The following is a 72,089-nucleotide window of genomic DNA, read 5'->3' on the forward strand; positions in this document are numbered from 1 at the left end:
CCGGGAGGAACGGGTGGTGTCCTTAACTAATGGAACACTAACCAGGCCAGCGTGCCCAGATACACCCCTTGTGTGTTCGCAAGCTCGTATCTCAACCCGCCTCGGAACATTTAACCAGCCTTCTCATCCGCTCTAATGATGTCCGCGATGTCACAGCTAGACTTTCGCGCGGGGAATGGTTAGAGGTACTGCGATATCATGTCTACGCTTTTGTCATTTTTCTCGTTTTTCATCTTGACGTCTGGGTTTTTTTTTTTTTTTTGTTGCGTGTTGCAATCTAGCGTGGCAAATGTGTTGTTTAGTTGCATCAACATATCGATACCGACCTACTAAGTACTTCTTTTTGCTTGTGATTCTCCATTAAGAACCATCGAAGGAAAAAGATAACGCAGAGCCTAGCGTCCTGAGACCCCTTCACCTCGACATTCCAGCTTCACTAGCCCTCTCTTTCCTCTTTACAAGACATACAACCCGACCTAATGCAAAAATTTTTCATTCATTCATTCATTCATCCATTCATTCATTGATTCATCCATTCATTCGTTCACTCTCTCATTAATTTTACTACTACTATGCTTACCCAACGGTTGATTGTACTTGTTAAACTCCGCGTTATAGTTTTATCTATTGAAAAAGGTAAAAAAACAACCTGACGAATACTTTATAGTCCCTTCCTCTCTGCGTTTTATGCTACATGCGATTTTTCAGGAGACGTCGTACAGGAAGTGGAGCAGAATTTTATAGGGTACGTGGGGAACGATTGCGGGAATGCGCGCAGACCGCGCGTTGTGAAGATTTTGCGCGGACAGCAACCACAACGAAGAATTTGTCACCAGAATCCCCTATTTCCCGGGCTGCACATTCGTCAACGGCTCATAGGAAATGCAGAATATCCCGCTTGAGAAGTGAAGTGGCCCGATAGAACTCGATGAGGCAGAAATTATTACATCGCCACAAGATGTACCGCTGCCAAAGAGCAGCGTCAGCCTCAGTAGGAGCCCAAGTGGCACGTACATCCGGCCCGATTCGGAGAGCAGGAAAGATGGCGTCCCTCAACCGCCCTGTTTAAAGCGATCAGCCGCAGATTCTTTTTTCGCCCAAGCCCTTAAACCGAGGCGGAACCCCCCAGCCTAAGCGCCCGGAGCCGCTCCGTTTGTTCCCCTCCCCTTCGCTTTGTTCTTCCCGTCCAGCCAAGGGCTAAGTTTTCCGCGGAGAATTGGTTCCATTTCATATTTCAAGCTCTCCCACTCGTTTCCGATGACAAACGGCCCCTCGACCCACGCGGTCTTGATTTCTTTACCCTGAGTATCTGTATCTAATCTTTTCCTGCGCGCCCGCCGTATACTGTGGGTGTCGTTACGATGTCGCTGGGTGAACTATAAAGGACGGCCCGAGAGGGCGCGGGAAAGAGGGAGAGAGAGAATGCCTCGACGACATACAGCACGCCACCCGCGTCTTCTTTTTTAGTCTTTGTCTGCTGTTCCGTTCATTTTATTTCCTCTTTTACTTCAAATCTCTTACGTTTCTCGTTTTTTTTTTTCTTGTCGTTTCGCCTCTTCTCAAGTATACGTCTGAGGATTTTCGAGCAATTTTTCTTGCCCCCGCAAGCACCACCTCCCCCTCCCCCTTCGAATGTTTTTTTTTTATCCCGTTCCACATTACCGCAGATTCTAAGCTGTTGCCCTTTTCTTCCTTTGATTTGGCTCGATCCTTAGCGTGTCTCTATTGGCTCCTTCCTCAACAACATCCGGAAAACAAAAAGCAGCCGTCGATACCCTCCGCGCCGCCTCTCCAGCGGGATCCTCGGTGTTTATAAAGCTTTCAGCGTATATCCGCTTTCGTTTCCCCATTTTCTGTGTCTGCCCTTCTGTTCGCGTTTGTTTTTATTATTTTATTTTCTGGGAGGAAAAGGGTGTCTTGGCTCGTTCTCTTCCCCTCTCTCTCTCCTCGTGCGCAGCCTTACTCGATTGCTCTATTCGGAGGCCAGACAGTCGGAGGCACTTAGGCCATTCGCACCGTGAGAAATAAGCAAATATGCCCGTTATATTTTCAAACATGCGCGATGTCTCTAGAGCACTGCGCACTTCCGTCAATGCTTAGAGCTCTCAGCGCGTTTCGTTCTAAGCCCGCTTTCACTCGAAATGAGATCAGGGTCAGACGCCCTATTGACTCGCTGCTTTTCTCTAGTTTTTATTGCGCGTTTTTTGATCTTCACTTGCGCATTTTGTCTTGGAATCAGGCGCCAGAGACAACACGCATTTTTTTCTTTTTGTAAACGTTGCGGAATAAGTGAAGCCGATCGCTATACGGCGCTCGCGAAAAACTCGGAAGTCGTTAGCATCGGCAAATGTGCCCATAGCGACGTTGCGCGGTTATTGATGTCGACGTTGTGGGCGCGTTGCATGCGCCCCCGTTCTTCGCCGCTTAGCCTTCCTTGTTGTCCAACGGCGATTTAGTCATGACCTCGAGTACTCGCAGTCGGACGTCTGTAGCTCTAATGGTGGCTCAACTCGAAATGAAAAGTCCACGCACGTCTCGAGGACTCTCTCCTTTGTTTTGATTCGCTACGTGAACCTGAGAAAGAAAAAGTAATCATATTCTATTTATTCTATGGAAGGCGCTGATGTTCTCTGTCTCGGTCGCATTGGTATAGTGATGGTAATGCGGTCATTAGGCTATGTACAAGCTGCGTAAAGCGAGGAGTTTCTGTCCTCTATGTACGAGTGCGGGCAATTTCATTTATCCCAGCAATCATTCATCCCAAAGCCCAACTAATGCAAAATGCAAGTTCGTCTATACATTCCCCCAAAATGATTACCACCACCCTCGCACTAAGCACGTGTGTGTACATTGAGATCGCTAGCTATGTTGCGTCGTTTCGCATCTCAGTGTGAATCGGCCCGCCGCCGTACTTTCCCGCATCACTCCTCGGCTGTGCGGCGAAGCCACTGCGTGCGCCTTTGAAACAGGTCCCGTCTTGTCAGTGATTCATGTTTTCATGCCTCGACAAGCCCGGGCCAGACGCTTCGCTTTCGGCGCGTTTCAGAACTTCGGCGACTGCCGGCGAGGCTCGTCTCAACGCTCTTCAAGGACACAGAGGGTCCGCGATCGCAGCGGAGTCCTCCTCTCTCCCCTCTCTCGGACTCAACGTGCGCCGATGCTATCAAGTGCTCACGAACTCTGGAAAGAGCGTTGTGTGTGTCTGTGACGTTCGTGGCGTGTTGCCGCTTGTTGGCGTTTTGACCGTTACCGCTTTTGGGTATAAATAGAAGCCGCCCAACCGCTGTAACCCATTCCTGTTTGAGCAGTGAATCATTGCTGTCACTCTGCTCGAGTCCTGTACTGTAACCTCGCCCGTCGGGGCATTGTTCTTTGGCTTCGGCTCACCCCTCGCTATGAAGTAAACAGTTACGTTAGCCTACGGCTTCTGGACTTCTTCACGGCTGCAACAGCGGCTGGCCGCTCGTCACACCACGCTACCACTCGTATGTCAGAGGCGACAGAGCTCGGTTCGGCTCGGCCCACCCGTTCGCAACAACTGGTGTCAGCGCTGGGATGACACGGTTGCAACAACACACACGTGCTTAGTGCGAGGGGGGTGGTAATCATTTTGGTGGGCTTGTTCTGCATCTCATGTTTTCGGCACAGTTGATATAGATTACTTATAGGGTCGAATATTTTATAGCAGATGTGTGCGTGCGTGTTTATATATATGACGTGTTTCTGTAATAAAAGTTCAGTTGGAAGTCAGCGCTTGTACTGTGTGCCTCAGCTTAACTGTTTGTTTCTGTTGCGCTGTATTGTTAGGATGAATCACCAACTAGCCCAATACTACACTCTGCTTATCTACAGACCGACCAGGACCTTGAATTCCAGCAAGCCTTGAACAAGACCGGGACGGCTGGCCACAGTGTGCACGCGCCCCGGAATAGGCACTCCCAACACACGGCGAGCGCTCTGGCATCAGCACTTATGCTCATAAATAAAGGTTTTGTAATATGTATTTATTAATCCTATATACACTCCGTGCCTTGACCTTTGTCATCGCCGGAGGGGGAGACGGGGATTTATTTTCACACTCTCTCTCACGCTATCTTTTCCACCTTTTTCTTTGAGGCTCCGCCCAATTCTGCCCGATGCGACGGCATCTTCAAGAAAGCTCTCTCTTCTCTCACTCGTGAACGTTCGCTGCCGTCTTACCTCCCCCATCCCCCGCATAGTTGACTGCCGGTCCCCGCTTCATAATCGTGTTTCGCAAGCGAGCGGGCGTTACGTAGTGCTTTCTTTTGCTTGGCGCAGACATCGCTAACTCCACCAGGAAACTTGCTAATCCAAGAGACCCGGGCGGGAAACAGCCGAGAGTCGTGTGAAAACGCTGGCAGCGCCTAACGAACAAACCGCCTAGACGGTAATAATTATTAAGACGCTAAGAGGAGGAAATATCGAATACAAGGAGCCACCTGGTAGTTATAGCGCTGTCTTGTGGTCGCGGTTCACTTCTTTAGGCGCATATTTTTTTAGTATTTCTGAACAGCGCGTGGGATTACGCCTGCACCAATGCCTGTGTTCACAACCACATAGAAATGGACCAGCGGCGTCGCTGGTCGGAAATGAGAGCTACAAATGGGATTTTCAAAGCGAAAGCTTTCTTAGCCGGACCCATGGCGTCTGTCCAAAAACTAATAAATTTCCTCATAGACCAGTTGGTAGACCTAAAAGCTCTGATAAGATTTCTGGAGACACGGCGCGGCGGTGAAACTGGGCTTCTATTGCGTCAAAACGGTTACTTGAAAATTGCGAAAAAGAAACGGTTCTAGAAGAGAAAGTACACGCGTCTATCATGAAGCAGGAGTACATGCAAAATATACCTTCATCTCATAAACCACGCATCGCTATACATTAAGGTCATTCGTAGATACGTTTACGTAATCCGCTAAAAATCGTCGCATGGGTTCGTTCATCGCTTGCGATTTGGGTCTTTTGAAGTGTGACGATCGATAGGATGCACTTTCAGCGGAAGTTGGACGCGCTTCTCTCAGCTTCCTTTAAGAAGGGATGGTACATTTTCCTTTTTCTTTGGAGGGGGATGCGTTATTTAAAGAGAAGCGATCGACGAATAGAGACGTGTGAAGGGGAAGATTTTTAGGGATGTTACTGATACTTTGTTTATGCCTCTTAATTGCCACTAAAGCGAGCGAAAGCGCTTCATTAGAAAGGAAACCGAGATGACTGCTGGCATTTCACATGCTGCTCAGTGGGGGACCAAGGAAGGGAAAAAATAGGTAGCCCTAGAGAGAACAGGGCAAAAGAGAGGCCAGTAAATAACAGAAAAGAACAAAAGAAGAGCTACGAATGCTCAGTTTGTAAAAATAAAGTCCCGCGAAGCCGTCAGCAGATGACGGCGGTATTCTAAATCATGGTAATGCCACGAATACCTTCCAGATATTCAAACAATTTCTTTGCGGGGAGAGATGGGGATTGTCATCGAACAAGAAGCCCTTTCGATTGATTGTGGGGTTTAAAGCGCTGAAACTATACAGGTTATCAGGCGCACCGTAGTGGAAGGCTCCGCATTAACTGCAACCACCAGAGGATCTTTAACGTGCTCCGAAATCTCGAACACAGGGGTGTTTTGACTTTTCGCCTCCATCAGAAAAGCAATCGACGCGGCCGCGAATCCAACCCCCGTCCTTCGGGTCAGCCGCACAACGCCTTAGTAGGAGTACTCTTAAGGCCACCGTTGTTAGCCCCAGGCTACCGATGAGCTAGGCACTTTAGCAGTAGCTGTTCCACGGTTTCCGGCGATTCGAAGTGTGCGTCGACACGACACGCGCACGCTTGCACACACGCGCAAACACACGTGCACACACGTTCACACACACACACACACACACACGCACACACATAAACGAACACACAAGCACGCACACAAGCACAAACAAGCACACAAACACACACTAACGCACACGCACAAACACACACATACACGCACACGCTATTCTCCGCACATGAGGTAGGCGTGGAGCACCAATTACCTCTGTCGTTCGGGAGACGCCATTCGGGACAGGCGGGCGTCGCGTTAACAGCCGCGCCGTGCGCTCGGAATAAGCGGTCATTAATCATAGTTACCTGCCACTGAGCACGTAATGAGGTGACGCATTGCCGAATATGAGCACACATGTGCCTCCGTACCCGGGCGAACGAAGAAAACGTGGCGTTCCTCTTTCTCCGGCTCGCCCACTTGAGCCACTTGTCGACGTTCCTGGGTGTGTCGCAAGGCTCACTTAGGACTCGTGGCTACCGCGCCTTCAAGGGGGAACGTTGCGGGTATCAATGTGGCGCTGCCTTTGCTCGCCCGTGCTTGAAGAACCCCGCATTCGGCGCATCTTTAATCAACAAAGGTGCCCATTACGTATGACTCATGAGGTGCCCAGCCTCCTCGGAGAAGTCCAAGTGACTGCCAGAAAGTCCAGTTCGTGCTCCATCTGGGCTAAAGGGAAGGGGCCTTATTGGTTTACACCAGCTAAGAACAATAACAGAAATAGATTACCGTGATCAGCAAGGCTTGTCCGCATTGCAGAAAAGCGTAATTTTCCGGGAGTTATAAGAGCTATTTCCTAATATTGTATTACCTAATTGGAAAAAATAATTGGGTGGCTATTGGGTCTCTAATCCCCTAAAGCCCTGCAAGCGGATAGTGAAAGGAAAATGTGTAAAACTAGAGCCCCACTTTGAGCGACCCGTAGGAAACCGAGGTGGAGGCCGCATACGTCGCGCGCATGAACAAGGTGAAATAGGTAGCAGACGGCAGATCAAGCATCCGTAAACACGCATGCCGTGAGAACGTACCAAAAAAAAGCAGAGCCGGGGCACCGGGGGCGGTAGACAAAACAATGTTTGCGTGCAAAGCAACGGTCGTGTGCTGGCTTTGCGCGCCTGTCGCCTCCGCCCCGTCGTCTCGAACCTGACGCGGTGAATCTGGTCGTACTATGCGACTGCTCCGAGCACTGTCCGCTCGCTTTCATGATGTCTCGCTTGGTGGCTCCTCCTCCTCCTCCCCTTCCACCTTCTCTCTCTCTCTCTCTCTCTCTTATTTTCTTTCTGCGCAACCTATTCCATTTTTCTCTCTCCCTCGCTTCGCTTCCTCCCTCTCTCGCTTCCCGACCTGGAACACGTAATTAGTTTTGCCAAGCAATTCAATTACTCGGTCGTTTTCGCGATGCATCGCGCGAGCACGGCGAGGGGGGACTCCGCACTGCGGACGTGGAGACCGCGAACGAAGTGCGGACGGATCTTCGTGTGCTGCGGGAACGCCGAATGTCACCACGGTCACGGGGACATTGCCGGGCCCAAATCCGGATGGCTCCACATTTCAGGAAGAACCAGAGTGGCGGAGGAGACGCGCCGATTTCTTTTACCTCCGTAGCTCTCTCTTCTTCCAGCGTAACCTGCTCGATCTATTTTGCTTAGCCATCAGTTTCGACGGTCTTTCCTCCTCCTCTTCCTCCTCCTCCTCCTCCTCCCCCCCCCCCCCCTCATCCTCTTGGGCTGGAGAGGCCGCCCCATTACTCGGGGCGCAATTAGGCTCCGCTCCGTGGCTTTGAGCCACTAGACGGAACGGGAGCTGCGCGTGCCTGCTAAGCCTAATAACGATAATGCTGCAGGTTCAGTACTACACCTGTGGGCCGGGTAAGCTGCGTGAGCCTTCAGTCTTGTGCATTTGTGCTCTCTCTCTCGCTCTCTCGCCCGACTCTGAACTTTGATTGGCTCTCCTAGCTTCCGGGTTTCCCAGGCAGCGTTGTGTAGTCCCAGCTATTTTCGCTCTTTGTTGAAAGAGGCTACCCGCCTCTTTCTTTACGATTTTTTCCACTTGGGAAGGAGGTCTGGGGGTATATCCTGACTTCGTTATAAAACAATTTGTTCTGCTCATCCTATTTTTCCTCCTTCTTATTTTTTCTTTCTTTTGTGCGCTCATGAGTGAGACTTAAGCTTCCTATTTTTCAATCTGTATGGTGCTTTTATTTTTCTTTGGTTTGAGCTGATGTGGCGGCTCCATGATTCTGCCCTTTGCTTTAGAAACACTGCAAGTGTTAGCTTGGAGAGGCACTAGGGATAAGTAGTTTGATCGTTTCTCAATTAAGCTGTAAAATTACCTTCGAATACAAAAAATTAATTGCCATTGAGACATTGTGAGAAGCGAACTGCCTTATGAACAAGGAAGCTAGCCTGAGCCAGCGAGCGAGCGAGACAGTGTGCGCATGCGTGTTTGGACCTGCAGCTTTTGTTGGCACCAAACGAACATCAAGTACCTTATTTACCCGATTCTAACGCGCACTTTTTTCCGAAAAAATAGTCCGAAAAATCGCATGCGCGTTAGAATCGGATACAAAACCGAAACTGCCGAAACAACGGAAATTTCGTCCCACCCATCGCCATCGCCATCTCAAGATGGCGCCAAAGCTTTTAGCAACGATTTTTTCGGATGCAGCAAGCCTAGGCGCCTAGGCTTTTCTATCGGAGTTCACACAAATCGTCAAATTGTTTCACTTGCGCGCTTGATAACAGCAATGGCAGCAGCGGCTCCCACGCGTTCAAAACGAGCGGTCGGCGAAGCGTGCACCTCTGGAGAAGCTCTCGGGATGGGCGTGCGAGGCGTGGGCCACGATCCCATAGACCATGGTTGAACGTTAGTTCAGAAGTGTGGCATCGCGAACCCGCTTGAAGGCACCGAGGCCGAGATGTTGTGGTCAGCGGAGAGCGACGAGTAGTGAGATGAGTGAGATTACTTCGGGAAATAAATCGCCCATTTCTCTCGCATTCATTTGTCTGGGTCACAAAGTCCCGTGCGCGTTACAATCGGAGGTGCAAGTTTTTTCGGTGTTTTGCCAGGAAAGTCGGGTGCGCGTTAGAATCGGGGCGCGTTAGAATCTGGTGAATACGGTACCAGTTAGCGGGGGATTGGCCACCCTTTTAATTCACCCAAGGCGTCCAAAGTTTGCTAAACGCCCTTTGGAAACTGTCGTAAGACTTGCGTGTTTTTGCAAACCAACTAAGATGTGAGTTTCAGCGATGCTGTGTCTTCTTTTTTCTTTCCAGGCCGTTCTTGAGCGTGTGTGTGCGCGCGAGGTTTTCTTATTGCGTTGCCAGTTTTCGATTCTGTACTAGCACCAACTTATACGACTCTCGTTGGCTGAGCATGTTTCTTTCTTGGAAAACGGGAGGTGGGAGGGGGACAAAATCCTTGCGAATTTTTATCCTGCCTCCAGAATTTCATAACAATGCAGTACCACTTATTTAAAGAAGACTGCATACCCTCTTCACAGAACCGCAGATGCCACCATTTTACCACTTCTTCACATTACTTCATACCGATTGCTGTACTTCAAATGTCGATTTCACAGCGTCTTTAGCTGAGTAAGACGTGCCCCCCCCCCCCCCCCTTCCCCGAGATAAAATGTTCTTCGTTCTTTTGATCCCGCATTTGTGACCTGCGTTGTGGACCATCACCTTCCTGGGACATGTCCTGTTTACTGCCGTGGGCCCAGAGATGATGGATCACTGTCTTGTGGAGTCCCGAGGCAATGCGTTTTTATTGGTTGTATTTCCGATGAAGCGGAAAAAAATGCGAGAAAAAAAAGTATGGGAAAGAAGAGAAAATTTGAGGAGATACGTCATACAAATATATCGGTCGAACATCTCGGGGGTCCCCAATACGGCATTTTTGGATTCCGTCGATATTTGCAGCGTTTCGCAGTGCGGACATTGTTATATGAGTGCTGAACCTTCGCTATGAACGAAGTCCTGTTTTTGCGCTGCAGCGGCTAATGCGCTGAGTTAACATTTCATTGCAGTAAACGAGATAATGATTGATTCCTTCTTTAAGTGCTCGTGCCTGTTCTCCCGAACTAACACCGTGTTTTTCTATATCTTCCCCTTTCATTGAAGGACGCAATGTGACACAATGTCACCGCCGCATGTTATTACTGTCTGTTTATGAGTTCTTCCAATGAATCAGGTAAATAAGGAAGAAAAAAATCGCTACCCAATGGTTTTGATTTCCGTCGTAACATCCCTAATACGTGGTTCTGATTTCCAGAAGTTACAAACTTGCAAATGCATTTTACGTTCAGCATTCGTGTCAAATATGTCCCCGCACGAAAATACGAAAATGAGTTCGGTCTCGGCTAAAGGCATTTCAAAAGTTCAAAAGCACTGCTTAGGTTGCCTTTAATGACGCTTCTCAATTCAGCTTCACGGGATTTTCGTGATTTTTATTATATTTGAAACGTTAGAACAGCTAGACGATTAGAACTACCTCTTCCAGGTTGCCTGTGCTGATCACAACCACGAGAAAGAAATCCGCCGCAAAATATAAATGGGCCGCGCGGGGTGCACTCTGAAAACACTCACAAATAAAGAAAAGTAAGCTACCTCTGTAACTGAAAAATAGAATATATACTGAATGTGCCTTCCCGTGATGAAATAGGCCGCGGAAATTTGGCGCCTTACTAAACGACTTGAAAGCAAAATTAGGTCGGCTCAGCGGGCCTTGGAAAGATTTATAGAAGTGACGTTAAGGAAGAACAAACGAGCTTCCTGTATCAGAGAAGAAACTCGAGTATAGGATATCACAGCTCAAATAAGGAAAAAGAAATAGGCTTGGGCTAGCCGCGTAGTTAGGCGAAATGAAAACCGGCGACCCACCAGGGCTACCGAGTGGGTACCGAGAAACACAACAAAAAAGAGGCCAAAAACTCGATGGAGAGACGAAGTAAGGAAATTCGGAAGGAAAGAATGGACTCGAACAGCGCAGGAGAGGTGTGGTTGGAAATCGATGGCAGAGACATTCGTCCTTCAGTGACCTAATAGACGTTCTTGTTGGTTGGTTGGTTGGTTGGTTGGTTGGTTGAACTTTATTTGAGCCCATAAAGGGGTCACCATCAAGGTGGCCAATGGGGCGGTCCCCTATTCTCGGGGCCCGTATGCTTCCAGCACCTCCACGCCCCGAGCCACGAGGGCTATGTGGGTCGGCACGGTAGGGCTGGACCGCAAGATCTCCCATCGCTCTTTGGGTGAAGGGTTGGGTGAGGTGAGGGAGGTGGGTGGTGATGGGGGTAGAATCTGTGGGATGGGGCTCTTGAGGGACGTGCACTCTGCAATGACGTGACGCAGAGTGCCTCTTTCTTGTTTGCAGAATGGGCATGTGTCATCATAACGATTTGGAAACATCTTATGTAGCATTGTTGGATGTACTAATGACCCTGCCTGTATTCTTCGTAGTATTGTTTGCTCTTTTCGTGTTAGTGAACGGTGAGGCTCTGGTAGTGTACACCGATCCTCTCTGTACATCTGTGTTATGTCTGTGTAGCTCGTGACCGGGATCGGGTCGTCCTCCCCTCCGCTTGAGTCCTCGTGTGCCCGGCGTGTCATCTCTCGGGCATGGTAGTCAGCGATGGTGTTGCCAACTAGTGAGGAGTGAGCCGGGGTCCACACGAGCTCGACGGCTTGTCCCGGTGGCTCTTTCTTGTTTACGATCGCTAGTGCCGAGGTTGTTATTGATGTTGATATCGATGATGATGATGATGAACCAATCAGCATCAGGCCCCGCTTAAGGAGAAGCCGTTTCTAGCGGTCATGACTTGCACCACCATACACAGCTGCTTTCTTCTTTCCACCATGGCCAAGAGAAACGCGCCGTTGCTAAGCTATACACGGACCATTTAGTATTGTCTAGCCGGGTTCGTTCAGCTAAAAGGCAGACGATTTCTGCTCTTTAGCCCCTGTGCCCACCTGAGGAAAAAAATACATGAGTATTGTGGCCGCGTCGACTCACCAGTCCTACCCTTCCGCATCTTCTAACAAGTGAATGTACATAATACCGTTGGCGCCGACTCCAAGAATACAATGGCGCTTATGGGCAAGCGGGGAAGAATTCCGTGCCGCAGCTACCGCGCTGCAGTGAAGCCCGCAGTAGAGAAAAGGTCGAGGTTGTCGGGTCTTACCAGGCTGTTCGAACGATATAACTGCCTAAAATAACGCGTCAAGTTCGTGTGTTTTCTCGCCTTCCTCTGCCCTGCAGCCTATAAAAATACATCATCGCTGAGGTCTACAAGATTACCACGAAAAGTAATTTCCAAATGCCCTAAACGGCCCCTGGCATAACAGCATGATGCCCAGAGTTTGTATTAGACCATGTGCGCTCAGTTGACTAGAAGGGGCTCTGTCTGTGTTCATGAGAGTAAACGGTTTCTTATTCCCCCTGGTCCAGGCAGCCTTCTGGCTTGGGGGTGACCCGGATCTCCGATCTCTTCGCTCGAAATGCCTTTGTACTGCAATTTGATTTTGTGCTTAGTTGCGTCCACAAACGCACTCACGAAGATGTATTGTGGTACAAAGGATTTAACAGCAGCGTCACGCGCAGGGTATTGGCTGGTTGACGAGTGTAGCGCATATTTCCCGATAACATAAATGTACCTGTTTGTTGTAGCGCACGTAAGATTTAATATTGGGGGGAAGGATAAACATCAAACACACTGTAATAACTCGGAAGCGGCAAATAAGAATAAATATGCAAGGAAACAAGGACACAAATGTTTAAACAAAGCATGGATTAAAAACTTAGCAGCAAAATCTTCTACATGTCGTTGTCGTACTCTGCAAGAACTTCCGGTTGTATTTGTTCAAGGGAATTTGAAATTTCCTGACTGTCATAGTGCAAGCAGACATACTAGCTGCGAAGCTCAGTGTTTAACTAGCGACAAAAAAATAATGATCAGCAATCATTCTTTCATGACAGGCAAAGTTAGTGGTCCCATTTATCCCACTCCGGTCCCCCCGAGACCCTCCCCGTGTACGTCAGTGCCCGTTTGTGTATGTACTATGAACGATGCTCCATCTTTTGTCAATTTTAACAGAGACATGCTGCTGTTACTCTGGTAAGTCGTTTTCAAAATAATGTAGTTTCGTTAACTTTATTCCGTGTTTACACTTTTAGTATAAAGTATTCGGTTTCTCTAGAAGAGGTGTATAATCAGTACGTTCTGAGAGGGTAGGCTGTGTGGCTCCGGTGGAAAATTTTAATGCCCAGCTTTATATTTTTTATTTGGTACATTTACTCACCCAAACACGAAACTTTAAAGAAGAAGAAGAAGAAGAAAAGAGAAGACAAAACCATTGTACCTACGTGGGCGGTTGTAATGGAGGAAGAATTACACCCGTGGACACGCTGGGTAAATGTCGTCCGACGGGGAGCATCCTCATTATCCTTTATGAAGCGGCTAGTCTGATGGCTGAAACCACCGACCAACATAGCGACAGCCGAGCCCAGTAGCGGAAGACCAGGAAAACTTGAGAAGACGTCGCGAATAAGTTTATCGCTTTCTTGTAGACGCATCGCAAAAATAGACACAGGGCAAGCCCTTTACACTCTATTATCTAAATTCTGTTGAATATTGGGGCTCGTCTTCGTCTCTTCTTGTCCAGTGCATATTTTTGGCGTTAAGTCCGCAAGAACGCTTCACCAACAAGCCTAACCTTACACACTCTCGTCAAATTATCGCATCTTCCCAGGAGAACGCGCTGCCCCACATTCGCGAAGGCAATTTCTAGCAGCACACCTGAAGTAGCAGTTTCGCGCTATCGAGGCTTTATTCTATATGGTCACGCCCCTATGGTGGTTTCATAGAATTCGCTCTGGGTGCTATCAAGACCATCAATTCGCCTTTCCATCCCGGCGATTATAAGTAAGTCATGTTTGCCTTCAGTGGCTCTCAATCAATCGAATTAAGCGTTGTTGACGAACAGATATGCCAGAATTATACATGTCTTCACCGATGGTTCTGTGACTGAGTCCAGGTCAACCGCGGCTGTGGTGATTCCAACCGTGGAAGTAACCAGGCGTTTCACACTGGACCACACGGTAACTTAAGCCGCTACAGAATTGGTAGCCATCTGGGAGACGATTCATTTATTCTTCCGTGAAAAACCTCAAGCCAGGACCATGTTCCAATGACGCAAAGCCAGCGGTCCGAGTACTGTTTTGAGGCAAGGACCTTATTATGCACTTGCTGTTGAAGTGATGGAGCTGTGGCCTTTTGCGGGGCAGCAAGGCCATGTTCTGACGATTCAGTGGGTTTCAGGCCATTGTGGGTTGACAGTGAATGAATGGGATGACTCCGAAGCTAAAAGCGCTTTAACAGTAGTAGTAGCTGTGCGCCTTGCCTTTGCAAGACCGTACACGACCGCTCTCCTCACCATGGTTCTCCGCGATGCCGTGAAGAATTAGTGGGCCCGCCGTGGCCACCGCCATTGAAAGCTCCATCGGCTGGACCCTGACTGCCGTTTCCGGATACCCCAGGGACTCAGCGAAGCCACACGTTGCTGTTCCATCGACTGCGGCTCTACTCATCGCTACCAACACTTCATCGGTGGTGCGAGTGACCATAAAGGCTCGTTCACACTTGCGACAAAGCGACGAAGGCGAAAGCGATCGCCACCCTTGCTGTTCACACTTGCACGCGACATCGAGCGACGGGCGACGACTATTTTTTGCTTTTCTTGTTATTGTCTCGCGCTCGTAGTGAGACTTCACGGGAGCTTCGCCGCTTGTGGAGACACAGCATCCGGGTGCTTTGGCAGGATATGACGTCAGGAAGTCTCGCCTCCTGCTTCCGCTTCAAAAGTGACGGCGTAACGGAGGCGAAAAAAATTGGTCGAGACCGATCGCTCTCGTCGCGCGATGAAGCGATGCCAGGCGACGAAAGCGACAGAAATTTCCGCCGCTTTCGTCGCTTTCGCTCGCTTTCGTCGCAAGTGTGAACGGGCCTTGACTCTGATACGTACCATATACCAGAGACTAATGAACACGTATTGCGCAGCTATCCCTCTTTACGAGCATCACCGCGGAAGTCACTTCGTTGGCCCGGTTACACAATTCGGCATTGTCCGGGACCCTCGCCAGACACGCAGCTCTCAAACGAGGCGTTCAAAGCAGCGCTGGTATTTCTGAAAAGCAGCGGTTCAGCAATACATTGTGGCCCAAGCACGTTGTGGGGAACTATTGAACATGTACTGTACATGGTAATGGCATAGGCATTTTTCGTGCACGGTTACCCTAAACTTTATCGCAATCATCATATGTGTCACCCTCTATTTACGCTCTTTTCCCCTTCCCCCTTCCTTACACAAAGTAGCAGGCCGGCCTCTTTGTGTCTTCCTTCAATTCATTCAGATTACTGTCGCCCTCCCTCTTGGGCACCAAGAGGCAGAATTAGATGACCGCCATTGGACGACGTCATAAACACAAGAAAATTTCTAGGGCAGGGTTCGCTGATAATGTTCTGACGTGCCAGGCACGTCAACGCATCACACGGTAAGCTGCGGGAACCATTTGGCGGCGTTAGATGTCAAAGTCTAAAATTTATCTTATCTTTGGGGCGTCGCATACACAGGTTTCCCCCTCTCTTTGCTGCGCCATCAGTCCAGCTCGTTATATTTCAATCCTCCTACCAACACCCTTTTTAATTAAAGGGAGCCTTCTACACTTTTTCCAACTGTTTTGAAATCTTAGATGCTTGCAGAACGTAGTCACCCAACACGCCCAGTACTTAGATTAGGGGCTCGCAAAGTACCTCAGGTAAAATTTACTCTTCTATGCCCATCAGATAACTTGTACACTGGCTCAAAAGATTTTTCTCTCTTTCCCTGTCTTGACGTTTTTCGACGGCTCGAATTACGTCACTAAGGCCATGTAGCGGCTGTTGGCCGGTTTTCATTCAGGTGCAGCAATGAACGCTTTTCGATGGCAACTTAAAATAAAACCGCCACAAAAACAAAGCAGAAATGGAAGGCGTATCTGGTGCGACGAGCAAATCACGCAGCGCCGCTCCGTGCTGGCGATAGCTATAGCTTTCCCAGTGGTTCCAGACGCGAAGGAAAGAGGGAACGCGTTTATCGAAAACGTTGCGGGGTCCCTTTGAGCCACATGACGTGCCGCAGCAAATGGGGGCGTACAGTGGGTGCCTGCCCATGATCACAACCGGTGGGGAAGTCGGGCCGGCCCAGAGCCGCGTTCGCAGCCAATGGGAATTTCGATCGCACGTTCCATGCCTCACTTCGTAGCTACGCGGATCTGGGACACCTCGTTTTTAGGAAACTGAGCCAAGTGACGCATTAGTGGTGCTCACGCATTAAATACGTCTGTGCATACAAAACTGGCGCGTTAATAATTCCAGGGAGGTCTGAATGAATCTGCCCACCTTCGACTGAAACGTTTCTCATAGCCCACGTACTACTTCGGTTCGCAAAACCGGTGTTTAAATTTGAACTTAGACTACGCTGCCTGAAGTGAAGCAGCAGATAGCCTTCGAAGTCGGGTGCTATGTTAAGGCGCTTAAAGGTGAGTCACCAGGGCTGCACTTCTCACTGACCCCTACACCTCGGTCATAGAAAGTTCGCGGTCACGAGTGAAGTTGCGGTAACTAGCATCCGATGGCTGGCTGCATGTAACAAGTAGTCCGCAGATTTAAACGCATCTATGTACATTTGATTTGTACAAAGCTCATACACCCATGACACGGATGGGCGACGACGACAGAAAGATTCCTTTTCGATGGGCATGTCCTAGTTGTAAAGGGACATGCGTAAGCCAAGAAGCGGTGTCTATCGATTTGGTATACTGCTGTGCGCCTTCAGTGCGCTAATATATGATGTCCTCACTGCGCTTGAAACGATTACCATACATAATCCCGTCATAAGCCATCTGGGGAATATATATGTAAGCAATACCACCTGGATAACATTAGGTATTCATTTTTAGACCACAGCTGTTTGCCTTCTGCGCTGCAACACACCTGGACGATCAATCATTTCGAACAAAGGAAAAAATTAGGACAATAACGGAGGACAGCGCACTATTTGACTCCCAACTTTGCAGCCTGAACGAGGAAATCACGCATTGGAAGTGTGACATTTTGGGTTGCCGGATATCACGAATTTCAAGTCAAATTTTGTGTTTAAAATTTAGCGTTGCGCGGTGTCGCAGCCCAATAGACGCCTTTAATGAACTTGTTGGCCGGGCGTTCTTATACGTGAAATATGTCACGTTCCAAACAGTTTATTCCGATACATTGGGGTGAAGCAGACCCTTAGGCTTTCTTTAAGCACGCCTTGAATGCATAGAGACGTAGTGTCCGTAGACCGAACCTTAATATTTTGAAATGTAAGTTGCATCTGCAGCGTACACCTATTTGTTCCTGACTGTGACTAACGAAATTCTTTTCCGCGCAATAAAGAGTTACAGCGTGCCATTCTTGACATTAGAGTTCATGTGTAGTGTCCTGCCAACATACATCATGAGACAGAATTGATAAACTGAAAGCGAACACTCGCAAAACTTGACCCGTTGGCCGGGAAATGCTGCCTTTTTCCCAAAGAAACACACTTCACTTTAAAAGCAACGTTTATTTTATGCACCGATGTGTGATTTCGTCGATTCTCGTACACTGTTCAGAGGTGTCGATTTCGCACGCTTCGTCATCCACGAGAAAATGTATCGGTAGTCTTTGAAAGCCAAGAACAGGTACACTCCTTGGAGCCCCATCAGCGGTTTCACAAATAGGGTGGTCACATGTACAAAGAATGACAGGAAAAAGAGGATCCAGGCGGCCCCCATGATCACTGCGAGGCGTACAAAGAGCCCCATGTGGTCACGCTGTTGACGCCAAACTCCGTCCTTCTGGCCAGAAACTCGTACGTCAATCGTCGAGCCGGCTGCTGCTGATGTGCTCTGAATATAAAGCACTGTCTTCACGTACAAGACAAAGCAGAAGGTCAGTAGCGTCGCTAGGGGCAGCAGGCAGTAGACAGCCACGCCCAAGGCCGTGCTCATGAAGCACGAAGTGTCAGCCCCGTAGCCGGGTGACAGCGCAGAACCGGGGGCCACATGCTGGACGATCAGAGCAGCGGCGACCACGAGGAGTGGCAGGCTCCAGGCAACTATGCCGTATATCGCCAGAGACTTGTCTTGAACTGACGAAACCTTTAGGTCGGTGAGGTTTCTCCAGATGTCGTAGGACAGTACGCTGGCCCAGCACACGGCGGACAACAAGCCGTAGTGGAAGAGTACAGCGCCAGTAGGGCGCCAGGAATTCCCCGTGCCGTAGCAGTAGGTGAAGAGGTACGCAAGTTGCGAGACCAGCAACGTCAGCGATAGGCACAGTGTGCACTTCAGCGAGAAGCTGCGGGCCTCCTTGTGAGCGCAGAAGACTGCGACCTTGAGTGTGAGGAAGACTGCGGACACGGAGATGCAGACGACAGTGACGTACCTGCGGAGGTCGTCCACAGTGTCCGCGCTCGGCCTGGACGAGGGCGTCTCCTCGGCCTGACGCGGCCTCGGGGCGCTCGAGCGCAGTTTTGGTTGCACGGCTCGGATGTAGCACCGGCCGTCGTACTTAGCGTAGCAGGTGGGGGTGCTCACCACGGGTCTGAACAGGGCAGCCAAGTTTGGCAGCGGTCTCCTGTGTCCCTGATGCCTGAGCCTCCTGTCCACGAGTTGGACGGCTAGGCGGCAGGATAACTGGGACACGTTGGCCCCTCCGCACATGGCGCAGTAGACGTTCCTGTAAGTTGGATAACCTGGAATGTTGGCGTCAGTGACGGGAGCGTAGTACGTCTTGCACTTGCGCGACACGCTTTCGGAGGCGTATTCCACGCAGGTGTCTTCCGGTGCGTCGTCTACGCATGGCCTCAGGTGCAGCGCTGGCTGGCTGGACACGACGTCCGGCATTACGAGACGGACATCTTCAGCTCCGCGGGATACTGTGGTCCAAAAAGTATTGTTTGCTGTGTCGTTGTTGCAGATCGCACAAAAACCATTCCTGAAAGGATAGAAACGAACACGAGCTGCATTAGTACATCACCCGTCATAGACCATTATTACACTTTTTTATAATGGCGGGAAACCAAATTTTAGAGCGAAGATGCACATAACTGGAGTGCCGTGTATTTTTCCTATCCGTCAACAAACACACACTCGCTATCTCTTTGACGAAGACGGCACCATAAGATAACACTAGCTGCCTTTATACTTTACGACTTCAAGGGACCGTATAATAAATCGAATGGCCGTTTCGAATGCAAACAAATCCGTTCAACAGCAGCCGAGTCATCGAGTTGAACGGATTTATTTGCATGCGTTCGTACACTGATCACATACACTGATGCTTTAAATGCACGCCTGGTGTCCAGCCAGCCGTTGAGTTTGTACACGTATTTGTAGAATGGGCGCGCCACCCCTAGCTCCATGCCGTACTTTTCCCACCAACACTCGAACTATCCCTTTTTCCCGTATTACGCAATACCATTGCAGGGAAAGTTATTCTTGCAGCGTGAAGCCGCTGGCTCTAGCGTTTTTACTGAAGGCAGGGGCATGCCGTGCAGAGAAGACGCTCTGAGGAACAAAGTGGTGAATGGATGGTGTATAGATTGAAACTTTTTTTTTCTCTGATAAAACAAAAACTGTTCCCAATAAACTATCTGAAACAGGCTGCGATGATCTGTACTATTCAATGCCTTGTATTTAATCTTTTTTTACTGCGAGTACAACAATGCGCCATTCAGGGGAGAATATGAGCAGGAATAAATTTTTTTTTTCAAATTTGACAAATGTCTACTTGCAGGTTTCTCCTTTTTTCAGTGTCAATAAATTTTTAGCAAATTGTCCACAATGGTGCAATTCAGAAAAAAGTCCTTGTATGTCTGAAAGAGTGTGCTTGTATTTGCTAAAAAAGTTTGCAAATGCGGAACATAGTGTATTTTCTGAACGGTGTAATGAGGCAAAAAAAAAAGCAAGAATCTTTTAAAAATCCGACATAGGCAAGTCCATGGCCTTCACATGATGTCTATGAAGAAAAGATGGCGATTGAAAAAGAACTGGTTTTTTAAATCACAAAAGAACTAACTTTTCTTTAAACCCTAAAGCTAAAAAGGCGGCTCCAAAAAAAAACTGTTTGGACAAAAACACTTTGAGGGAGCATTGTTGGCCATGCAAGGATAAACCACAATTTTCACCGAATAAATCCGTGATGGTCGACTTTACGGCTGCTACGTTTCGCGTGGAATTACCCAGCACGCAATTACGTTCAACGCATCCTCGGTTTCTTCGTTAGCCCCAGCAATGCGCCAGATCAAGTCAACAGCGTCTACCAGCCCGTGTCTACCAGTGTCTACCAGTGTCTACCAGTGTCTACCAGTGTCTACCAGCCCGCACCTGGCCCAGGAGCGGGCAAAAGAGCTACAGCAACTTCTGAGTCATCAGCATCTTCTCTCTGACACATCTTGTGCGCCCTATCGTTCAAAACGTCCGCCGTGTCGACTTCTGCAACTGCGTCGGTGCTCAGATAGTCGTGGAAGCTCAGATCTCCTGCAACCACGTTAAGACGACAAAGTAGGTCCACAACGGAGTGGGCAGGATTTCTTCGGCTAGCTCGTGTTGAGGGCTTGCGGAACTCGGAATAATCGGGTAAATCGGGAATGGCGCTAAATCTATTTCGTTGGTTCGAGTTCATAAGCGTTGAGCAATATAGGGAGCTGCGGGGAATCAGAATTTAATGATAATGATTGGTTTATTTTCGCCTTGTAGATACAGGCAGGGGAAACTGCAGAAAAAAGCTGTCTAAGGCAGCTTGACGATGCCGCAGCTCACTTAATTAGCAGCAGTTAGACAGCGTAACAAAAGAAACACAGTTGCAATCAGGATACATTTGTGAAAAGGGCACACATGACCTCATTGAAAAAAAATATACAAAAGAACTTTTACATAGTTGCATCTGGAGTATAATTTCGTCACGTGTATAGTACCACAAAGAGAAATAAACAATATCGCATTTTCGCACATATATACTACGTAATTCACGAAATGAGCATGTAGATAAATTGAAACTCTCAATAACGTATTTATTTAAAAGGGGTGGAAGTGTGTTTCGTACATGTGCCTTTCCGGAGTTAGTTCGTGCCAGAGTTTGTTTGTTTGTTCGTGCCGTAGACACTATCCATTGTTCTCTTTGCCTAGTGGGGTATAACCAGTTTTTTTTTTTTTCACGTAGGTCAGCAAGATTTCGGATGTAATTTATGTTCCTAGATGTTTCTACTTTAAATTGAGCGCTGAGACGATATTCGTATAGGCTCCAACTTTGGATCACGCCAGCCTGGAGAAAAAGAGCAGAACTTGGTGATACATAGGGGACATTATAAACATTCCGCAAAAACTTTTTTTCTAAAAGGGAAAGGCGATTCAGACAAGAATTTGTAGCTGCGCCCCACACTAAATTGCAGTTCGCGAGAATGTGAAAAATCGTAAGATTATGTTTTGTTAGACCGAGTTTTGACTGTAGAGCACACCTGGATGTGTATTTTCCTCACGAGAGGAGCCTTGGGCTTGTGCCCGAAAGCAGCCAACACCCCAAACACGTCGAGAAATCATTTCTATTGTTATTACTCCTTAAATAACACGATGAAGTGGTCGGACCTCGGGGCGAACATTGGCAGAGGTTCGGTGCGATTTTTTACGGGGCGAAAAAAAATACCTTCCGGCAATGCGAAATTTATCGCGATTTCTCAGCAGAAAAATGGCTTTCTTGTGTTATTAAAACTTTCCGAAAGCAATTAAAATTACCCGCTAAGACGACCCGTACTGTTGCGGTGAATTTTGTTTGTTTTTCTTAGTTAAGTAGTGCAAAAGCTGTATTATTTCTGTCAGCTCTCAACAGATGGGCTTCTTCGGAAGAGAAGCAGACAGCCCCATGTTTGTTGCTAAGACGAAGCACTAGCCCTTTCAGAATTTGTGAGGTAATCACCGTGACATAGTCACTTTTATTGCCAAATGATGTAGAAAATAAACGCGCTTTCATTCTCTAGCCCTGTGTGGGATGCGCATTTTATACAGTTTCGCTGGTCATCCACCTTCACTGGGTGGAATGGCTACTATTTTTTTAGAGCGAAAGCTCAACTGTGTCACATCTTTGAGTGTCATTCACTGCGTCGCAATGACCTTTATTATCACTCAAATCGCTCAGCGGCGGCTCGGCCATCTGCGCGTGCCCTCTAGCGCAAGCAACCACCCGACTAGGTGAGTGTCCAACGGCTGCTTTGCCGTTGCTTCGTCCCTCCGTCTGGCCACCGGTGGCGCGCCGGCTGAGCTGTGCATGCGTCATCCTTCAGGGGACGCAAAATGCTCACCCAGTAGGTATAGCTGGACAGCAGGCTGCAAAGCCTCAAGCCAGGGCTAACTTTCACGAGACGCTGCGTGCGTAATCTTTGCTTTCGTTCGTGTTAACCACGTTTAGAGGTGTTAAACCAGAGACATTTTATTTTAGGGGCGAAGCTCCTCTTGCTTGGGCCCTGTCCCGTCCCTTGTAGCGCCGTGTACATACCGCTGATGTGATGATTGTGGCAGGATTCCCCTAGGGATTGGCCAACCAAAGATTGGCCGAAGAGGTCAAAACGTTCAACGCGTTCGTTGCTACCCATCAAGGAGGAGAGGAAGAAGAAGAGGTTGTCGTTCGTCGTCTGCGAGCTCAAGACACGTACCGGGGGTACGCGACACAAGACGCTCTGCAGAAGGCGATGGCCAAGGTGGCTAAAACGTCACACACCGAATTTGCCAACTTACCCATGGAGATTCTCATCGTCCCAAACAAGCCCTACATGATCACCACAAACAGCGACGTCGTCGACGGGCTTGTCAACGGAGTGGTGGGAAGTCTCAAGGTTTGAGAGCGAGGAGTGGTGGTCTTGAAGCGGCGGCGCCCGGTTTCGATCCCACGACTCTCTGGCCGCGACGGGAGGTACGTGGCGCTCTTCCCACTGCGCTACAAACCGGACGCGAGCATGGCTACGAACGCGCCTTATGCCCTTCACTCATTGAGATGGTGCGCGCCGACAAAAATTCCTATAACAACGTGTCGAGTGCCATTGACGCGGCGGCCCCCGGTTTCGATCCCATGACTCTCTGGCCGCGACGGGAGGTAAGTGGCGCTCTTCCCACTACGCTACAAACCGAGACGCGAGCATGGCTACGAACGCGCCTTATGTCCTTCACTCATTCAGATGGTGCGCGCCGTCAAGAAGACCTATAACAACGTGTGAAGTCTTTATATGATGCGTGGGCAAATGTTTTACGGTTTTAGCGATAAGCATTTTAGCTTCGCCCCTCTCATCATCATTCACTTCGGGGAGATGGCGGGATTTTTTTTTCTCCAGTTGAGCTGTGGGCGGGTGCCCGAAGCACACGGACGGGTGGAAGATATTGCCTAAATCACTGTCGACCAGGTTGCGCAATTTATGTATCATGTATGCCCCAGTTTTGACACATGTCTGTAAAGACAGGATGAAGACAGGAGTTTTGACGGTAGGGCCCACGAGGACATCTCGTGCTTTCCTTCCATCGTTCAGGCGTGTATTTTATCTTAAATGCAGTATCAACGCATCGATCACACAGATCTCCCAAACATCAACGTGCACTGTTCGCTTTCCTAACCCATGAAGGTTATTCAAGGTCTTGTACAAGAAATGTTAAAAATATCAACACCCTCTCAATTTCGCCGTGTTTCGAACGGGCTTCATGTTCTCGATTCGTTCATGTTCTAAGTACCACGGACAAGTTGTTATTGGCGTGAGTGGCTAGCCGCGGTCATGACCAACGGGCCCGTGCAAGTTAAGTTGCGTTGCACTATTTAAATCAATAATAAAAATATCCTCAACCATTGCTTGTCAACCACGCAGACTTTATTTTAGATTCCAGCCCCTGGTTCTCGGCACCTGTGTGCCCGATTGCTCGATACGGTTTTTGTTCATTCCATGGGCGCCCGCAAGGGGGTGCAAAAAGGGTGCTTGCTCCCCCCCCCCTCCCCGAATACACCCGAACAATGCCCCCTTCCCCCATCATCTCACTCTCCCCCCTCAATGCAACGGCTTTGCCCTTCTCAAGACAAAATCCTGCCGTCGAACATGGTTCCTTTACCCATTTAACAATTATATCGTATTTGATTTAGAGTAACCTTCCACGAAACAGCTTGTACATACTTACCTGTACGTGATGTGATTGTCGCTGGTCACCGGTATGCTGTAGAAGGTGTCGTTGAAAGACCCCGCTTTCTCGCAGTTCTCTTTGACTTCATCATCGGTCCACGTGGACGGGCAGCCAACAACCATGAAGACGAACCTGCTTCCAGAACGTCCTAACTGCACCTCTACGCAAGAGCTTTCAGGAACATCGGCCTCGTTGTCGGGCAATTCGACGTTCCAGCAGCAGTCTCTGTAGGCTCGGCAATTGGCCGCGCACGAGCACGTGATGGCTGTAGTCCACGGGTCACAGGTGACCACCTTCTCCAAGCAGCCATGGAGGTTCACTGGGCACTGCATGAGCCTCTCGAAAACATCGTCCGAAACATCCTCGAACGATTCCCTAGATACATTCCAAGGCAGGGTGGTATTGCAGAGCCTTCTGCTATGTGGTGCCGTGGTGACGAACACCGCTGCCACCTGGGTTCCGAAGGCCCACACGACACAGAGGAAAACCACTTTCATGGTGTGTTACCGAGCTGCTTCCTTCCGAAGTCGCCTCATCTGAAAAAAAAAGAAAAAGAAATGATGGGAAGGGAGAAACAAAATTGTCATGAGCGAGCAGTAAAGGATAGATGTGACAGCATCGCGCTGAAAGGCATGTGTCATGGACTGTCCAGGGCATGGGATGGACAAGTCAGTTTTGTTTGCAGAACTTCGAAAAAGGTCCGCCTGAGAAGACGCTGTGGAGGATATATTTCCCAATGGGCGCTCGATCACTAAGAGGGACACCAGGAACCTAGTCCTGGAGTTTTTGAAGGACATAAGCCTACGCGAATCTTGGCCTTCATGGCTGGAGGGCCTAACAACCCAAGCTAGAACCAGCATCCTTGGCACTTCAGCCACTATATGAGGATTACAACACGGCTCTCGGGGTTTTAACCGACGGCTCAGTTGACCCAATCATTGGGCGCGTGGGTGCTGCCTTCGTGAGTCCAGAATGTGACGAAAAGCGCAAGAGACGTATTTCCTACAACACGACATGCGCGATGGCCGAGCTGAGGGCCGAGCCGAGCTGAAAGGAACTTTCTGTTGTTGCGACCGGGCGGGGGCACCCGATCTTTTCTCCGTGGCCTCCAACATACGATGGGTAGCGTGTAGGAAGCGAGCGGCCAGCCGGTGTTGCAGCCGTGAAGAAGTCCAGAGCAGTAGGGTAACGTAACTGTTTACTTCATAGCGAGAGGTGAGCCGAAGCCAAAAAAAAACGTACAATGCCCCGACGGGCGAGGTTACAATACAGGACAGGAGCAGAGCGACCGCATGGATTCGCTGCTCAGACAGGAATGAATATCAGCGTTTGTGCTGCTTCTTTTATACCCAAAAAAACGCCCCCAAGAGTAACACGCCACGAAATCACAGACACGCACACACTCTGTCCATAGTTAGTGAGTCACCCATGGCTTCGTCCCACATGGCGTCCGAGAGGGGGGGAGAGAGTGTCCTTGAAAGGTGCCGGGGTCGCGCTATCAACTGCTGATCGTGCCGATAGCGAAACGTCTGAGCCGGGAAGGTCAAGGCGACGCGCAGGTGCCTGAAGGGTGTGGCGCAGGCAGCTGCCGGAATCACGTTGCCAAGCGAGGTGACTGACCCGGCATGTCGAGACACGAAAGTACGATTCACCGACACGCGGTCGCACATGGTCGATTCCCACGTGGTCGCGGATGCGGGAAAACACGTGGCGCTGGCCGATTCGTAACACTGTCCACGGTCACGAAATAATCTGGGATCCAAGTCTCCGACAGTTTCGCTGCTGAAAAATCAATGCAAAGCCTAGAAAATGGCCACAAAGTCGTTGTACACCGCTGAGACGCGAGGCCAAACAAACGAGAACAAACAAACGGCGCTATTTTAGAGGTACAGTCAAGCCCGGTTATAGCGAATTGCAATATGCGCCATAAACCCGCCTATAACGAATTTATTGTTACAAGTTCGCAATACGCGGGAATCCCCTTTGCCATCCCCGCATGCAGAAACGAACAATATAAAGTATGTCATTACCATACACAAAACAATCGATTTATTGCAAATAATAAAGCTAATTTCCGTCTTGACCGCCTACTTCCGAAAAAAAACGGTGATTTTTGTTTTCCCTTTCGTTTTGGCAGCGTCAACTAGCCCAGCATTCTTTACACGAGACATTGTTTGCCCCAGTTGGAGTCCGTGTCCTTCAATATCGAAGAAATATTGGCGGAGGACATCGACTGCCGAAAGCACTTCATTAAGCGTCAGACGGCTTTCACTCGTGACATCCTCTGCCTCCTCAGTGCTTTTCGTCAGCATTACGACGGCGCTGCTGACGGTGCCCGCGTCTGAGGGGCTTACAGTGACGGCGACATCGTCGTCGGCACTCAGGAATATTCGAATGACACTCCTTTCCGCACAGCATCGGAAGGTTGGCGAGCTGCTGTCTTGTCCGGACTCACTTACTGGGCGGGTTCTGTCGTGAGTTCCTCGCGTCGGAAACAGTTATGGAAAGTGTTGGGCGTCATATCCCTCCATACGAGGCGCAATGTCTCAGTTTCGGCCTCTGCTCAGTGGTCGCGGCCAATCAACATCTCGATCGCCAATCCGAGACTATGCATTTTGGCGGACATTTAGGCACGCCGAGTTCGATATATCAGATGTGAAGTTCGTTATAAGGAATATGTTTCGCGTGTATTTCCGTAACTGATTTATTTTTGTTCGATATACCTTCTTACGATCGAGGTATAGAACGTGCAGCAAGGTACAGCCTTGAGGCTAACTGCACGGGTTTACTTTGCAAAACCATTGGGAACCTTAAAGCTATTGATCGCGGAAAAGAATTGGAGATATGCCAATGTTCCTATTATGTTGTTGTTGTTGTTGGTGGTGGTGGTGGTTGTGGTGGTGTTACAGTTGTTGTTGGTGGTGGTGGTGGTAGTGATGGTGGTGTTGTTATTACAGTTGTTGTTGTCATTGTTGTTGTTGCTGTTGTTGTTGTTGTGTCAGCGCGTATAGCACGGTAGTGATCGAAGGTTATTCGATGCAAGGCGTGAGCTCCTCGTGGAAAAGAGTTGGGAAATAGCCCTTCATGGCAAACGACGAGATGATACCAAGAAAGCTAGAGAAGGCACAGGTGGGCAATTTTTTTTTCTTACGCCAATGATTAGCCTATTACCTGATTGGTTACATACATACCATTTATCGTGTAACAAGAAAAACGTGTTTCCAGCATACCCGTACCACGCCTGCTGGTCTATGATCGCTGATCGGAAACCCCACCGATAGCCACGTTGGTACAACCATTCGATTCTCTACTAAAACATGCTGCTCGGCCCTGGGACACGAGGGTATTGACTCGTATTTCTACTCTTGAGATCTGTATTCGTATACTGCCCTACAGATTATCCATCTTTCCGGTACTCCTATGTTAGCAGCTAAATTACTGAGAACAATATAATGTGTTCAACATATCTCTTACACTTGCGGCTCTGTATATCCAGGTAGTGCAAGTCAAAGAATGCAGCGTACCACGGCGTCTGATTTCCTTGAGATATACCAATGCGCTCTAGCTAGTATTTTCAGGCAAGATTCTGTCCCCGTGTGCGTATATGCGTTTCCTAGTCAGTACGCGTGGGTACAAGGCCGCCACTTCCTGTGCCCTCTCAGCGCCATCTACGGGTTCTTTTCTAACACTCCTTCTATTCTTTGTACTACCTTCTGAAAAAGCCCCGTTGTTCGTCCTCAACATCCTAGGGGTATAACGGTGCCTTTTGGCGCGAACAACCTGTGTTTGAGGCCAGGCATGCAGTGACCAAGATTTTCGCAAGAACCGCTATACTGCTTACTGTAAAACGTTTTCTTGGGTCATTTCTACGCAGCATTTGTAAATAAGGGTGGTGCGGACTCTTTTACGCCTCTTTAGAAACTTTCTTGGTCGCACCGGAGGTGCCTGGCTGGTGCCTATCTTGGAACGGAATATCGTGTTTTCCAAGCCTACCATTGTCATTGGTATCCCTATTAGCGTCAACAGTTGTCAATTACGACAATGATAACTCTCGTATACGTTCACATACCGAATGAGGGTATCGGCCAATGAGCCGGGAGGAGGAGGAGGAGGAGGAGGAGGAGGAGGAGGAGGAGGAGGAGGAGGAGGAGGAAGAATAACATTTATTTTTTAAGGGAAAGGGGAGGGGAAAGGAGGGTGGGTGGTGGCCTCAGTCCAGACCGCCTTCGGGTCCCCAGCAGCCCACGCCCGGGAGATCAGGTACTCCTGATCCTCGAGCTGGAAGCTGGTCAGCCTATGCTCTTTCTGCTCCAATGTAGGTGATGGAATTGGGTTGGGATGTTTGACGCACTCACATACGAGGTTATAGCTGGTGTTTGGTGAATTGCATGTTGGCAAGTTTTAGGGAAAAACAGTTGGTGAAATTGATGTAAAATTGTCATGTTGTAGTAAGTCTGTGTTTGGATTCGGCGCCAGATTCGAGAGTCTTGTGTATTGAGTGATGGGTGAGGAGGCGGCTAAAGAAGTCGTTCCCGGCGATAAAGGTATAAGATGTCCGTGTATGTTTTTGGAACTGACAGACTGGACGAGGCGATTGGAGGTGTGTCGTCGGCCTCCCTTGGGAATGCCCGGTGGAAAATGTCAGCTCTCGAGAGGCTTCAACGTAATGATGCTTATAATGGATCGATTGGGAAGGCACTGCCTATCAGGCGCTTCTTCTTCCCCTTCGAAAACAGCGGAAAAGGATGCATACAGCGGTGCGAGAACCATAAAGATTGTACTCCCATTCCAAAAACAGAATTTTATGGGATCACCGCCTATTCATGACTAAGGGAGGTGGGAACCCCTGAACGCTTCCCGGCTTTTGTGTCAAATACAGCAATTTCGCTCTCATTGTGAATACTTCAAAAATTTTTTAATACCAGCCAACGTTTACTAGTTTTGAGCGCGAGAAGGCAGCTACATGATGTTGGCAACTTCCCTTATTGACCAGATCATAAGTTGTGGCCCCTTTATACAGGCAGTCATTTGTTATTTCCGGACGAAGAATTTATGGGATGTTTTTAACCTTACATACCACCCAGGTCCTAAACTTATCTTTATGTGACGCTATCGACATGTTTAAAAATACAGGACTTTTGCAACGAAAAGCAACATGAATTGGAGTTGCAAGCCAAGAAGGATAACAGCAAGCGCACGGAGAGGGAAATACATAGGCGAAAAAACAGCGCTTTACTTTAATTCTGATGCAAGTACCGTCCACGACTTAAAAAGCTAATGAAAGTAGTTCCTGGTTCTAACCATGAAACAATATTAAAGCGGATTACTTCATGGCCGAAGCATATGCACTTGATTGTCCAATGTCGCACATTCTGATAAAACGAAAAATAACTTCGAGAGGTAACTTTCCCGGAAGATTATTAATTTTTCTACGCAAGTTCTAGCTGTGTAGAAGAAATCTCTTGGCGATAGGGGCCTTTATTCTCGTTTGATGAAATGTTTTATATTATATACTTCATGTCTAGTTAGCAATGCATGCAACTGTATCAAATAAATGACTGAGTCGGGGTAGGGGAAGCGCAGAAAATAAAGCAGAGCACGGCATTGTTCGTGCCTTCTAGAAATACATCGCATAATACTGCAGCACAGCCAGCACAGATATCTTGTTCCTAGTTGTGCAACTGTTTCCCTACCCACTTCAATACGTGAATCTAAAGCTCCCGCCTTTGGGCCCCGGAAGGCTGTAAAGAGCACCGGGAGATCTCAGAAAATCAGCGGATTGTTTAAAATGTTACACTACAAAAACCATCAGCATAAATAAGAAATTTTTGAGAATTATCAGTCCGGTGTTTATTTCCTGCAAATGCTTGTATCCCGCTGGTCCGGGCTGTTGGTAGCCCAAAAATGGATTTTGTGATCTGTACGGCATTGATCGGTCGCGTAGAAACTTTGCTATTGATTCTTCCCATCGGGGACAAAGCATGGCCTCCATTATTTTCGTCCGAAAACACCCGGTGCAGAGTCGTCGCATGACAACCCGTTTGCTGCTGCGATAACAGACACAGCTGGGCTGTCGAGCCCTAGCTTCAAAGTGGGTGCATTTAGAGCGTGCAACATTCTTTCGCAGTTGCAATTTGCCCCGTTATTGTTCTTTTGTAATGCACATGCCATTAGTTTGTATTAGTACAACCACCAAGATTGTACATTAGTGACTAATGTACATAAGTCCCGCATAATGGACTTAATGCAACATTTACTCAGCAGTGCGGAACAAAGATGTCTTTTTTTTTTTTTTGCGGGAGCTAATTCTGCCGAAAACCAGTTTCGAAAAAAAGAAAGCGTAATAATGGTATTATCTTGTGTGGCTCTTCGAAGTTCTTTCTATACGTTTAGACAGTTTTTGAAACAATTATGCGGTTTTGTAGAGGCGTTGCTGTTCCCTAGTATATTTTAAGTTGCATTAACCGAGTCCGAGACTTCTTGAGGGGCAAACAAGAAGTTTAAGAGAAATATAGTTTGGATCGCACCCAATGCACCTCTGTTGGAATTCAGTCCACAGGGGTGACCTACTTCATCTGAATCGCGGGTATTCGGACTCTTTCTCGTGTGAAACATCTGGCGGGAAAACCTGAAGCTGTTCTTCATTCCTTGGCCATGTTACTGGAAAATAGTCGTGTCAACTGCCAAGACCAAACACTAGCGTCCGGGAATATGACGTTTACCTGAAGTGGTATTCTTGCGAAAGCTCACAGCTGATATAGGGCACTCCTGCTCCCATGGACGATAAGGGCGCCTAGATAACAAACGTCAACGCGTCCAGAGATAACTGCACCAGGATATCCTCATTTCTTCTACCCCCTTTCTATCATCTCCCCTCTTGGTATATCACCGGGCATTACATTCAATTCTAGTACTTGGAACTCGCTGGATCATAACACGGCCTTATAGCGAATCACTAAAACAAAACCTCGAAATTGATTGATTGATCGATTATGAAGTTTAACGCGCCGACGCTCCACAGCGCCGTACCGGAGGTTTCCGGATTAATTTTGACCACCTCAGGGTCTTAAACGTGCGCCGAAACTTCGAACGCACGGACGTTTTCGCTTTTCGCCTCCATCAGAAAAGCGCCCCCCGCAGCCGGGAATCGCACCCGCGTCTTTGGGCTCAGCAGCACAACGCCGTGGCCACTGAGGCACCCCAGCGGGTGAAAACCTCGAAATTGCCTCTCTGGAAATTGCATTGTATATTTAAAAAGTGGTAAACAGATCTAAGAGTAGTACTTATGAGCTGGAGCAGGCAACCATGAGTACGATCAAGGTGAGAAAGGGTTATCCGACACGCTTAGCGGAATGACTTGGATCCGGTCTGAAAGGAGTGGAAATATTTACCCTTCTGTTCTGATTATGCGTTTTCGTGCACATGGCATTTGTTGATTTCGCCAGGTGTGCGTAGTCAATTCATCCAAGCAGCAATGTTCTTTTCAGCTGTTACAATCGGAACTCTAGTACATTCGTTACTTATCTGTGATGCATTAACTCTGTGCTTTCTGTATGAGTCAAGTGCGGAGGAGATCCTTGCATTTATATACGACTTCGCCGATTAACGTTCGAGAATTGACGTTTGTAGTAAGCCCTTCAGTTATCTTTTAAAAAAAAAATTGCGACTGGTAGAAAGGCCCTGTCCATAAGCATAAGTACAAAACCTATCCCACCATAGTGACTAGTAAACGCAAATCCGTCTTCTACAACCGGTATTTCCCAGACACATATTCCGACAGAGGCAAGTGGTGTGCAGACAATGCCACCGTGCAACACTTCATATCAGCACAGAAACCTCACCCACGTAATAGATATTAAACATCGGGACTCAAGAACAATGGCAGGCCCCCTTGCTCAGCTCTCACCCCGACTCACGGCAACAACTTGTCCAACTGGCGCAAGAGGCCGCTAGGGCCCACGGGCTCGTGGCCGCCATCTAACCGGGAAGGACAGGACACTTCCTCCCTCTCGCCCCCTTCCTTCTACCAGAATTCGGGCCGTAAATAAAGTTCTCTCTCTCTCTCTCTCTCTCTCTCTCTCTCTCTCTCTCTCTCTCTCTCTCTCTCTCTCTCTCTCTCTCTCTCTCTCTCTCTCTCTCTCTCTCTCTCTCTCTCTCCAGACAGCTACTTCCTCGGTGGGAATCAGCTTGAATAAAACGAACACAAAAGGAAGAGGGGGTAACACGACACACTGCTGACTAACAACTGGAATTCTACTGAAGGAAACACAGATATATACATACGAAAAAACACGAAAAATATAAAAAGCTTGTTCATGTCAGTCAGTTAATGATTAGCGAAGATTACTGCGCAGAAACTCTTTTTCGGTACGAGACAGTGCCACAGACGGCACACTGACGCAGCTATCTCCAGCTTCGTCTATCGCCAATGCTTCAACTATCTATCGTCCGATTCTGCTTCTCTTCCGTCCGATAACTGCGATTTTGTTCACGCAGGCTTCGCAGGGGCAGTCCCGAACGTGGGTGGCAAGGTGGCCGGAAGGGGTTGCTTGGAGCGAAGCAGCATGCTCTCGGGCCCTGTCGTTCAGGCATCGGCCGGTTTGTCCGATGTAAACGGACCGGCACTTCAGGGGAATTTTGTAGACGACATTTTTGCAGCAATCTGCGTACCTTGTCTGGTGTTTTTTGTCACAAACTGGCAACGGTGCGCACCTGTTAACCTGACGGGCACATGCCGTAGGCCTTGTTGGGGGCGGAGAATACGACCTTGATGCCATGTTTCCTTCCCACTTTTTTCATGGCATGAGAAAACCCATGTACGTATGGCAGCACTGCCAACCGTCTTTTGTCATCTTCAGTGTCTAGAGGAGGCCGTCTCTTCTCTTTAGCCTTTATCCTTTGCAGGAGCGTTTCGCAGACAGGTTTCAGCAAGCTTTTTGGGTATCCGGCGTTCTGTAGGCGACTGGCCTGTCTTTCGAAGCTGGTAGCCATCTGGTGCGGACAGGACTTCTTGAGTGCCGATAGCAAGGCAGTAGTGGCCACTGCTCTCTTGACAGTCTTGGAGTGGCCAGATGAGAAGCTACTTCCTGTCTACTCTAAGCGACGGAATCGGGTCTTGTTTACAGGTTTTGAACACAGCCTCCAAAAATAGATTTCGCATTTTAGATGCGAAGCAGCTTACGGTCGAGCCTGTTCCCTCCGCCGTTGGGTGGGCGCCGTTGTGCGGCGTTCACACCCCCACTGCGCATGCCTGGCTAGGCACCGCTGATGATGATTGTGGCAGGATGCCCCTAGGGATTGGCCAACCAAAGAATCCATCACGAGATAGCTTCGCGTTCAACCACCGTCGTCCTCTTCCCGTAGGGGACCTTGATTGCGCAATGAATGGCAACACCTGCGGCTCCGCGCGCGATAATGCGAAGCAGCTTAGGGTTAGAGACGCGACGGTAGCCGCTGCATACTCCGCTGGGGGCGCCACGTGTAGCTCCGCGGTATAAATGACATGCGCGTGCGCTCCGCTCCCCTCATTCTCCTCCCGCAACGCCGCGATCGAACTGAACACTCATGGGAACTTGAGTCGACCACATCGCTGCTTCGCATACTACTCAGGGTTCCCATACGGGAAAATGGTGAAATTTTTTTCCCTTCAATTTTGCGCGAAAGAGAAAAACATTCAGTAGTATAAATATACGGCCGATACCTAAACGGTCATACACTGCATTATTATCGAACCGACATTCAAATGTCAGCGCACCGAATACAAATAGAGCCGTTTTCGTACCAGCCTTGAGGCTGTATTCCGCAATATATTAAAAATCATTCGCAGTTTATATTTATTTATTTATTTATTAAAGCAAAGCTTTGTACCTCTACCCCCAAGGGTTCTTTCGCGACCGCTGGTGTCATCAGAAAACTCCAGCGAACAAATAAAATAATTTACCGGCACCGCCGAGAATCGAACCCGGAACTAACAGACTAACAAAGCGAGAGCCCGTTGTCTTACCGATTTAGCTACAAGCCCACTTTTTTTTTTCTTTAATACATGAAATTTTAGAGAGAAGTCAGCCAAGACAATTGACACACAATATAAACACTAACAGACAGAAAAGGGTAAGCCCGTCAGTCTAACAAAGGTCGGCACCAATTCAAAACTCAGGCAAGCAAACGCACGCATCCAAAAGATGCAGCCACTCTGGTGGATCACTCTGCGCGACGTAAACGCTCCGTACCAACGCCGCCTGTTCCCGAAAAATGACCTTGGTCGCCTAGGGGGTTCAGCATGCCGATCAGTCATGCGGCACTTCCACAAGCTAAACAAACCTAGGAGCACAAAAACGTCATACGGCACCCGATTAACGTCCTCAAATGGCAAGAAGCGAATGGTGTATGGGGTGATGTCAATGTCCTTTTTTAGTGTCCGTTGCAAAACGTCCCAGAAAAACACCGCGTCACGGCACAGCACAAAACAGTGGTCAATAGTTTCTGGTTGGTTGCACAAGCGGCAATTGTCTGACCAAGGGATCGACATTCCTTTGTCTCGCAGCCATGTTTTAACTGGAAGCGTTTGCGAATGAAGCTTAAAGAAAAACGTTTAGCATTTGGCGGCACGCACATACGCTTGACACGGTCTAAAACATTATTCGTATGGTCCCGCAAGTATGGCTGGCGATAAAGAGGCACGGGGAATAGATTATGAATTAAAGTGTTCGTCATAGCTGTCCTTGAAAGACTAAACAGGTACTCCAGAGAAAACCGCGCAGTAAGGAAATGAAAAGTATCTACAACTTCTTTTAGAAAACCCCATGGCGGCTTTTGGTTGACCTCACCCGTAGAAACAAGGAGAAACGGCAAATGGTAACTTATGCGCTCTTGAATTACAGTACGTAAAAATGGATGCTCCGCCGACTTGTAGAAGAAAAACCGAGACACAAGTTGGTGCACAAACAAATGCATTAACCCAACACCACCAGACCGTAAAGGAAGAAACAAATTATCTCTGCGCATTGGCTCCCATTCAGATCCCCACACGAAGGTAGCAAACACTCTGTGTAGAGCCTGGACTTTCGCCCGCGCACAGTGCAGTACCTGAAGCACATAAACAAGCTTTGCTACCAAGAAGACATTGCAGACTTGCGCACGGGCAAATACAGAAAGTTCTCGCCCCATCCATGCCTGCGAGGCACGCTTGACATGCGTGAGTGCTGAAGACCAGTGTGGTCCTGAGTTCCTTATTTGGTGCAAAGGCACGCCAAGGTACTCAAGCGGTGTGCTGTCCCAATTAATACCTGCAAATTTGGAAGGTTTGGTTCCCCACAGGCCAAGCCAAAACCCCTTAGTTTTCTCCATATCATGACCGCTCCAGACACGTCACAAAACTCCTTAGTCAATGCAAGGGCTTCGTGAACACTACGCTTGTCAACACAAAAATAGGCAATGTCATCAGCATACGCAAGAACTTTAACTTCACATGACGCTAACGAAAAACCACGTACTCTTTGACTCTTTTGTATGCTAACACAAAGAGGCTCTATGTACAGTGAAAACAGTAGCGGCGATAGAGGACAGCCCTGTCTAACAGACGATCTGATCTGAACTGGCTTCGAGAGGATGCGATTGACGACAAGTTGTGTAGTGCAATTCTTGTAGCAAAGCTGAATGCCTCTATATAGCACATCACCTACATTAGCCGCTTCCAAAAGTGCAAATAAAAAGTCGTGAGACACCCGATCAAATGCTTTCGCAAGGTCAATTTGGATAAGGGCCACCTGTTCAACCGAATCAGACACGCATTCCAATATAGAACGAGCAATATGTATATTCGTTTGTATATTCGTTTGAATTGGCGTAACTAAAGGACAATTGCAGCAATATGTTACTGAAAAATACCTCGGTGCATTAATTCGGTCCAGAACACGAAGGTTTTATGACAGTTATCCCACTCGCCGTTCGCTGTGTGATGAGCGCCAATCGGCTCTTGCAAAGGAGATAATTGAGATTAATTATAATGGTACTAGGTATACTGACTCAGCTGATATTGCCGGTGCATTCCATGCTCATTACAGCAGGTTATTTGGTGGGTCCAATGTCGTGGGTCAAGAGCGTGGCTTTCATTCTCTCATTGGGGCACTTCCAAGGCTTGCGGATGATGAGTGTGCCGAGGTTTCCGGCCCTATTACACTGGAAGAGGTTAGGATTGCCATCTCTTCGCTTAAGACAAACAAGACCCCTGGACCGGATGGACTGAGCGGGGAATTTTATCAGAAGTTTTCTGATATCCTCGCTCCAGTCCTCTTGGACATATTCATAGCCGCATACGATCACGGTGTTTTGCCCCCTACCTTTTACTTAGGGCACACAGTGTTAATACCAAAAACTGCGGATGAACACAAGCTGAGATCTGTAGAGGGCTATCGGCCAATCTCTCTCTGCAATGTTGACTATAAAATATTCGCCAAAGTTTTATCTAACCGTCTTCAACACGTAATTTCTAGTTTAGTTGGTTCTCACCAAACGTGCGGTATTCGGAACAGAAGTATTCAAACGATTTAGCTACAAGCCCACGCGAAGACTGGGAAGACAGGTGGTGTACTCACCAAGCACATCAAAGGGTTTACCCCCGCGTTCTCGCTGAATGCCAAGTTAAAGCGTCACGCGACCACTCACGCCCGTCTAGCGGTCCTGTGCGCACCTTGCTTCATGTGCTAAGAGTTACAAAAATTAAAGGAAGATCACCAATTCATGGCATATCACTTCTAGTACGCCAATGTGCTAAAGCCTGTGGCCTCAAGTGTTCACGTAAACAATCAAAGCTCATTGTCGTCCGCCCTCACGCCAAACCAAACAATACATTCAAATATACCTTGATGCCCAGGCCATCCCTCCAAGCCCCAGCATCAAGATCCTGGGCCTACATCTCGAGGCTAACACCAAGAGTGACAGTCACCCTTGCAGCGCCTCAAAAACAGCATTAATCAAATCACACACGTGATCAGGCGAGTTGCCACCAAGAAGCGAGGCCTAAAAGAAACCGGTACCTTTCGATTAATTGAAGCTTTTGTCCTCTCGAGAGTTACTTACGTCAACCCCCTGTCTTCTTCTCGAGAAGGAAGACATGGAGACGCTTTATATAATGATTAGAAAGGCGGTCGAGCAGGCCATTGGTCTTCTCATGAGTTCGTCCACACAGAGGCTGCTTAGCACGGGGCTCCACAACACGGTGGAAGAGCTGATAGAAGACCATCTTTCTAACCAGAAGGTCCGACTCAGAACTGCGATGGTTAACTGCATGCTTCACCACATTGGCTGGGCAGCCCAGAATGTCACTCCGCTTGAGGTACTCCCAGACGCTTGGCAACTAAAACTAAAGATGCTATCTTTGCTTAGAAATATGAACCCCTTACATGACGAGGGTCGCCGAAACGCACAGGCTCAAGTGCTAAAAACCACCCTTTGGTGGGGATAATGCAGTTATCTACACAGAAGCGTCCAAACATCGAAGGCAGCAATACGCCATCATCGTGCTACCTCCAGAACCAACCTCCTCGCCTGTACCTCGCTTAGGACCCAAGAAATGACGGCAGCAGAAGAGGCAGAGGTTGGCTCTCGCTCAATCAGGGGTTCGGAGGGTAGTCATCGATTCCCAGCAAGCCTACTGGAATTACCAGTAGGGTTGGGTGTCCTGACCTGCACTGCGAGTGCTAAAAAACCACTCCCCAAACGGTTCCATTCAGCTCATCTGGACACCCCCTCACGCTTCAATGGAGGCCAACAAATACGCCCACCCAACAAGCCTGCGCTTTTACCTCCCGTGCTATGGAGCTGCACGAGGACGGTCACCCGCTTGTCACGTTCAGGGAGATAACCCAGCATTATCGCCTTCTGAGACAGACCGTACCTTCACCTTACCCTGACCTTTCCAGAGAACAACAAACGACCCTACGGCTCATACAATCCAGGCTCCCTCCCACAGCCTACGCGTCTTCACCTAATGTATCCGAATCGCTACGACGCTGAATGTAAATCTTGCTCAGAAGTAGGAACACTCCGCCCCGTAATCGGGGTGTGCGACTTTAGCCCTGAGCACCCTCCTCTCTTTCCGTCAACTACCCAACAAGAGCAATGGGAGATGCTGCTGTCCAGGCCCTCTCTACTTACTCAGCTTCAGCGGGTGGACTGAACACAGGCCGCAAGGACTGCATATGCGTCCCACAGAAGAAGGAATCACTCCCCAGAGCTGCACTCTGGGCCGTTCAGAAATCTGAACAGAAATATTTCTTCCTCCTTGTGCTTCTCTGCCGCAAATGTCGTCGCCTCCTTCCGCGGCGCAGAGACGGAGAAGACATATCGTCTAACGCCGGGTTGGAGCTTACTTTAATTTTATAAAAAACGTTTCCACTCGTGTGCTACACCAATACAACTCAACCAACATGCTCCATGCTTTGATTTAACCTTACCAAGAATATCTCTTTGAAGTAATAAATGGTGTGGTTAAGTGCATTTCACTTCTCTCTGGTTTTGCTATTTGTAGAGTGCTGTGAGGGAATTTAAGTGACGTCGCATGGGTAATCGTTATGGGTGCCGTTACAGCTTTGCTTTCCAACCACATTCACGGGGTGGATTGGCAAGATTTTTTTATTTATTTTTTTATCTGTGGATATTGCGCGCAGCTTATCTTCACTATCAGGGAGGCGACTGTTTAAAGCGGCAACGCAGACAAAACACAAGTTTGATTCATTCGAAAGAATGCCTCGTAGTCATTATGACACCACTTTTAACATAAACTTCACACAAATAAGCTATATTATTATTAAAAAAAAACGTGAACGGCCATGCGACTCACTAGCTCATTTCCTGCCCTAGGACCTATGATGTAATATGCGCAGCTGTGCGATTCACTTAGGCCGGAAAAAGCAAACGTAAGTTAGGCAGGGATTATAAGCTTGTTCAACGAGCCATTTTCGCTTAATTTTAATGCATGTTCATTTTGCAGCAGTAAGAATGGTAGGCTGAAACAATGGAAGTTACGAAAGTACACGTAAACATAGAAGTATAGAAGTACAAGTGCGTGCTGCTGTTGGTACTGAACCCACTATGCTTGTTATAATTGCACAGCTGTGCGACGCTTTGTGGTTGTCTCACACGACACAGGCCGATTGGCGTAAACGAAATTTCCTTGCGTGACCCTGTTTCTCCAGCAAGCGCAACGTTTTACGAAACAATTACTACCTACCGTAACAAAAACAAGCCAGGTACAAAAACGTTCAGAAACAAGACAAAGGCAAACAGATGGTGGCGCCATCCAGGAGGACTGACGCTAAAAAAAATTGTTCCGCAGTCTGCTCAAGAGTAAACAGCTAATGTTCGCCTGAAGACCAGTCCTTGTTACGTCATCGCAGACGTCACGAAACCCATAATTTGGTGGGAGAATCAAAATCTTAACTCAAACTCATTAATTTCTTAGGAAATAAAGCCTCGTTTACTGCCGGAGAAGCGTTAGGGACGCTATAAAATACCAAATCTTTCGAATAAAACAAACTTGTACTTTGTCAGCTTGGCCCTTTTTCGGTGGAAACCAGTTTGCTAAAACCGAGGGCAGCGTAACGTGCATCGGATGAACTTTTAAACTGCATTAGAGGCTTTTTGGTTTCCAGGACGTCGAATATCGAAATATTTCGCGTGTGCATTTTGTGCGGATTGCTTGTAAACGAAGCCTTCTGTGGTATTTCTGTCGGCAAGTGGAATGCTGAAGTAACCGTAAAAACGATCGGTGATTTACGTTTGAAGCTTTTTATCCCCTTCAGGTCAATTGTCCCAGATCCTGCAATAAATTTTAGGGATTCGTATGACTTGTTACTTTAGCGGCCGTTAAGACCCTGTTTCAGTGGACGTGGTTAAGTGATTGATTGTGGGGTTTAACGCGCCGATGCAACGCAGGCGATGAGGCGCGCCCTAGTGGAGGGCTCCGGATTAATTTTGACCACCTGGAGATCTTTAACGTGCACCGAAATCCCGTCGCATGGGTGTTTTACGGCAAAGCTGTTAGCCTCTCGTTGGTCGAAAAATTTCGTGCCGCAAACAAAAAACCAAGGCAGAATCCAACAGTTCTCGCCCAAGGCGCCAAGCGCATGCGCCACGCTAGGCACGTTAACCGCCAGAGAAGCCCAGCGCAATCTTTCTTTGCAATCATACATGCGACATAGAGATCAGTACTCGTTAAAATAACCACAAAACAAGCATCGAGACCGCACGATAGATGATAAGGCGACTGTGAACAATGGGACCCCCGTACGTGTTCCTCCTAATGACTAGGTTTGCAGCTGCTCGCCAAAAAGGAGGGTGGCGTCATTCGAGGGCGAGGGCGAGCGCATGCGTCAGGTTCTGCCACCAAAGAAACCCAACGCTAGTGACTAGCCCGTCGAGATGAGGAACATTTCATACCCTCCCACGTGACATCAGCGTGTGCAGTGGTTTACAAAAGATTCTCTGGACATCCACTTTCGCAGGGCAGGATGGCGGCTTTTTCTTTTTTTTTTTTTTTTTTGCTTTTTGTCTCCATCAGAAAGGCTGCCGCCGCGGCCGGGAATCGAACCCGCGACCTCGTGCTCTACAGCGCAACGCCGTAGCCACTTAGCCGCCAAGGCGGGTGTCTCAGGGGACGCAAGGGATATTATAGGAACTATTAAAATGAAATAACGCCTTTTTCTCGCAGTTAGAGGGCTAACATTCAAAAACCATTTCCTCATCAGAGCTCAGTCGGTTGGTCGGTCGGTTGGACAGCCCCACCCCTGTCGTGATATATATACTCCCATGGTGAAATATTGACCCGCCGCGGTGGCTCAGTGGCTAAGGCGTTGCGCTGCTGAACACTAGGTCGCGGGTTCGATTCCCGGCCGCGGCGGCCGCTTTCTGATGGTGGCGAAAAGAAAAAACGCCCGTGTGTACGAGATTTCGGCGCACGTTAAAGATCCCCAGGTGATCAAAATGAATCCGGAGCCCTCACTACGGCGCACCTAATCTCCTACGTTGCGTCGGCGCGTTAAACCCTACGATCAATCAAATCAGGGTGAAATATTGCAATTGTGTCTGGTTTCAAAACATACGTTTTGTGCAGCTCCAGAGTCCACTCAGGGACGAGCATAAAATGAACACGGTAAGTATAATCCCACTGGGCAACATCGGCTGCAGCACCCGGAATCGCATACGGCAGCATCGAGAGAAACTGAGCTGTTGAAACCAATGTGTTGAACGTTTCACTGGCTTGTTGGCCACTGTGGCGTTCTAAGAAATTAGAAGGAAGATGAAACTGCTCCCATGGGCATGGATGTTCGTAATGTGAAGATGATTTTTTTTCAGTAAGCATGATGCCACAACTATGACAACGGCATTTGCTTTAACCTAATCGTCTCTGGTCCCCTTCAGAGCCCCACCGTGCCTCCCTACGCAGCATAGATCCTAAGCTCCGGATGAAGCTGCCAGAGTTACTTCCGCACCGACTAAAAACGTTGTACCACAGACTACGTCTCAAAGCAGCCCTCACGAAGTCATACCTCTTTCGACTTGGCGCCACCACAAGCCCTTACTGCCGTAACTGCGGATCGCTGGGAACCATGGAGTACTTGCTGTTGGAGTGTTCCGCATGCATGCTAGCAAAGTGCAATCTTGTGCAAACACTAGAACTCCTAAGCCAAGGACCAATGACCGTGACGGTACTTTTTGGTTCATAGTCCTTATCATCAGCTGAACACAAAGCACTGGCGGATGTTTGACTGTATGGACGCGGTAGATTTCCTTGAAAAGTTTTGAAATTGAAAATCTATAGCATATTCTTCAGACTACTTCGTCGAAATTCTCGAACAAACTGAACGTTATATATTTTCTTTTTTATTTTGTTTCTTTCTCGGCTCACTTCCACCCTGCAATGTATAGGGCATTTTCTTTCATCTCTTTCTCCTTCCTCCGCTGAGTAGCATGTAGGTATATAAACATTGTGACAAATATATCCGCTTTCTCTTCTATTAAAACACTTTCTATCTCTCTCCCTCTCTGTCTCCGAAAAAGACTCACAGTGGCGACTATGCGGCTAAAGCGCTGAACGACTGAGAACAAGATAGCGTGTTATAATCCAAGCCGCGGGGGAGAGGGGGGAGGGGGTATTTCTGGTGAAGACGAAATTCGAAGAGACTCACGTGTTCGATATTTTGGCCCACATGAAAAACGGCCATGCGGTTTAAACTAACACCTCAAACTCCAATGCAGCGGGCCTCCTAGCCAAGGCATCGCTTCGGCGAACAGAACCAGAGTTCAAACCTTCGGGTCCGAAAAAGTGTATCTCAGCCTCAAGCTTTCAAGCGAATATTTCTTGGAGCGTCAACTCTACTTTCCAGTGATTGTTGGGCAACCCATAACACTAAAGTCACAAGAGATCAGCTGAATTCGATCGGCACTCTCCAGTAATCAATTCACAACTCTATCGCGAGAAGCTATACACCGCCGTCCTCGTTTCGCCAGCGCTAGCCAATCGATATTACGCATGGTTGCTCTGCGGCCGGCCGATCGCACTCCGAGTCGTCTAATCTTGCTCTTTCGAGCCAGAGTTGCTCAAAAATTTATTCGTTCGGCAAGAAATAGAATGAGACTTTTCGGGAGCAAGAAACTGTAATCACCCCAGCTTTGAGGGGGAGCTTCACTCCTTGCAGTGAAACTTTCGATCAAGTTATTTTTTTCGAGTGGTGATGAATGCGGTGGAGTTAGCTACAAACTTACCAGTGTAGTTGCCCGTAATCATACCTTGAAACAAAGCCACCTTTCAACCTCTTTTCCTTACACTTTTCCTTCTCAATTGCAGGTTATAACACCGTAATGCCCCCTTTCGAAGTGTTTTTTGGTAAAAGTCCCGAACCAAAATGCGCTTGACGTTCACGCGGTGTGGAACGATAGATCAGCGGCAGCTGTTCGCTGCGGAAAACGATTGGAGCATTGCGTCAGTAAAATGCGTTGATTAAACTGTTCAAACGACTTCATGATATTGTCACGAATGGAATTATTTCGCGCCCAGCGACTTACGCGCTACCACCATATGTAAGGAACAAGCGTGCACTTGCACACGGTACTTGTTCCTGGTACATTCACAGCACTATACAAGATACTACATGGTGAGTGCTATTCGTAAAACATTTAGATTACCACGTCTGAGCCATTGAGAATAGCTGCACGGAAGTAAAAAAAAGTGTAGTGTGCGCTGCGGCTGGCCGCTTCGTTCCTGCTATGCCTGGAGGAAACTACTCGAGATGGCATAGATAGCACAGCGCTGTTGCCTCTGTAACTTTGCCTGCCTGTCGCTAGACCGTATCTGCAAAAAAGACAAAAAAAAGGAAGAAAGCTTGAAATCTTCTACATTTGTTTCTGTTCCTCAGTCCCTCACCCCAATACGATGAATAAGTTTCTAAAGCCGATTAACACGGTCCTCTATGACGTGCCTTTATGTGTAGTATCGGGCCGGTATTCTGAGAGTCGGGGGTTCAGGTCCCACCCAGCGAGCATGTATTTCTCTAGTTTCTTTCATTTCAAAAAATTAAACTACTTCAACACGAACAACGGAGCGATTCCTCCCCTTTGCCTTCCTTGGCATTCTTGACTGCTGGCCTACATATATGCCGTCCGACGGCACTCTAGCTGATCGCTGCAGACGTGGCTAGTGTGCCGTCCGACGACATTCGAATACTTAAGACTACGCTATCGCCGACCGAAGCGTCTGCCGTTGTAGTGTAGAGGATACGTCTTACCTTGTTGATCCCAAGGACGGTGGTTCGAGACCTCCTTCTGCCTCTATTATTTTTTTTTTTCATCTTTATGGCTTAGGTTATTTTAGGCGTTTTAAGTGATTTCTTTGTGTGCGTTAGGTCATGTTATGTTATGTTTAGGTTAGGTTGCCTAGCTTTACGTTATCTAGAGCGATGCAGTGCCAGACGTGGCACTTTTGTTGCAAAACGCCGGTGGACGTCGATATAGTGGAGTGCTTATAATACCGTCGGACGGCACTCTAGACAGTGCCATTACAGAAATGGGTGCGGGCCTAACGCCGAGGCGGCCCCATCGGCTGTGCTCACACGCCAGACCTGCGCGCGGACTACCGAGCTCGCCTGTACTCTTGCACAACCAGACCTTGCAACCAGGTTCGAGACACCCTGTCAATAAACCGCATTATAATACGTATATCAAGAAGGGAGAGAGAAATGGCTCTTTTACAGTACACGTTTGTACTAATGGTTTCACTCGGCAACGTTTGCTTGATTTACGTGGTACAGACCACGCACAATTGCGTTTCGCGGTCGGCTACAGAAACAGCAGTTGCAGCCAGGCGTGAAACGAGGAGAGAGATCTGGGATAATAAAGGCTCGTACGGGGGAGGCAAGGCAGGCACGCGATGCCTGACGCCAGTGTACGGTAGGAAAGAAAGCACGGGCCTCCGAAGTGCATTGTGAAAGTGGCCCGCGCAACCGACCTCGGCCATTAATCACTGCCGTGTGCCGCTCCCGTTTCGAGCACGTGTTCTGATTCCCGTTTGCAATAAATCTCCGCGCTGCGGCCGATCGCATCCGTTTTGCTTTACTCATTTTCCTGTTCTTGACAAATAGGCGTTTCGGTGGCCCCCGTGCTTTAGTTGCTGCCGAAATAAAACGCATTTTTTTCTTTCTCCTGTACACTTCATAGCTCCCGTAGGAATTTCGTTCCTTCTCTCTTATTACGTTGTCTGCGTTACATCTCTCTATATCTCGGCCATCTTGAGAGGTCTTTTTGCTTGCTGGAAGAAGGACGATTCCTTTAGCCGCGGTCGGCCACAGTGTCGTGTGTCCAGGGAAACAAGACGTGAGTTTAAGTGTTTTGCATTATGTATACGCGTTCAAGCACGCCGTCATTATGCGGTGATACAAGAAGCAGGCCAACAAGAGTAAGACCATTAACTCGACGGGGAGATGAAAGCAGATAATTCAGGGGGCACAGAATGAACTAGGGCATCCCAAGAAAGGAACAGATAGTGGAACATAGAAGTGGCCTTCGTCCTGCAGGAGACGAAGGCCATTACAAATGATGGTGATGACCATAATGATAGTCATGATGATGATTAAGATGGTGGGGATTAATATGGTGGTGGTGTAGGTGCGGGTGATGATGACGACGATGACGTCGACGCAGCCAAACGACAATTAGGGAAACGGCCATGAGCTTTCGACGCAAACTGTCATCATCACTGGCCATTTGACCTGAGCGGGTATGTGAGTGTCGTGGGTGGGTATGTTGCCGTCGCAGTGAGTGGGATTTTTAGTACCACCATGGTGCAGCATCGTACAAGCGACATGTCTTCCTCCCGAAAGCGGAACTGAACTTTGTACCAACGCCACCTGCAAAGTATTAGCATTGCCTGCTGCGTCACAAGCTTTCCAATTGGACCAGTGAGGCATGGCCTCCGTGATCAGCTGCTGGCGGCGCGCACCGCTGATCTCCCCTAGTAGAGGTCAGTGGTGCGCACAGCCGATCGCAGATGCCATGAGTGAGGACGCCTAGTTCGGTCACTCATCCGCGATGAGGCGCGTGGAATCGGGCGTCCCGCCTACCGCTAGAGAAAAGCCTGTACATTTTTTATCGTTTTCACGAGGCGGCGCTTCTAGGAGGCTTACCGGAATGCTAGTGCGCGGAAAAGTGCAGGAGAGAGCAACACGAGTGTGGCCGTTTCACCATTTTCGTCTCAGGCGACAACCAGCGTCATACAAGCGGCGTTATCTGAACCCTCTCCTCACTAAAGGCGTACACTGGGTTTCATGCGCGTCTTGCTAGCGCGAGGAGCGGAAGGTAATTCACGTGTTTGTGTCTTCATGAGCCCACTAATCCCCTGTCATCGTGTTTTGTAATCTTACCCATCAAAAGAGGGATGAGTGTCGCATCCCTTTGCTTTTTCTTGGCATCGCTTATAAACTGTGGCTTTAATAAATTTTGTTGATGGTAATGTATGCGCTGTAGGCTTAACACTTTTGGGCACAGCGAAGTAAATTTTGGCTGGCGTTCTTTGCGATCCCCTAGTCTAAGCAGTACGTCGAATCGAAAAAAATACCGGTTCGGTTACGCTTCGGGTTCGGGTAAAACGATGTCATTGCGGTTCAGTTCCTCTTCGGCTAAATTACACACCGAACCGGTTCACGAACCTGTTCGGAACGATTAATTATAATTAACTGCAAAAAGTTTGTAGTTCAAAGGAACCGTGAATAAAAAGAATACAAGTTTATTTCATAGAAAAGATGGCTTTGTCTCGATAGCAACGATGTCGATCACAAGGGCAACTGTAAACAATTTGGCTAGATAATCGTGAAAATAAGTAAAGTTGTTGCCGTTCAAAAGGAACTTTCTTGCATAGCCCCTGGGACGTCACCGGGACTTATTTATGTGGTTGCAGCTGCCGACCAAAGCCGCCGCGGCTAAAAATCAGGTTTGTGAGATTAAGTGGTGCCTAAAATCTTATTTTACCGTACCTCTTTATTGCTAGCATGAAATTAAGTGCCTGATAAATCTGTTTTCCCACATTTCATCGCCGCTGACGTTGGTTAGTCAAACTTGAAGGTTCTTCGATACTTATTATTATTTTTTAACACGAAAGAGTTTTATTCCGGGATTCACGAAGATTTCACTTGCGTCATATCCGTCACGGAAGGGACGCCAGTACAAGGAAGCACGCGGCCTGTAGAGGGTGCACCCCTGCACACAGGATCTTCTTGCAGGGAAGCAACCTTTTGTACTAAGGAGTACGTTATACCAGGGTTCTTCAATGCCTTTCTGGTCATGAAACTTCGCCATCACGCTATGGGAGAGCTTTGTTCGCTGCCGCGCCACGGCGCTGGTGTTGATCGGAGGGCAGCCGGGGGCGTGATCAGAGCGCGTTTGGCAGGGAACGGACCACGGAGTAAGATAAAACAGACGCTCGCCGCCTTATCAGCAGTGCGCTTTCGCTTTACATGTCGTGGGCCGCTCAAATGGACTTATCATTTCGTGAGTGGCGAAAAAATTTGCTGCGAACGGGCATGCCGCTACTGCGTTCCTGCCTGCTGGTCTGGCTATAGAGCAGCGGCAGCCGCCCGATGCCCTCCGATCTGCGGTAGCGCCACTCGCGGTAGCCTTTGTCCCCGTACGAAACTTGGCCGGGAGTTTCATGACCAGAGAAGCATTGAAGGACTCTGGTTATACTTAGGGTTGTTTGTTTTCGGGTTTTATATTTTAACACAAAAGTGTTTCATGCCGGCAGGCACCAGGATTTTACTTACCTCATATCCGTCACGGAAATGACGCCAGTACACCTTTGCCGAAGCGACCCGCCAGCAGGATGTCTCTCGCCAAGCACACCCACAAGACAGCCGCCGACCCGCAAATCATGTTCAACCGCACATTTCGCTGCACATTTCACTTCCGTGTTTTACCGATTCCTCTGACAGAGGAATCAACCACAGTTTTTTCGTAAATGCACCATCCTACGGGACCGGTATAGCGTAGGGTGCGTTACCAAAGGCTTTTATTTTCAAATAAAACAAGGTCATGGTTTGTTTCCCACTCATGGTTGCCTTGAACTCCCATGTAGAGTCTGTAAGGAGATGCAGCAGGGGAATCGCGCCGACCACGAACTTAGGCGACTTCGTTATGAAGCTTCCAATAACGCCCAGGAAAAGCAAATTCTGCCGTCATTTTTATACCTGTAGCAATCTTCAAGAAATGGCACAAAAATTTTAAAAGTTGCCAACTAATGCGTATTCATCCTTTCCAGCCGCTATTTCACGCAACGACACTTTATATCAGAATCCGATTCAGTATCAGTTTATTAATACAGTAAAATACATAATATGTGCAAGATATACAGAAGGAGGTAGGTCCCACAGTCGATGACTGTAAGGGGACCTTCTGTGTAAAAGTGATAAAAGTTTAATAAATGCAGCAGAGAGGCTGAGAAAAAAAAAACCTCAGTAATAATGGTTAGATGCAAATAAAATACGGATACACGTATGCAGTGTCACGGAAAAGTTAACAATCAAGACAGAACATTGTATGAAAAGATAAAACAATAAATAAGTGAATAAGAGCCACACAAAAAACAATTGGAAATACAAAAACAGGCCAGCTATTAAACATTGTATATTTTCAGCTTGTTTTTCATTTCATTCAGTGGTCAGTGCACGTGATGTTTTAATATCCAGGGGTAAGGTATACCAAAATGCGATCTCAGAGAAATAAAAGGTCTGCTTGCCGTAGTTAGTACGAACTTTTGGTAAGATAAAGTTATTGTTCAGGGCAAACTTCGTGACATTAGTGTCTGTAAGCATAGAAATTTAAGCTGATAAGTAAAGAAGTTCGTTGTTTATCGAGAAATAAACCATGAAGAGTCGGCTTTAAATCTGTGCAAAAATGAATTTATGGGATGGCACTTTGCCAAAAGGTGCCGGTTCTACTTTAGCGTTTGCCGACGAAGTCAGGTAACTTCCCAAACACTGGATCGCCTGTTCAGGGGGTGCTTGTACCAATTTTTTATACTGGTTGGTGTCCTGCGGTACCGAAGTGCCTACCACTTTCTTGTAGCCAATGATACGGTCCGGCGTGGTATTACGGTTTCCAGAAACCCCGCATGGTAGGCGCCTTTTCCCATTTTCAAACTGGTGGGTGGCCAGTGGCTGAAGTCGGGGAGCAGCAGCCTCCCATCTATGCCGCAGTGGTAGAGCGGGTCCAAGCCCTTTATCCCCTGCCAAGGTGGGTGCCCAACGGTGCCTGACGCCGCCCAAAGGGGTTCGAGGAACCTCCCACATAGCCTTCCATGGCTGCCTGTGGTCAAGCTACAAGCGTTTATTCCCACGTTCAAGGCGTCCAGAGGCTCCGGGGACGTTTGTACCCTTTAAAGAAACCGGTGGGTATCCGGTGGTCCAGGATTCGAACCTGGTACCTCCGGCTTACCACACGAGTGTGTTACCACTCGACCTTCGCCGTCGGTATATCAGCGGTTTTATATAAAGCACCATGAACCCCTCTCCATACCCAGAAATTTTAAAATGCGATAAGTAGGCAATTTTAGGGTGTGGGTCGCTGTTTCGCGGTGCAGATGTCTGGTGGCCTTCTCCTCACGTCCGTCGGGGAACGCATGAAAACGTGCCATCACGTAGTTATGCACTACCGCCTAAACATAAATAAATATACTCCGCTTCATAAATCCCTCAACAATATTAGGCGAGGTAATCATTAAAAAGCTATTCTTTGGTTGTTTTAGCGTTCGTTTTGTGCTGATGACTTTGCTTGTATAGTCGCAGCGAGACCTGTATCTGGAAGCGCAACGCACCTGCACGCAGTCAGTAGTGGGATATTCGCCGGGCGGCCAGCAGAAACATACGATTACAATATTGGCGCACATTTCCTTCCTCGAGTTGCGACCGCGAATAGAGAGGACGTTGATAATGCTGCGATTGACCTAAAGGGTAAAAGTTTGTGGATGATCATCTAACTGATAGAACGTAAAGGAGATGGTTGAACCGTGTTGTCGTGAACCGGTAACCATTATTTGTTTTTTCTGTTCTGTTACGGTTCGTCTCCAGCGTACTAAAAAAACAACGGTTCGTATATCACCGATAAAAATTACCACTAAGAACAACTCTCGAAGCAGCTGAAAGAGGATACCTGGTAATTTCTGTCATCTTGTCCACAGCTTTTGCAAACCGCAGATTCGGCTAGCTTTATCGACATGAACTGCTCTTCTTCAAGCACAAGAGACAGGTAACTGCGATCAAGGAGAAAATAACAGAAAGACTGATTACGATAACCCGCAAAAGTAAAAAAAAAGTAGAAATCGTAATCTTATATATTGATGGGATGTGTAAAAGGAGGACGCGCTTATGCAAACTGGATTGTCGGCTGAGCAAAAATCGACTGTACTTATTGCGGTTATTGTAGTCGTTCAAAGCTACTTGACAAGGGCTCGTTTCCGCTTTATTCCAGGGTGAGCGGAATTGATAATGCTGATTTACATATGAGGTAGTGTGTGCTCCCAGGCGAATGTTAACTTAGGAATCGTTGAGTTCAAAGAATATAAAATCGTTGCAGTAATGTTTTAAATACGCAGAATTTTAAGCGAACCTAACCGAGGTCCGAGTTTTGCATTATTCGACCGTCTCGGTTGTTCAATAAGTCGTCTGCGGTCGAAGTGAAGTCGCCGTGAGTGAAGTCGCCATTAATGAAGTCGCCATGAGCATATTACGGCCTTTGTATTGGAAGCAAGAGCTTGAATTAGGTTACTATCAATCATATGACTTCTATTTATCTGAAGTCTTAGGTACAGTTTAAGCTTATATCACACATTCGAATGAGGCTACCTGGAAGAGGGGAAAATAGGGTAACAAGTGGAAATGTATGGGGCCCATTTGTGCTTGTTCACAACTGGGACGCGGATGCAATCATTACATATATTCACACCAGGTTTGAATTAAAAAATTGCCGCGTATCTGGTCCTTTCGTTGCAAATTTCGACGAAAGACGATAGTCGACTGGCGCCCCTGAAAAATAAATGTCTCCCTTTTCTTTCCCGCTCACCTCTCATGCTGTTCCTTTCCCGTCTCGTTCCTCCACCGATAACACGCTAGAGGTTTGCTCAAGTCAATTTAAATTTACCGCGTTCCCCTGCTCCAAGTCGGGTGCCTCGGTGCCAATGCTGCCGTACGGCGGATACGCGCGTGAATCGAGGCACCCTCTACAAGGCTTATAGAGCTACGTTGCCCTACACCACGAGTGTTCCAAGCGGAACGGGGAACCTATCTTGGAACCTTTCGTTGTCGTTGCCGTTTGATTTCTTGAATGCTGTTAGGAGCACCAGTAGCGCGGGCAACCGCAGGCAACGGTTTTCTGCAGTCGATGTAGTATTTCATGTGCTATCGCAAAAACTAAGTATCCGTGAATTTTTTGATAAAGGAACGCTGCAAATATGACTCATGTATTGATTTTCTGCCTTATATTTGCGTAATGCCCTGTTATTGTTCAACAACGTTTACAAGTGTGAGCATTGATACCGGAATTAGGCGTTTAGATTTGGCTGTGGGTATATAAGACTATAGGGACCGGGCAGCGGGACGGGTGGCGCCACCACTCGGCGCTCCCCTCGTCAGTCGAATGAGCCGGTGCATTGGACTACACAGCCTCCCGTTGTTTTTGTCGTGTTTGCTTCGGTGCTTTGTATGTTTTGGTGGCGTTGTAATCAGACATGTGAGATGAAACAAAGTCTAAACAGATGTGTTGGGTCCTTAGATGCAGTAATGACTACGTAAACTTGTCGGACGCGTCTAAAGTTGGGTATCGGCTGAATGGCATGAGCGCTTTTTGCAGCGATCTGCGCTTGGCTCCACCCGTTCCGAGTACGAATAAAACTACTATTATTAGTATTATTTTCTTCTTAAATGCACTCACGGCTACGCAAACTTATTGGATGCTTGTAAGGTTGGGGAAGGACTACATTGACACGAGCGCTTTTTGCAGCGCTCTGCGCCTGGCTCCACGCGATCTGAGTAGGAATAAAACTATTGCAATATTAGAATTCATTTCTACCACTTTAAATTATCTTCACTGGTTGCAATGACTACGGTTTCCACGCCAGCCTTAGCTCTGGGATACCTCGATACGTGTGCTTTAAATAGAAAGGCACCTGCATACGAGATGGATTATCGTGTAGCCATAGAAATGTTGCGGTAGTTTACACTTTCTGTAACCGTGGCGCTTTGTACCTTCGGTTTTGGTGAACGACACTGTGACAGCATGGGAGCCTGAAAGCCGAAGTGGAACTCCCACGTTTGTGGTGGTCATTTTATCAAGAGCCAAAGTTATTCATTAACTCAACAGCCCAAGCTACAAACCACCCCTCCTCTCCTTCCCGTTTTACCACCTGCGTAGAATAAAGGCTGGCACCGATAGTTAAAAAATGTGGCAGTGGTAACATCAGCCGGTGTTTTTTATTGCTTAAGTATTCTTTACAGAGTACCTAAAAAAATCGTGTAATGCCTGGTGAAGACACCAAAAACGCGCGATTAGTTGCCTCAAATATGGGTGCATGAGCCCGAGTCCTCCACCATAGACACATTTCCGACACGCTGGAAAAAGTTTAGATTTGGAGAGGGGGTTGGAAGTTCAAAATTAAACAGCAAAATCATCTAGCCCTCAGTCTAATGATTATGATGGTTGAACACAAAGCTTTCTTCGTGCGAAATCGAATGGGAAATGGTCAAAGTCAAACGCTGTGATCAAAAGACCAAACTGCCTGCTGGTCAAATTCGACGCTTAACTAGTCAAAGTTTAAATCCAGAAGGCAACCAAGGAAACCCATACGATAGAGCTTTGCGATAAACCATCATCGTCGTTAGACGGAGGTGTGCATGATCTTTCAAGTGCAGGTGGCAGCTTGTAAACCGACCGCAGCATTCAGTTGTGAAGCTGAGTACAGGTTTCGGGCACCCTCCTGTCTTGCGTCCTTCAGCCATGCAGGAATTGGTTTTTGAAAAACCATTTACCAACTAGCCAGCAACCATTGCAATTCTTGAAAAGGAACGCTTCTCCACAACAAGTAATAACATTCTACTATCATGCGGTATTTATTCTATCAACGATTCCCGATTACTGTAGTAAGAGCATTTCTGTGAAATTAAACACGTTTCAGCCGTAGGTAATGAAGATACGGAAGCGTCGTCCGTCACAATTTCTGTTTTGAGGTAAATCTTCAAAGACACCCTCCAACTTTGTCTTTCGCTTGTGCACGACGTCGGCGCCGTTTCGTCATCAACTGCCAAAGGCCAGCGCCGCAGCATTCCTAGATCGGTTGCACACACCGGCTTTGTGGGAGCATTTAGCGGCAATATACTCCTGGATTCGTGAAACTGCATGCAGGCATGAAAAAATTGCATGAAGCAACGAACTTTCACTTCCAGCTTGACTTCCAACTTGGCGCATTGAGCGTCGTCTGCTATTTGTAAATACTGAGTATGGGCGTAAATCACACACATGGCATGCCTCGTAAACGTCACATCCGCGCTCGAGATTTGCCGATCTGAAAAATGCACGTGGGGTTTCGTTCGCTTTGCCAGCCGCACCGCAGAAAAACGACAGAAAGCCATGCACAACAACGCTGCGCTGACCGCCACCGGCATTCCACTGACGAGTGGTTCGCCACGGGCGGCGCTGTTCGCTGAAACGACGGTGGTGCCATACAACGGCCGCCCGGTCCCTATTGCGGAGCTTCTGTTTCACTTTTTTGCGGGGTGCCTGAATCGAATCACAGACAGACAGACAGACAGACAGACAGACAGACAGACAGACAGACAGACAGACAGACAGACAGACAGACAGACCAAAATTTCTGCGTTTAAGTAGCCCAAGAAAGGCTATCGTCTATAATATCGGTTCGGTTCCGGTTTTCGGTTCGGTTCGGTTCCGGTTCGTCACCCTGAATCAAAGTACTAGGTCTGTTCGTCGGCTAGTTTCTGCAAGCAATTAAGATTTCAAAAAGAGTTTGAAAAAGTGTTGCAGGGCCCCTTTAAGTCAAAGGCTGCTAGGATGGAGGAGGAGGAAGGCGGTATGTGAAGGTGCAGTGGACCAGCGCGCGCCGGGAAATGTACTGAGGAGCGCGCGAGAGGGTTACACGCGCCACTCAAGGTCAAGGTCAGAGTGAACTTGCCTCAGAAATGCGCAGCAATGCACCATCTCTTCCCCTCCGAGAGAAGCCCACTTGGAGTACTGAACACCACCGATTCTTTTAAAGAACTTTTTTTAGACCTTGGTAGAGGTTAGTGCACCCAGACACCAGACGGCGTAGAACCTACTTCTCAGGTCCCATATCTGTCCGACTACATCCCGTGGTCACGTGACATCTAACTGCCGATCACGTGCTCCGCCGCTCGTGGACGAAGGGCAGCAAGTGACGGATGCGTTTTGGCCAAGACCGGCAAGAGGCACGGGCTATAGGCGTGTGCAGGGGCCTCCGCGTCGCCCGCGTTCACCAAGTGAAACATCACTGTAATTTTTTTGCGACTGTAGCGATAGTTTCCTAAAGAAGACGAAAACAAGAGTCTGACTTCCTCGAGCCGTACACGGGAATACTGGACACTGGCCGACGGACGTAAGTTTTGATAAACAGATTTAGTTTTATATCGTATGCTGACTGGACGAGTAAACCCGCATCTCCGTGTGTCACCTGTTACGCTTGATCTGTCACATTTTCGCTGTTTTAATAAAAGATTCTGGGGCCTTGATATTTTAAAATGCGCCTTCCTAAATTTCAACTGTAAACATTACATTTCTTCTCACTAATGCTTCTATGTTTTGTAGTAAAGCTAACTTCGTAGGGGCTAGGCGTTTAAGCGCTCCATATGAGAAATACAGTGCCTGGGAGGTGCTTAATAATAGGTCATTGGGCCTCCATACCCTGATATCAGAGTGCTCGTATTTCCTTTAAAATGTATTCTGAGCAATGAATTTGTTTTGCTAGTGCAGCCGATTTTAAATAGGCAAGATGTGCAGTGAACAAGGGGTGTAATGGAAATATGTATGAAAGATCTTCATTTTCTCATATCACACCACTTATAGTGTTACCATAAAAATGTACCCCGCAATGCATATGAGTACAATGTTGAAGCAGCCTTTAAATGCGCTTGCTGTTTAGAACGGCTGCTTAGATGTTTATGCGACAACTCCCACGTGGAAATGACTGCAATCTTTTAAAGACGATAGTCTTTCTTGGGCTACTTAAACCCAGAAATTTTGGTCTGTCTGTATGTCTGTATGTCTGTCCGTCTGTCTGTCTGTGACTCGATTCAGCCACCCGGCCAAAGCAAAAGAATGCCTGCGCAATAGTCTTATATAGTCACAGCTAAATCTACCCGTCTTGGTCCGGTGTAATGTTCATACTTGTCAACATTGTTGAAGAAGAACAAGACATTACGCAATTATGAGACAACAAATCAATACAGGAGTGATATTTGCAGTGTTCCTTTATAAAAATTCAAACATGCTTGACTTTTGCGAAATTAAATACTTCATCAACTGCAGAAAAAGAATTCACTCCGCCGTCGCGTGCTGCCGCCCGCGCCACTATAGCTTCTGGCGCCATTTTAAGAAATCAACCGGCAACAGTTGCACAAGGTTCCACTAGATAGTTTCCACGTTCTGCTTGCAACGCACGTGGAGTAGGGAAACGCGGTTCTATAAACGTTGAAGTAGGGTGCCTCGATTAACGCGCGTCTTCGCCGTACGGCAGCGTTCGCATCGAGACACCCGGTTTGGAGCAGTGGAACGCGCAAAATTTAAAATGGTTTAAGCAAACATTTGGCGTCTTTACCTTGGGAGCAGCGCGACGCAAGAGGAGCAACATGAGAGGTGAGCGGTAAAGCGAAGGGAGGCATTTACATCGCAAAAGCCGATAAAGACTATCGTCTTTTGACGTCATTTGCAACGAAAGGAGCAGATACGCGGCCAGTTTTTTGAATTTTCTACTTTTTGTCTGTATCAGCTTTCGGTCTGTTTCTTGCTGTGCTTGTGTCGTCGCTGTTTGTGTTACGCCTCGCACGGGTGTTCATTGCAAATATGGCGGCCGTTTTTAAGTGTGTACGTTAGGGAATATAATTCAATGCGTCAGTAATAACCTACCTCATACCCGCTCGATGAACTCGACGATGGGCTTTTGTGGCTTTGCCTTCGATGACGAAGCCTCACATCATACGCAGCAGCCAACCAGATTCTCCTGTTAGGGTTTCTCCTCAGTGCTTATTTTCTTCAAGCTTCACGAGAAGCGTTTCCTTGGTGCGTAAATCCCCGCACCCATCCTAAATTCACTCCGGCGACCTTGTGCGCATGTCCTCGCTGTAACTTCGTTGAAGAATGTATACTGTTTTAGCACCAAGCTGAACGGTCACCGAAGGAGCGCACGTCTAGGCGAGTTGGCTCCCCCTTTTCCTTCGTTTCTTTCCTCGATTTCGTAAAGGTGCTTACTCCTAGCTCTGGGCAAGAGTCGTAACAGTTGATCACTTCGACGCAGCGGCTCAATTTTCGGTCACGACCCGCGCAGGTGATGTCACCGAGTGCCCCCGTGCTTCCCACTGCGTTTTCTGATGATCCTGTTTCGGGTTTCCCGGCCGCAGCGTCACTCGATCGAGACGCGATGGGAGATACTCGAGCAAACAAACACTCTGCGGCACAACGATGCCCTCCGGCGTCGCGGCTGATGCTTCGGAGGTGTTCCCGTAGCAGGCTCACACGCACGCACACACGCACACGAGGCTGATCGTCCCTTCAGCGTCGCTCACAGAAGGCGCTCGGAAAACACGCCGGGTTCTCCGTATTCCACACCGTTAGCCCTGTACCTACAGCCTGATTTTCTTTCGCTGTGGATCGTTGCCGGTGCCGCCCGCGTCGCTCCACGCAGCAAGCAGTCATGCGCTGCGTCCCGCGTTCCGGCACCAGTCTGTCGGAGAGACAGCGGAGCCAAAGAGAGGCTGGTATTTATAGCAGGGGGTATGTTAGGTTGTTATCATCCTGGAAGTCACCAAACTGGTATTTTGTCCAAGTCGGTCACAGACGTCGACCTTGGCGGTCGCGACCTTTCTCGACCGCGTGCCGGCATCCTCCGATAAGGCCGCCTGTCACATCTAGTGCCTCTCTCTTGTCAGTCAACTACTTACCGCTGATGCAATCGTTATTCCGCAGAAGAAAAAAAAAAGGTTTACTTTTCGACGAACTCCGGGACCTTTGTGATACGCGCTGTGCCGCTCCTTTTCTGCCGCACCTTCATTACTCAACACCCGAAAAAGGTCAAACAGTGATGAAGCCCTCTTCCTCCCCTCTTTTCCACTCTCCTTCCGCCGCTGCACCCGGATGCTTGTTTCAACAAGTCTGTGGGATTTACTGCGCGCCCAGGGAATACGTTAAACTAGTCAAGCCTTTCAGCTCGGTTATTTGGGGTCTACCACGGTGCACGCTCCAAGTTTAACCAGCAAAACGAAAGGGGGCAGAAAGAAAGGCGCCCTTTCTTCTTTTTTTTTTTTTTTGTCTAACCGGCGTTGGCTCCAAGCAACGCGGAGGAGAAGGAAAGTCCGAGCCAACATGCAATGGAATGAAGGCGAATGGGCGACACGAGCGGAAGGAGAAGTGTTGACATGCGCTCGCGGTGGGGCTCGGAAGCTGAATTATGCGGTTTTCTCCCCCCAGCGCGTATCTATACATGTGGACCCCCGCACTCGCGATGAGATGCAATTGGAGCTAATGTCCATTACCTGTGCGGGACGAGTCAGAGCGGAGATGCACCACCACCTCCACGGGTGTTCACGGCATAGCTGCGACTCTGACGGCGGCTGCATGCGAGCGTCGCATTTGCAAATGGGTTCGCGTACGGTTAATGTGAACGTAAGGCGCGTCGTCTCGCTTTACTGATGACAAGCCTCCGTTTGCGGTGGATATGCGCGGCTCCCTTGTACGCCGCGATGTATAGCGCGCACCGACCGACACGACGCTTCCTACTTAGCACCGGCGCTCGGAGTTTGTCGGGCGGCTGGATAGTGTACCGACTTGCATTATACGAGACGAGCTGGCACGAGCCGCTCCGATCTGGATGGTGCGGGATAATAGCTGCCCGTACACAACGCCCGTGGGAGAAATCTAATAAGCAGTTGTTGCTATTACTCACCTAGTTTAGGCAGGTGCGGTGGAGTGGACGCTAGTTCATTGGCGCCATTTCCAACGCCTCGTAACAATTTATTCCTGAAAGAAATGATGCGGCACGTTGAAAAAGAAAGTAACCTGTCGGTTGTCGTTATCTTGAAGTCGGACTGAGCTTATTTGTCTCAATGGGGACGAACATTGTCCCGGAAAACGGTTCTGGCTTTCATTCTGATCTTAATACACTAAGCTAGGTTGCATCACCTCTTTCTGTAGTGAACCTTTTCTGGGATGACTATCAACAAGCTTGTTAAGTTAAAAGTGCAGTTAACTATCGTTTGAAAACAACGTTCTTTCCCCTTTTATCAGCGCGGCTGAAACGGGTCCGGAAGGCTCGCATTTTTTAAAGTCTGCAACTTCGTGAGCGCTTTGTTCTAGTCTTATAAATCTAAACAAGGTTAGGGCTTGAAAACATGAGACAGTTTTCTTTCTGTTGTGATGCGTATAATGTACAGGGACAAAACAACGGTGTTCTCATATATTTCTAATGTGCCTATACACATTTAAAAACTTTCCCTTATCAGCTTGGCCACCAGACACGTAAAATGTAAATTTTCATCTCCAACACGCTTTATAGAACTTTTGGATTTCCGGTGCCATAGTAGATGAATTCATGTGCGTGTGTGCATGTAAACGTGTGTGTATGTATGTGTGTGTAAGTGTGTGTGTGTGCATGTGTGTGTGCGTGCATCCTAGCGCTTGGTGCAGCAACAAGGGCATTATGTCAAGCGGATGCGTCACTTGTGTTTTATACCGTTCGATAACGGTAACTTCAAAGGCAACAGTGCCTGTTGCCCTCCCTGTTGTATACCGATGGCCCTCATATATCGTGTGGCTATGTGCCGCTTCGGCCGAGGACGCTCTATTAACGTATCAGTAAGGCCGGTCTTTTAGCCCACGTCATCGATGCTGATGCAGCGTGTACTCACATCGTTATCTGCGTGTTACTCGGTTCCAGGATCTATTTTTGTCGTTAAAAGTTTCCTAGAAGTGCGCGCGCGTGTGCGTGTCTACGCGGATTGCGGCTAATGGCAGCATATCGGGCGGCGCGCAGCATTGGCTGTCCCTGCGTTTCCATAACATTGCGAAATCCAAAGATATTCTACGAAGCACCTAGGTTTGTACTCGCTAACTAATTACGCAACTGCGTGTGGAATGGACCAAATACACCCAAAAACAGAAAGAAGGGCGGCGGCTTGGGTAAACGGGCGAATGTCCGATGTAACTTCGTCGCTAAAAGTTGCGTCGGTGTTGGAAATGGCATGCCAGCTGGTACGGGGGGTGGAAAACAATTTGTACGGTAACTTATGGCAGCCGGAGTTTAAGGTAACCGAACCCATGGAGCACGCTGCAGAAAAGAAGTTATCTCTATTAAATAATTGTAATAAATAAAAGTTATATCTAATAAATACCCGAAATAAATTTGAATTTAAACAAGATTTAAAAGGCACAGCAATTCCTTCCACAGAGGAGAGAGCGCACTCTTAAAAAAGCAACAAAGCTTTCGCAGTAAGAGTTCTGTTCTGCACAAACTTTCAGTGACGGGGGGATTTTCGAGCGTGAATTCGATGCCTATTTGTCAAAGAGCCAAACAAGGCAGCGAAACACTGAGAATAAAAAGGAAACGGACGCGATCTGTGTCAGGCAGCTCCGCTTCCTAAATCTTCATCTCTCGAGATGTTGAGATAGAAATGGTGACGCCTACTAGAGCCCAAATGAGAATACATGTTTCGCGTATCCTGCACCTCCCCTGAATTACGGAGGAGGTTATCACCACTCGTATTCTGTTTTGTATAAGGCTCGGAAAAATCTGCCGAGCAAGCACAACATGCGGCAAAGGAGCTGATGGAAAGAGCAAAAAAGTCATCGCCGGTCCTGCAGCCTACGGCGCGATGTCACCAGAACATTTGGCATAACGTTTCGTCTTGTCTTCACACACATAACGCTCGCTAGTGCGTGTGTATGTGTGTGGGTGTGTTTGTACGTGAGTGTGTTTCCAGCAATCCATTTCTGTCCAGATGTGAAGCCGACTTTAAAAGAATCGGTGAAAGTTCGGTTTTTGTAAGCTGACTTTTCCACATTGCCTGTCGCACAGTGAAGCCTACTCATAGAGAACAAATATGCACCTAATGGGGGAAACGTGGGGGAAATCGGGACGCAGACGCCACCCGTAAGCGCGATGCCCGTCGAAACCCCGAGTACCGCCTGGCAGAATTTGGGGACCCCGACCAAGACGCCACACCAAGACATCGGCGTGGTTACAATAATCCCGTCGAACGCTGCCCCAGTGCTAAAGCGTGGTTTAAGCGGGAGCTTGAGGCCAACCGATAATCGAGAAACAGCTCCGCCAGCCATCCACCTTCACATAGATAATGAATTTTCTTGATACATTGTAGCAAATCAGGCGTCAATCTTTAAAAAAGCACTATCTTTTGCCGGGCCCGGTGAGCACTTTTTACGTGAGTAAACAAGGATACTCTAAGACAGTTTCATCGCACAAAACGCACGTAATTCCTTTGTTTAGGGCTGTAACGGAGGAAATTGCGTGGCCTTGCTGCGAGGAATCGTCTCGAGACAACAGAACAACTCGTCTTCCTGTATGTCACGCAGAGATATTATTGACAAGGCTGTGACGTGCGCATGTGCATTCTACTGGCAACAAGAAATGAACCTAAAGTTACTGGCCACTTTTCCCTCCGACGTTTTTTGGTAATGCTTTCTTGTGACAGGCTGCAGGAAACATCGCTATGAGAGCCATAGAAAGCGAAACCTAAGAGGGCTGGTTTCTTCAGCGTTTTATGGATTTGTTCTTCTCGTTTTCATTTTTTGCATCCGAGCCGATGCACTCATTATGTCAGAGATAACCCATTCGGCGGCAATTCACTCAAGCGGATGGCCTACTACGACTACTTCTATAGTCCTTGGAGGGAAATAAAGATACAAGAAAAACGGCTGCTTTATTGTGCGTGTCCCACAACTGCCCTTGCGTCATCCAGTGACGCGTCTTGGGGAGGAAAACAATTGTAAATGGCACCCCAAAAGGGCCCACCTCGGATACAGCATAGAAGCGACGTCAAAAATGCGAACAACATGAAAGCTTAGTTCCCGCTTTTCTGCTTGCATGCCTGCTTTAAGGATAAGAATCTTTTTTTTTTTCAGTAGAGTGGGGCGGCGCTGCATTATTCAGAAATTCAATTTTATTTTCTCCCGAGAATTATTTCTTTAAGACCACGAACATACTGAACTACATAAAATACGACAACTGTTTCCGCATTTTAGACACCTATGATGGCCGAAATTTCTGAGACAAATAAACGTCTGGTTTGAATGCAGGATTGCTAAACTATACAACAAGAAGACACTATTGCATCCGTTTCGACGTCATTAGAAATCGGTAAGGGCCCCTATTTCGTAGGTTACCAGGCCTAATTGCATGAAGCGCATGATTATTAATAAAATTAAGTCATCTGGCATGACTAAGCCAAGCACAAGCTAAAGGGCATTGTTCATTCGTTATCGCTATGGTAATTAAACCCTGCGGGAACACATCAGGTCACGGTCAGCCAAACAGCCCCGCGAATCATTTAAGTTAGTTAGCACGTACCCCGCTTACTTTTCCTACCGACTGTATACTTAAGGTTACTTCCACAGGCTACGTAAATCTCTTTTGGGTAGACCACTGAAGTTGCAACATTGTCATGACTAATGACACCCCTAGTAACGTACCACTTGCCGTAAGCTGTAGAATTTTAATGCAGTAAAATGCTTTTTTAGACCTACCAATTTCAAGATGGGTTATAGGTGGACTGCCCGTGTAAAATAACATTTACGCCGAACCTTATTTTTCTAAATATTGTTCAACACTTTAAACCCGTCCCCCCACCTCCCCTCCTTCACTGACGTCAAATTAAGCGAATTACACTGCAACAGACAAATCGCTAGTGCATAAAAATATGGCTCGTTTTGCGGTGGAGCTGTTACAGGCTAACTTACCCTTTTTAGTCGTTTGTTTTGCGTCTGCAGCTCAGAAAAAGCCGCTTCCTCCTCACTTTGGCACCCTTTCTTCTTTAAGCCACCTGTTCGCATACGGCGCTGCATTGCATTTATTGTAATCAGTATCTTTTGACACACCTGCTTAATGTTTGCTGCTGTATTGTGTGTTTATGTAATGGGCCTAAACTAGCTTCGGCTATTGGCCCAACAGTTTGTGTTATGTATTTCGGACAACTTGTTGGTGAAAAAACAAAAAAAAAATAATACTACAAGCTGGCGCATGTTGCCCGAATAAAAATGTCTTCGGAGCAATTTATTTGTGTTTAGAAGTGATGCCGACTTTAGGCTAAATAAAGTTTGGGGAGGCTTGGTTTTTGTAAGCTGGCTTTCTTACATTATCTCTAGCACAGTGAAGCCTACTTATCATATCGCTGAAATCCCCTTAAACCTAAAAGCCCCAGGCGGCCCGTGTGGCTTAAGCGGGAATTAGTGCCCAACCAATAACCCGTAACCAGCTCGGCTGGTCATAAGGCTTCACAAAGTGGATTGGCACTGAATTTCATTAGGAGCGGCCTGGAACGGGTCGAGCAGGGGCCACAGGGGCTGACCACAAGCAGGGACTCATCGTCCCTACTAAGCCGGCTGGCTCTTCCCTCCCCTGATTCCTCCCTCCACATCGGCCTTTGTTCATCCGTTTAAATACAGCTTCTACAACTACAACGTCACATCAAGAAAAAAATTCCCTCGTACTTTTGCGCAATAGCTGCTGAAATTTGGCGCAAAAGATATCCTCACGCACTCTATTCCAGTGGACAAAGAAAAAACTATTTTCGGTCTAAATACGCACAAAACAACTCATTGGTAATCTTGGGTTAAATCTAGCAGTTGTACGTTTATATTTGCAAAGCCATTAGATGTTACCATCCCGGCATAGTATTCCGAGAAAGAAAAAAAAAGAGAGAAAACAAGTCTACCATTTCCAACCACAGATGAATGCAATGAGTGCAATGCGGGATATTTCTCATTTTCCCTAGCTATATGTTGACATCATCCTAATTTGATGACTCTGAATCCCCCGCAAAGGTTCATGGTTTAATTCGCTCGCCGACCCGGTAGGTTGCAGGAAACAGTAGCCCATTTATGAAGCAAAGCTATCCAAGGACCTAAACTGGATTTCTTTCGTATCTGGATCTCCGTCCGTCAACAGAAGAGCACGCACCCATGTGGTATTTGATACGTATTAACCACAAATGGACGGGCCAACGGGCCACTTTCCGAGGCCTCCGAATCCCTCCTCCAAGAAAAACTTGAACGACCCGTACCGTTTGAGGTGCTGGCCAAGGAGGTGAATGTATACCAAAAGAAAGTCAACCCTGCAGCGAAACATGGGTTTCCGCAGAACGTTTTCATAGAGTGGATAAAACGAACATTCAACAAGCATCTAGGCTGAGCTAGTGCAGTAAGGATCTCTGGAGTCGGTATGCTGCGACCTCTTACATTTATTTCTGGTGCGAAAGCGAGGCTAAAACTACAGCCTACGAGCGGCCGTGTGCCTCTGTCATAGAGAATCTTAGTAAGTATAATAAGAAACTCTATGCCATCCGTTATGTGGGGTGTGGCACCGCTGACGCTGGAGGCCAGACATCGCTGGTGATGATTATGGAAGGATGCGGATGTTGATACTAGTGGCGCTAAAGGCGGATGATGTTTACGGCCTTCCATTAACAATGAAAAAAAAAAAGACCGAAGACAACTAAGCACTTCTTATCGGTAGTGAATGCGAAAGTATTAATGACCTATTGGTCACCGCAGAGTGCTACTTCGAGTGAGTGTGTTGACTTTACAGCCAAACAGCCAAATGGGAATTGGTGAACCGGCAGTGAGCTTCTTATGGTGGCTGTCATTGTGATTGGCCAATCTTTTTTACGCGGGTACGGGGGTTGTTTGGATTGGTATGTACGTTGACGTCGCAGCCAAATTGGAATTGGAGAAACTGCCGTGAGCTTCAGACGGCAGGGCTGAGATGGCACGGACGTCTCAGGGTCTCCTGAACTGAGGGACCACTCCTACATCACCAGGCTCAAAATGAAGTTTTTCCACCACCACCAGACGGCAGCTGCCCGAAGCATGCATGTAACTGAAGATGTAGCACTTATGTAACCTACATAGCATGTAACATACATGCCATAAACGGTATGAGCGTATTCTTTTGGTGACATGATGGGGTTGTGCAGTTAAAGATTCCACCCAGAAACCACCGTCAATACGCTGGAAGCACGCTAGTTTGGAAAAAATTAGCTGCGGAAAAGAAGGGATGAGGGGGGGGGGGGGGTGTAAGTTTTTAACGGCAAACATGACTTCGGATCCTCAAATGACATCCCCCTTAATATTGCGGGAGCAAGTAATGACATTTCTTACTGTTTCGACTCGACGCTGGGGTGGGTGAACCATGACGTCAGCCATGGTTCATACCGGATTGCTCAGTCACTTCTAGCCCATTCTAATCCCGCCTTACCACCTGAGAGTGCCTCGAAAGTTTTAAAATTGTTAGGTCATCTCATCCCGTCACCTGCACAATACTAAGCGGTGTATTACGTTGTAACAGGCTCACCTCGTACAAATTCATATTTAGCCATAAGTTACCAAGCCAGCTATTAGTGAGTCAAAGTACGTTGGCCTCGCACTTGTGGAACTATAAACATCAGTGCTTTTGTTTATGGTCCAACACTAATACGCGTGTTTTGTCATGAGTGAAATCCGATTCCGATCGTCCCATATATAGATAAAAGGCACTTCCTCTACCGTCTCTTCAACATTTTCTAAAATGCGTCTGAGCGCCGCACATCGATACTGTGTCAAAAGCCCGAAGTGAAACAACTAAAGTAGCTCATATACGAACACCTCATGCAAGGAATACACTCCCGTGCGATCGTGACTGCTGTGCCAACAACTTACTCTCCTCTCATCCCACTTTTGGGCACCTTTATTTTTCTCTTTTCGGTTTTTTTTAAGCATGCTGATTTTTTTCTTGTTTCGAGCACATAGCCCCGCTGTTGAGATTTCCGGCACGTTGGCGATTTCTCGATGATTAAAGATTCCCCGGGGCACCCTGCAAGCACTGGCCTGCGACGAAATATGGGGTCATAAGCTCGCTCCTCGGACTGAGGAACTTCAAGTTAGGGGCTGTGATCGGAAAAAATCAAAAACACAAATTGTGGAGAAAGAGAAAAAGGTATACGTAGTGCTCTGCGGTGCGTTTGCGTTGTTTTTAGTTGTGCTTCTGCCCGTAGTTGCACAACCTTGTAAAAAACAGGCCCACTTTTTTATTCCAAGGCGGAGCTAAAGGCTGCTCTGGCTTCATTTCAAAGGCCTCCTGTCCAGCTACAGACACACACTCAGCTATGCGGTTTTGTGTCATCCATGTCAATGCAAAGCGGCGGCTTCTCACAATAATTAACCGCCTTTATAGGCGTGCCGTGGCCGTTTTCGAACCCGATCACGTATCCATGCATGTGGACTCACACACTGACCTGCGGGGTAAAGTTGCACTGCTAAGCCAACGGAGATGACGATACTGCTGCGCTTGAGCTGAGACCCGGTCGACTGAAGAGTATACCCGTCGGAGACGTTTGGAAATGCCGCAGCTTCTGCAACCAATGTGAAGCGCGTAAAAATTGTGTATGCAAAAAGAAGCGCTTCCAGTTCATAGACACGTTCTGCAACTCTGGTAACATGTATGAAATTTCATTTACATGTGAGTAGTCATACGTAGTACAAAAAGTTAACTGCGTTAGGAACTGTCTGAGGGAGCACCCGCGAATTTTGAAGCGCCTGCGAAGTGTGCGAAGTCAGCACATGTGAACCATGGTTCATTGATGTCACGGTTTTGTGCAGGAGCAGGAAGAAGACGGCGCGCGTGCTTATGGAAGCTTATTTCCCCGTAGAAGAAGGGCACATAATGCATCAGTGATAAATCTGGCAATATGTATCCTGCCGGGATAAACTACGTGTAACATTTCTTAGGAACGTGGCATGTCTTAGTCACCCTTGTGCCATGCGCGCATGAGTAGAACAAGACACATGTAGGCGTTTTGCTTTGTTGCGTGCGTGTTTGTCTTCTTTCTCAAGGTCGCCTTTATTTTGCGCTTCCCATAAGAGTTCTCAACTGTAATCAACTTCCCAACCAGGGGTCCAACTACAAACCAGTGGAGCATGTTATGCACCGGGCTGCCACCACAACGCATGTGGAAAGACACAGCATCTATACGACAAAGCTTAGAGTGTATCAAGCATTCCTGCTCGAAGGTAATATATACCAAGGCCCGTTTTCTGGATCCCGTACGTAATACATCAAGTTAACCCGCATAGTTTCGTCTACGGTTCACGAACTTTGTGGCACATGGTTAGATGCAAGTTTTCAGAGGATTCCTTATCTTGTAACATGCACACGTCCGCGCATAAGTAAACGGAGCACGGGAGCGGTGGCGGAACCGCATCGCTGCGCCGCGTATGGGCACCGACGGGAACCAAGGAGCGCCGGTCCAAGAGTGTGCTCGCACTGCCCCCGCCACCCTAATTGATATGTTTAATCGCCGCTCTTCTGGCGTGTCATGCTGGGCGCGACGGTTTTATAAAGGCAGCGCTGGGCTATAGAGGCGCATCTTGGTGGAAACAAAAGTGCTCAAAAAACAGGGACGAAGGAAGACGTAGACAGCACGGCGCTTACTCGCAACTACTTGTTTATTGAAAAACATACACATATAATACCCAAACATATAATATAATACCCAAACATATAATACCCAAAAACCTGCAAAAAAACGCCGCAACCCTACAAAAACCAAAGCATTAGTTCCGCAACCTGTGACACAGATAGGAGTATTCCTTGTCGCTCAAGGTGAGGGAGGAGGCGCTGACACATCGTTCGCGTGTATGTATGTGTATGTTTTCAATAAACGAGTAGTTGCGAGTAAGCGCCGTGCTGTCTACGTCTTCCTTCGTCCCTGTTTTTTGAGCACTTTTGTTTCCACCAAGATGAACACCTACCAACTAGCCCAACTTTCCGTTCTTCTGCTATAGAGGGGCGCTGGCTGCGTTGCCGCTCGCCGGCATGAGGGGCGACCGAATCTGCCGCTGTTGAGCTGGACGAAGCAACGCACGCTTGGAAAAGTGCCTTATTGCGCGCTGTGAAGGGTGGCATGAAATCGTAGACCACTCTAGTTTGGCACAGCATGTCCTTGCGATATAATTCATTGTAAGCCGGCAACAAAATTGCCCTGCACAATATAGAAGCACATTCACTGACTTTATCGTTGTTAGAAAAAAAAAACCTGTCTTCCGACATTTTTTTTTAATTTTGTGTTCATCCCAATTTATTGCTGCCACTCAGTCCTGGTCTGTTCTGAAGAAGCGGGAATAAGAAATGTCCATGCGGTGGAAATTCAGTATTAGGGAACGCCGCAAAGAATAGATACAATGGTTGTCTTCTATTACATCGGGCCTCATAGGGCGCATATTCTGTTGTCGCCTTAACCCTTTCGCTCCCGTTGCGAGTATAGCCGTCGCAAGATTTTGTGCCAAAATGACCGATGAGGAGTATGTTCATCGGTCATGACGACTACGCTCATCAGCGGTCATTTTGGAGCCCTGTCGTCGCATTTTTGCAAGACATTGACGTCATGCGGTGAAGCCATCTTTCAATTCTATGCGGGGTGTAATTTAAAGCTGCAACATTTTCTTAACTAATAGAAGGTGCTCGTTAAAAATAACAACGTTGGTTTTATAGCGACAACACAATATGGGGCCTATGAGGCCCGCTCTAATAGATGACAACGATTCTTTCTGTTTTTTATGGCGTCCTTTATACACAAAATTTACACCGCATGGCATTTTGTATTTTCTTTTTTTTTTTTCAGAACAGACCTGAACTGAGTGGCAGCAGTTACTCAGGAGAAACCCAAAATTAAAAAAAAAGCAATGTTGGAAGCGAAATCTTTTTTTTGAACAACCTAAATTTCTGTGATTATCCTTTTTATATTGTCCAAGGCAATTTTGTTGTCGGCTTACAATAAATTATATTGAAGTGACATGCTATGGGAAACCGCAAGGGCCTACGATTTTATGCCGCCAATTACAGCACGCAACAAGGCACGCTTCCGCGCGCGTAGCTTCGTCCAGCTCAACAGCGGCAGATTCGGTCGGCGCTGTCGCCTGCGAGCGCAATGCAACCAGCGACTCTCTATAGCCCAGCGCTGTTTTTTGAAAACCGGCACGCCCAGGATGACACGCCAGCAGAGCGGCGACTAAGCATATCAGATAGGGCGGCGGGGGCAGTGCGAACACACTCTTAGACCGGCGCTCCTTGATTCCCGTCGGCGCCCATACGCGGCGCGGCGATGCAGTTCGGCCACCGCTCCCGTGCTCCGTTTACTTCTGCGCGAACCTGTACGTGGCTTGTTTCCTTCAGTTCGCTTGTTCACAGAAGCAATAAGGTTCAACACCTGAATATCAAGAACAGCCCAAAATTTAGACGACAGATTTTTACTTTTCGTTCGAAGAGAGTAGTGGTTTAAAGAGAGGGAGGGGGTTTGGATTTGAATTGCCTAGGCCACGCCCGAGACCCCGCCCATGGGGTCACGGTGATGAACCACCAGGGAACCCAACTCACAGCCGCCACGCCTACAAACGGCGCTGAGGAATTGTAACCACCCTAGCAGCCACAACAAATAGCCAATATGTCAAAGTCGTCACGGACTCGCAAGTCACATGCCGCGATTACCAGCTCAGCCGCATATCACCCTTCACCCTCAAGGTCCTCAAGACCATCCCGCAGCTTCCCAACATCTATATACATAGTTTGGACCCCTGGACACCAGTCGCTCGACCGAAGTGAGGCGGCACACGCCGCTGCCCGAGTACATACCCTCCGTACCATCTCCGAAGAGAGTCAAGACACACTGAATGGCTACGCGGACATCCTCTCGCACTACAGACACGAGCATCAACGGTTCCCACCACCCCACTCCGCCACCCCACTTTACTCCCACCGCTCTCCCACCGAAGCGACGTCACTACGACGACTGCAGACCAACCCCTCCCCCCTCAACCATCCGCCACACTATCGGCCCCACCCGATATTACAGCACCTACAACTATTTACCCCAGCCCGGCAGCCTGTACCATCTGGTATGGGAATGCCAACCATCCACACCCCTTGCGCCCAATCCCCGTCCTACGTACGAGCAATAAGTGGGTGGACCGGCTGTCAAGCTCGGACCTCTCGACCCAGCGCATGCTGATATAAAGGGCACGAGCGGCCAGCAATGATCATAGCATCCTAGACTAGCGGACACACAGGGCTACACAGGGCCGGTGCTCTTACTATCCTGCACCATCAAGCTCTCCATTAGATACGTTTATTCTCTCTCTCTCTCTCTTTCTCTCTCTACTGTAAACAATTACAAGTATCTCGGTGTTATCTTCCACAACAAATAATCACGAACAAAAGACATATAGATTACATTACGGCTAAAGCCACAACGATAACATTGTTATTTAAGGCGTGACTTAGCTAAAGCTCCTAAAGATACCAAATTGCTCATGTACAAGTCATTAAGCCACCCAATCAACAAATACGCCTCATCCGTGTGGAACCCGCACAAGCAGTTCGAAATTATTAAAATCGAATAGGCCCAAAGAAGAGCCATCCGATTTATATGCCTTTGTTATGACAGACATTTCTCGACCACATCAGCTTTTTTGTCTCCAAATCTAACATTTCTTACCTCACGCCGGCGCATAGAGTCATTAAAACATATGCATTCTGTTGTACACTTACCATATGACTAACGCGGCGATACGTACTTCGCGTTTTAGAGGGCATATAGCTAACGCGAAGTCATCACAACCTTAATTTTACACCAATATTTGCCCGAACCGATCCATTCAAACATAGTTTCTTTCCTCGCATAATAGAGCGGTGAAATTCTTTGCCTGGAATTATTTCTTCACTACCGCAGCCACATTTTTTGACAGCCGCAGAGACGTACTAACATTTTCCCCTCCGTCTTTACAATGTGTTATAGTGAATGGTGTCTGTGAAAGTAATCAGAACCTTATACTTCCACAACTATGCACCTGCTGCTTCAGCCAGACTGACTTGTATTTCTTGCCGTTTTCTGCTTCCATCCGGGTGTCTTCAGTTGGACATATCGCCTTCCTCACAGATTGCGCAGGAAAACTCCTCCTCCATCATCACCCGTGGCAGCCGCTATACATGGCTGCATTCAATTATCCCCAGTTGATTAAGCAAAGCTTAATTTTGAAACAGGTAAAAGTGGTGCAACCCAAACAGAATGCATGAAAATAAATCAATGAGAATGATCCTAGCCGCACTAGCGAATACATACGCCGAAATCTCAGCTCCCGCTCCATGGGTCGACAGCAACAACAACAAAACGGGCCCATCTCCCCGCGAGGGGGACTCGAGTAATTGCGTCGCATAGGGGGTGGGTGTATTGCGTTAACGTTTAGTGTTTGCGGAGTTGGTGGTAGTGAATTCGTTGTATCAGCAGCTTCTTGACGTAGTTTGAATGAGTCAAGGATATAAGGCGCGTTCGTAGCCTTTGATTCTGTGTCGGCTTTGTGGCGCAGTGGGAAGAGCACCATGTACCTTGCGTTCCGCCCGCAGGGTCGTGGGATCGAAACCAGGAGCCGATAAGTATTATTTTTTATATAGTGTAGGGGGAGGGGTGCGGACCTGTTGTTGAGAGCGAGGAGGGTAGCGTGATGCGGGAGAGGAGGAGTGGGGGAGAGGGCGCACCTGGCACGGCTGTTGCGGACTCCGAGGCAGGCCAACGCCGACAACGCCGGGTGACATCGTGAGTTAAAGAAATGCTCTGCATTTAAAAACGGGTCATCTCCACTAACGTGAAACCTGGGAAGGGGCGAAGCTTTTAGTGCATAAGTGTATCTTGTCGCCTTGGTGTTTTAGATGCGACACTCAGAGCATCTCTTGTCGGCGGCCCTGTCCTTCCTGCGTGCGTCCGTTGTTGTCCGCAGCCACTCTCCCCCACTCCTATCCGATAGCGAACACTCTCTCGCGAGGGGCATTGGATTGGATTCGATTGGCTTGGCTTGGCTTGACTTGGATTGGATTGGATTGGATTTGGATTGGATTGGAATAAAGTGGATCGTGTTGGATTGTGTTGCGTCATAGCCGCGGCACTCTCTCTCTCCGCGGTCTCCTCTCCTTCGATCGCGCTGCGCATATAACCGGTGTGCCGCTCTCCGGCGGCCTTTCGGTCGACGGTTGCTCTCCGCTTGCGCTTGAACCCCCCTCAGCGTCGCATCACACCAGGGTTCCCGCGAGGGGAGGTGGGCGTAATTTTTTGCCCGTTGAGATGAAACCGTTGGGGGTAGAGGTATACACGTTTGCTGTAAACGTCTCGTGTCTTTGAAGCACGAAGCGTTATAGCGCGAGGCGTTGAAAAACGAGTGCCCCGGTGTGTTCTTTTAGTACGCGTCTTTGCCCACGGAGGGGAAACGTTCTAGCGCGAGGCGTTGGAAAACAAGTGTCCCGGTGTGTTCTTTAAGTACGCGTTACGTTCTAGCGCGAGGCGTTGGAAAACTAGGGTTCGGTGTTTTAGTACCGTAACTACATGAAACGAAGACGATGACAGGAGATGCCGACAGCTCGAGCCCTAACGGGCTTCGTCCCTAAATGTCAACTCAAAGGTCAACCACATGTGCACTACGACATCCTAATGAAAGACCATATTTTAACGAAAATCGGGGAAATGAAGTACCACAGTGCGCTTCTTGATGTTATATTTTGATTTCATTGCAATCGATTCCAATCAAAAGCCTATATTCATACATACTTGTACGACACTACATTAAAGAAATGAATACTGGTAGTAGGTTCTTGGAGGATACTGCTAAATTAACAAAAAACACAATAACTCGAACGCTCCGGCGCATCCCACATTGGCTTACCCCCCTCTCCAGGACAAACTACGGAAAGCAAAGAGTGCAATATCAGCTACCTTGCCACTTAAACCAACTATACATATGTAAAGTACAGCCAGAAAACCTAACGCTTAAATCGTGGAAGCAATACAATGTTGATTTGGCGCTCTTGAGCTAAATGTGCATACGTGTTATCTGTACTTTCATTCATGCTTGTTTTTATGTTGTACCATGGCGCAAGTTGTGAAATTCTCTAGGATGTAAATAAGGTGCATATTTGTTTCGTCTGAAC

The 72,089-nt window shown here is 47.9% G+C and overlaps 1 protein-coding gene across 2 annotated transcripts; it reads right to left on the reverse strand.

The window, feature by feature from the left end:
- Nucleotides 1–17,357: 17,357 nt before the first annotated feature.
- On the reverse strand, nucleotides 17,358–57,973 carry LOC144167552 (uncharacterized). Of its 2 annotated transcripts, none has more exons than XM_077696784.1 (3): nucleotides 57,804–57,973; nucleotides 24,083–24,621; nucleotides 17,358–18,875 (listed from the first exon to the last, which is right to left on the reverse strand). In XM_077696784.1, the coding sequence occupies exons 2-3, from the start codon at nucleotides 24,580–24,582 to the stop codon at nucleotides 17,465–17,467; spliced, it is 1,911 nt and encodes a 636-aa protein (XP_077552910.1). In that variant the 5' UTR covers nucleotides 24,583–24,621; nucleotides 57,804–57,973; the 3' UTR covers nucleotides 17,358–17,464. The 2 variants fall into 2 exon arrangements, with proteins under 2 accessions (XP_077552910.1, XP_077552911.1); XM_077696785.1 differs by lacking the exon at nucleotides 57,804–57,973 and adding an exon at nucleotides 55,772–56,567.
- Nucleotides 57,974–72,089: the final 14,116 nt, after the last annotated feature.

The sequence above is a fragment of the Haemaphysalis longicornis genome, unplaced genomic scaffold (genome assembly GCF_048455015.1).
Source record: "Haemaphysalis longicornis isolate Haplotype H1 unplaced genomic scaffold, Haemaphysalis longicornis Haplotype H1 scaffold_2, whole genome shotgun sequence".
NCBI classification, from domain to species: domain Eukaryota; kingdom Metazoa; phylum Arthropoda; class Arachnida; order Ixodida; family Ixodidae; genus Haemaphysalis; species Haemaphysalis longicornis.

What these genes read in the sequence shown, in the direction of transcription:
- LOC144167552 (XM_077696784.1), bottom strand. Translation starts at nt 24,582, where the DNA reads ATGAAAGTGGTTTTCCTCTGTGTCGTGTGGGCCTTCGGAACCCAGGTG. An exon ending in GACAATCACATCACGTACAG is followed by an intron (nt 18,876 to 24,082) that starts GTAAGTATGTAC and finishes CTATCCTTTCAG; the next exon opens with GAATGGTTTTTGTGCGATCT.